The sequence below is a fragment of the Rosa chinensis genome, chromosome 5, assembly GCF_002994745.2.
Source record: "Rosa chinensis cultivar Old Blush chromosome 5, RchiOBHm-V2, whole genome shotgun sequence".
Lineage (NCBI taxonomy): Eukaryota > Viridiplantae > Streptophyta > Magnoliopsida > Rosales > Rosaceae > Rosa > Rosa chinensis.
In genome coordinates, this window is record NC_037092.1 from 34,984,865 (window position 1) to 35,056,613 (window position 71,749).

General features: G+C 38.6%; 2 protein-coding genes, 2 long non-coding RNA genes and 1 pseudogene across 10 annotated transcripts; 2 read left to right on the forward strand and 3 right to left on the reverse strand.

The window, feature by feature from the left end:
* Nucleotides 1-1,742: 1,742 nt before the first annotated feature.
* LOC112164649 lies at nt 1,743-7,931 on the reverse strand. The gene is made up of 9 exons (XM_024300919.2): nt 7,362-7,931; nt 6,821-6,866; nt 6,650-6,737; nt 6,513-6,558; nt 6,316-6,414; nt 4,615-4,683; nt 4,191-4,524; nt 3,823-3,968; nt 1,743-3,709 (listed from the first exon to the last, which is right to left on the reverse strand). Exons 1-9 carry the CDS (start codon nt 7,758-7,760, stop codon nt 2,273-2,275), a joined length of 2,664 nt encoding a protein of 887 aa, XP_024156687.1. The 5' UTR covers nt 7,761-7,931; the 3' UTR covers nt 1,743-2,272.
* Nucleotides 7,932-23,775: 15,844 nt separating this feature from the next.
* LOC112166255 (lactoylglutathione lyase GLX1-like) lies at nt 23,776-28,042 on the forward strand (the record flags this gene model as incomplete). Its single annotated transcript, XM_040505837.1, has 7 exons — nt 23,776-23,917; nt 24,060-24,124; nt 24,214-24,429; nt 24,557-24,607; nt 24,722-24,832; nt 25,146-25,298; nt 27,925-28,042. Coding segments are annotated over 7 exons (786 nt in total), but the record flags the coding sequence as incomplete, so codon positions are not given.
* Nucleotides 28,043-30,102: 2,060 nt separating this feature from the next.
* LOC112166256 lies at nt 30,103-34,584 on the reverse strand. 6 transcript variants are annotated; one of them, XR_005800859.1, is made up of 11 exons: nt 33,961-34,584; nt 33,669-33,710; nt 33,437-33,539; nt 33,163-33,282; nt 32,522-32,665; nt 31,910-31,980; nt 31,793-31,830; nt 31,015-31,080; nt 30,804-30,927; nt 30,630-30,725; nt 30,103-30,521 (listed from the first exon to the last, which is right to left on the reverse strand). It is a non-coding gene; the product is annotated as an uncharacterized LOC112166256 (long non-coding RNA). The 6 variants fall into 6 exon arrangements; XR_002923169.2 differs by lacking the exon at nt 33,669-33,710 and having other exon boundaries at nt 33,961-34,158; nt 34,409-34,583; XR_002923167.2 differs by lacking the exon at nt 33,669-33,710 and having other exon boundaries at nt 33,961-34,158; nt 34,289-34,582.
* Nucleotides 34,585-51,317: 16,733 nt separating this feature from the next.
* Nucleotides 51,318-52,004, forward strand: LOC112203704 (annotated as a pseudogene).
* Nucleotides 52,005-55,037: 3,033 nt separating this feature from the next.
* On the reverse strand, nt 55,038-57,026 carry LOC121049593. 2 transcript variants are annotated; one of them, XR_005800837.1, is made up of 6 exons: nt 56,921-57,026; nt 56,389-56,820; nt 56,218-56,293; nt 55,761-55,833; nt 55,399-55,585; nt 55,038-55,218 (listed from the first exon to the last, which is right to left on the reverse strand). It is a non-coding gene; the product is annotated as an uncharacterized LOC121049593 (long non-coding RNA). The 2 variants fall into 2 exon arrangements; XR_005800838.1 differs by having other exon boundaries at nt 55,661-55,833.
* Nucleotides 57,027-71,749: the final 14,723 nt, after the last annotated feature.

Sequence of the window (71,749 nt, forward strand, 5' to 3'; positions counted from 1 at the left end):
CAATTTCATGTTTCCACGTTGCCAATTACACTTATCGATCACTAGGATTCAAACACGGCCTTTTCAATTAGACAAGTTCAGACAAACAGTTTGGTCAAACAAACTCTTGTTTGAATATGTTGATTGGAATTTGGGAATAAGTAAACCGTGTGCCGTTTCAAGATTAAAACAAATCACACATATGCCAACCAACATTGACTTGGTTATACTATCCCAGCATGCATTCCCACCTCTTATATAAGAAGCTCATCATCTCAACAGAGAGAGCCAAACTCATTACAGTACACAGAAAGACATTGCAGCTTTTGGTGTTAATCAAAGACGATATCTTGAAGCAGGTTTGATCAATTAGTCTGAAGCTAGGTAGCTATGGTTTTGCATGTGTTAAACATGTTCAGCTGCTTTTCGGAAAACTCCGAAAGCAAACGTTATATTTGTGAGGGCGATGTCTGTGTTCTCAGAACTCGTCGACAGTTGGGTGCAGGAGGAAGAAGATTGAAGAAAAGGCACAGCCTTGGGATCGTCTCGTTTGCCCGTCTTTCAAGGAGAAGGTGATAGAGCTTTTAGCTGGACACAAGTCTTTAAGCTAATAAGCTATATCAGTAATGGCCACAGTGGTCGTATCACTATTACAAAGATCTAATAGCAACAGGGGCATCTATACGTGTTATATATATGAAGATGTTTTTGTGATATCGCGATATTTAATTTATGTAATACTTTCATCAGCAAAAGCAATTAATTTGATGATTATGTAAATTTGGATCCTCGATCTCCTACCAAAATTTAGACGATGGTTAATGTATCTTAAGCATTAATTTCATATATGTTGTTTCTTTTTCGTAGATTTGTTGTTTTCCTGTGAAGGAAGAGGCAATTCAATAATCAATATGTTTGGCAAACAGAATACATAACTAATTAGCAGGGTATGCTCTCCTGGAAATTGGACAATTCCGTTGCTAGATTAATAAATCACAGTACATTTAGAGCAACTGATACACCAGGCAACCTAGCTTCGACTGGGTAAGCTAATTGCCATAACGGGTCCTAAAAGAAACATGGGCTCGCTTCCTGGAAGTACAAAAACATCAAGGAAATAGGAAATAGGAAATAGAACTTCTAAAACCGAAGGGTACAATGCCTCCAAATAGACGAGGTGCCTATTCGCCGTAAATAGACCAGCATCCACTAACAGCGCAGGATTGTATATCTACCCCTTCATGCACAATTCTACGGAAAAAATGACGGTGGTAAGATATCCTTCATCCGAATTCCTAATTCACTGCATCAAAAAAAAAAAATAACCCAGAAAGCACCCGACAGTAAGGTCCCAACTCCCAGGGTTTATGTCATATCAGTATATCACGCATGGTCACCCTCATTTGAGTCATTTCATTGCTCAAAAAATTCATTAGTAGCACGCGCGCATTTCTGTTCAGTATTGGTCAAAATTGAAGGGATCAGTCTCTCTTCATTTCTCCGTCCCCTGCCTTATGTCCTACTAGATTATTGACATCTGTCTTCCTACTCATAATTATGTTTTTACCGTTTGACGGAATTATAACCTATTTGACGGAATTATAACCTATCAGTATCCAATATTAGTTTCATAAACAACTGAAACCAATAATATATGTGTAGACCAAAATCCCTTCACCAATGAATTATGAATCCAAGAAAATGATATTCCTTGTTCATAACAGGTTAAGAAATAAATAAATAAAAAATAAAAAGACATCCAATTTGAGAGACAATGATAGTGCACCATGTACATTATAATAGGAGTGGTATAAAGTCGAATTATCAACGCAATTACATGAAAAGGCATAAATAAGAGTAAAATCTAAACAACCTAATTCTCATGAACCTGTAACAATGTACAAGGCCTCAACTACATTTATGCAATTATGTTGTTTTAAGAACTCCTAAGCAATCTGTCATGATCACAAAGTGAATCATCTTTCTGCTCAACTTAATTCCAAGATTCCACAATATTAGCTCCGAAATTTGTGCTTCTGCCAGTCAGTAATCCTCAACTAGTAAAGCCAGAACAGGACTTCTGTTAAAGCTATCTCACTTCAAATTCTGAGCAGATGATATCAAGTCGAGCAAACTCATACCTTCATCTCATCTTGGGAAAGTTCCCATTCGAGGTCAAAAATGGATAAACACCATATCGAACACCACCCAAATTGTTCCGTCATAACAAGATCAGAAGCAGAAACCAGAAACGTACGTCTCAGCTATGTACTCCTCCGGATACCCAGCTGACTCAGAGTTGCAAAGCCAGGTCTGGCTGCTGAGAGTCAACCATAACACCAGATGACTGTTTCACTGGAGACCCTGGGGACTGGAAACCAATATTTAAATCTGGAGGAAGACATTCTTGTTTCTGTCTTGGCTGGGCACAAGGACTGAGACCCCTCCAAGGGGGCGGCACCTGAAACCTAGACAAATCAGCTGCTGCCAACTGAGGGAAAAATATAGGTCGATTTTGGAACTGTGGTTCATTCACCATATGAACAGGTCGTGGTAAAAAAGTTGGAAATGAAAAATTGTTCTCAGTCTGAAATTGCATTGCACCAGAATTAGGAACCTCTCCCCGAACTCGTGAAATTTGTGAATTAATCTCTCGTGATGGGTTATATAATGAATCTGCATAGATCTGACTTTTTGGCACTGTCGGATTGTCTGTTGGCTGTTTAAAGGATGCACCCCCAATAGACATCCAAGCACGGGCAGCAGCTGCTGCAGCATTGCTTGGATCATCTCTTCTCGTTGATGGAACCGATGACACAACAGGTTTAGTATCAATTGACGATTGAATTGATGACTGCTGTTGCTTTTGAGTCTTCTCCGCCAATTTTTTCATCAACTGTACTGGGTCACTAAGACCCTGCTCCTGTGCATGAGGAAAATAAGCTTCAGTTCTTTCCATTTGGCTAGGAGCCCTATCAGAAGAACCAATCATCTGATTCTCCATACAAGCACTCACACCTTTCCCATTAGGCAACCGTGGGGTAATAACACCATTAGAATCCGGCATCTTAAAAGGTACAGGCTGCTGAAGATTCATGTTCCTCGATGATGTACCTCTGGACCTTGAAGTTGCTGGCTCTGAGTTTCTTGGTGATTGCTTTTCAGCAACAAGGTTGGCATTATTTTGATTAACTGAGGGTACAGAGTTCAACTCAACTTTCTTTGGAACCTGTTTCCCACTCTCAATAAACCTGGATTGTGGATTTTGCTGCTTATGAATGGCATTAACTGCATTACCACCTTTTCCTCCGACAGAACTAATAACAGGCGGTTTCTCTTCCGAGTAATGTCCCCTAGAAGAACCAAAAAATGATGGTTTCCCCGCTGAAGTAGGAACACTAACACAGTGCTGTCTCTCTTCTATAACAGACCTAGTAACAGGGCGATCCTTAGCAGGAACTGAAGTCCTTAAAGTTCTATCATCCTTTCTTGATTCATTGTGTGAAAAGAATTTTGCAGCCAAAGCAGATTGATTTTGGGTACCTTTGTCTACCATCAGTACAGGGGTTGGAAGTGGCTCATATTCTTCGACCCATCCACGACCAAATTTACATCCATCAGGTAAGGCCTGTTCGATCCTCTTTGATGCAACTTTCCAAGCAACTGGTCCGAGACTTCCAGAGAATCGAGCCAAGCTCCTGGCATATGAATATTCTGCATGAAGCCCGACCTGATTGGAGAGTTCAAAACATATATAATATTACAAAACCATGATACAAAAGCGAACTATGGTAAGAAAAAGACATAAAAATAATAAAATAAAACATATTCTGTGCTACATACTGCAACAAACTGCTTGATTTCACCCTCAAAGGTTGTGAATATTGATTCTGATGTGATCACAGGCTGATTGGATATGTTATAGGTTGCACGACGGTTGTCATCAAACACAGATGGCTTCTTCCCAACTTTAGATGGTAGACTCTTCCCTACAAAAAGTACAAAATCAGGAAATTAGAGATTTCTTTCCTGCGAGACAACAATATGACAAACTAGCTACCTCAGATCCTTACTGAGCTCAAGATAATGTCTTTATCATCTAGTACTCAAAATGGCAAATACAGTAACAAAATTATAAAGATTATGTTCTTGCATGCAACCACCATTGGAAATCTACATGATTGCGGGCAAAAATAAGCACATCATTGCACCTGATAGCATTTCTTCTGCCTTCTCTAGATTAGCTTCATTCAAGGATGAATTACCCTCTACAGGCCCATCAATGTTGCTAGCTCTCTCACAACCAGCTCCTTGTGTTGGATGGGAACTGTTCTGGACTTCGGCAGCAGTGGCAAGAGTGGCACCTGAGGAGAAATCAGAGCCAATGGGTTCCTGTAATGTTCGGGACAGAGGCTTCTTTATCTGTTTCTTTACCAAGGAATTTGACTTTGTTTTCTGCACTGATTTGACCTCCTTTTCTGACCGTTCATAGTCAATTCTTAACCTCTCAAATTTTCTCCTTCCTAGCTCTTGTATAGAAGATGCCTTTCAAAGAGTACCGCGATAGAACGGTAAGAACAAACACCACCAAAGAAAACATTAAAATTTGAAAAGTAAGACAGATGACCCAGTTACCTGTTTATGGTATATCGTCTCAGGTGAATTGTATTGCATTGCATTTGAACATATTAAAAAGACATCTCTCTGCAACCAAGAGAAACAGATTACCAAAATAACAAGACACTCCTTTACTCCATAAACATAATTTCATGGAGATGAAAAACTAAGAGTCATAAACAATAAACAAATCTTGTTTATCAAGAACAGCCAATTAATAAGGTAAACTTACTTCTACAGAGAGAGAAAGAGAGAGAGAGAGAGGTCAGCTTATAATTTTATGTCATTTATTTCAATTAAAGGTCCCAGGTTGCCCCAACCCAAAAGGTATACGAGGTCATGCTCCATCAGAGCACAACATCCTACTAGATATGGTAGATTAGTAAACTGCTTCTACTTTAGAATGACAAGCACACATAATTAAACATATACGTTAAGGGAATCAGTTTCAAATTTGTTTTCATACATACATATAAGCCAAGTAGGCAACAAGGTAGAACTTAGAGGGAAACTTCTATTTATACAAAACAATTGTAAAAGGGGGGTGAAAATTCACACTCCGCATTTTACAATCCACACTCCATGTTTCCTTTTTTAGTAACTCAAATTTTGTCTTTCGTAACTTAAGTTTTGTCTTTTTATAAAAAATTCAACCAAAAAAGGAGTGTGGTTTGCAAAATAGGAAGTGTGAATTTCATTCTCCTTCTAATAATATTATTTTACAAATTGATATGATGGTAAACATGGCATGTGCCAGGAAAATCACGCTACCTCTCCTCCCGACCCTAGGTCATTTCCCATGAATGTAATTAGAATTACTAACCATAACTCTAGCAATCATTCAAACTGAATACATATATTGATCAAAACAAAACACAAAGAGCATGACATTCAAAATGAGGAAGAAAAAATGATAGGGGTGCTCCATTATTTTGTAAAAAGTGATTGTGTGCTCCTTTACAAGAACTTTCACTTTACTCAACAAAAAGGATCCCCTATGGACAAAACAAAAAATTAATTTTGAAACAGCCATCTTTTCAGATGTAAAGCAACCATCCAACCTTAGTTTGACTACAGAATTACAATCCAATCCCTCAGACAGCTAAAGTAAGTTTAGATGATTCACCACTGCTTTAGAAAAGGCAAATGTGAAATCAAAATTCCAATCCTCAATTGCATACCGAAGAAAATAACATACAAATATGCTATTCTTAAATCAGAATCAAGATACTGCTAGATCCTAGCCATATTCTTCTCCAATTAACTAATTACATCTTTAAATCCTTGAACATGTAAATTTGTTATATCTTATGGTCACAAATTTACATATCCTGTACCCTTAATTTTTCTAAGCAAGTGATGCAAGTCATTACTTTATCTTGAATGAACTGATAACCATGAAATCTTAAACTGCAGATCGAAGTCTGGCAATTCACTTGCATAAAAGTGGGCGGTGGAAGTAGTAAGACTAAGGAAGTATTACTAAGAATCAAATTCCAGAGACTAACACTATTCTTGTTACCTTATGCCTTCCCTCATCTTTTTTACGTGTCATCCTAATTCCCCAAATTAATTAAGGAAACAGCACACTTGAACATAAAATGGTGTCACAGCCAGCAGAAACTTAAAAGGAGAAGAAACTAAAGGACAGTCGGACAGTGGTTAAACAAAGGCCCCCAAGACTCATAAGTACATAGATGAGTAGCAAAAAGCACCAACCTCAAATTGTTCCAGTGTAGAATAGGCTCCATTTGCCAACTGCTTCCTCACCGTCGCGAAATCCATGGGATGCTCAATGACATCATGATAATCAGGAAGCTGCAATATCAAACGCTATCAAACTGTTCCCCAAAATGAAGAAACGACTCTATATCAAACTAGCTGCATATTCATTCCAAACGGAAAACTTCACACACCTCTTCAGGATCGACTGGTTCTGCATACACGCCATAAGTATCTTTCCTGCCACAATGAGATGTTGACATCAGAAACACGAACACACTTGACCAATGAGAATCACCAAACACATTAGCAAGAAATCAAGACCCCATACTTTTGAAGCTTGTCGAGAATCAACTCCAACGTTTTCTTATCCGGCAACGGAATGACAGACTGATGATGATCCGACGGTGGCGGCGTTCCTGAACAAAACACAAGAACAGCTCAGCAACCCCACATCAAACTCACAGCTCACAAACGAAAATGCGACAAACCAAACCCGAACCTGGAGGAGAATTGAGTTGCTTGGAGTCTGCTTTCCGGCCCCGTTCCTGTCAAAATCCATAGGCCCCATGAAAAACCCAACAAAATAAAAAAAAATGGTACAAGAAAGAAACTGTGGAAGGCAAAGAAAGAAGGACTGCGTTAATGAGACAGAGACTGAGACAGAGACAGAGACAGATAAGAAGGGCAGACAGTGTGTGGATTTAGAGAGAGAAAGAGAGAGAGAGAGAGAGAGGTGGGTAGAGAGAGAAAGATGGGGAGCGTGATCAGATTCTGTTGGGATTTTTGATGGTTGACTCTGATAAACCGTTAATATCGACACACTCAACAGAGTTGTAGGTGTAAGAGAGAAGCTAGAGAGAGAAAAAGAATGCCCGCTCTCTCTCACACTCACTCTCTCTGTGTGTCTATGAGTATTATACAAGTCTGGACCAATCAGACAATTCTACTGAGCTGAACTCCCACACACACTATCTCTCCCACTTCTTCTTCTTCTTCTTCTTCTTCCATAACAGATCCACAGTCCCCCTGTTAATACATACCTCACAGTCATCGTCGTCATCACCGCCGTCATTTTCCTCGTAATCTTCGTCATCCTCGTCCTTATCGGCGCCGTTGATCGGCCGCTTCTTCAGCGGCTTCCTCTCGGTCTCGTCCTCGTCGGACGACTCCGGCGCGTGGGAGTCACGCGCCGCCTCCTCCGCTGTCGGGTTCAGCTTGGCCATGAGCTTCAACTTCTTCTGTATTCTAATCTCGACTTCTTCCTCATCGTCCTCGGAGTCTTCGTCCAAGTAGTCGTCGTAGTCTATGGTGTACTTCACATTTCGGCGCCGGAGACTTCTCCGGACGTCCCTCTCCTCCGCCGGCGATTCGCCGGACCGGCGAGCGAGATCTGCCTTGGATGGCCTGCCTTTCTTCTTCCTCCTCACGATCTGACCCATGTGTGTGTCCCCCTTCTCTCGCTCTCTCTCTCTCTCTCTAAAACCCTCACACACTCTCTGAGTCTACTTTCTCTCTCTACAAACGCGCTGTGTTTTCTCTCTCTATCTTTTGCTTTGGTTCCATTAATTTCGATGGTGTGGCTTGGCCTTTTCGAAAGGAGGGGCTGGTTCTGCACTCCGAGCCTCTGTCCGAGCCTCAGCTTCGGGGGCAAGCAGGTCAAATAAATCATTGAATTTTTTTTTTTTTTTGAATGGCTTGGGCAAAAACGGCGTCACTGGCTGGGAAAGACGGCGTTTGGTGCTGCCCGCTGCCCGGGCGAGGCTTGCGTGCTGCCCGCGATGCTTGCGCATTTTGCCTTTTTCTAATGACTAGGGGAGGTGCTTGGCGCGTGCTTCCACGATCCTCAAATTTTTCTTCACATGAGCTTTCGCTTTGTTTTCAGAAAGTGGATCACTTAATCTGGCTCACATGAATTGGAACTCTGATTCTCTGAATGTGGAAAACTTCAAGAATCATAGCAGAAGGAACTCGAAGATTGAAGGTTGAAGGTTGAATACTATACTCTTTTTTGTTTTTGTTTTTTTTTTATGAACGAAAAATAACAAAAACTACAAAATAGCTTTCTTAAAATAACTTAATTCTAATAAATTTAACTAAAAAGCATGAGCTGCTAAAACCAGAAATGAACCATTCCAACTAGCAATAGGAATTGAGCTATGGAGTCAGCAAGAGAGTTTGCTTCCCGCCAAATATGTTTGAAAGTAACAGCTTTAAAAGATATTAAGATTTGAATAATATTGTTAATGAGAATTCGAATTCTCCAAAAATATTAAATTTTCCCATTAATGTTGTCGATGATCAGTTTTCAATGGTATATTTTAACTAGATTAAGTAAATGTGGCAATCAATGTAATCAACTTTAGTAGTTAGACTTGGACAACAAGAAAAAAAAAACTTTAGTAGTTGGAATAGGTAGAGGGTGTTAATGAATGGTCCTAGGGATGGCAATAGGACGGGTTAGGGATGAGGATCACAATATCATCCCCATTCCTGAGGAAATTCTCCACCCCAATCCCCGTCCCAATCCCCAATAAAAATATATTGAGGATTTCCCGTCCCGATCCCCACGGGGGACAAAGCCTCCAAACCTGCTCCAAATCCCCGATAAGAATTTAAAAAATATAATAAATTTTTCTCATATTGCTTTTTTTAAATCAAAATCTACAACAAGTAGAATTAAAACATGATTAAATTCATAAATCATAATTCAGTGAATGCAAAAGTCAAACACCATTAAAGTAAAAGTGTAGTCATTAAAGTAAAGCAGTAAATAAATATATATTTGTAATTTATATATATATCCCCAAACCCGCCCCAATGATATATATATATATATATATATTAATATATGTATATATCATTGGGGCGGGTTTGGGGATGGAGATCATAATACTAGTCCCATCCCATCCCATCCCCAATCTTAGATACTGGGGATTGAGGATCCCCATCCCCATTCCCCATTTATCCCCGAATTCTCCCCCCATTAGGAGCGGGTATCCAATAGAACGCCGTCCCGCTGGGGATTTTTATCATCCCTAAATGGTCCCCTCAAATTCAACCATTACATGCATTTCTTCATAATAATAAGTCTTTGATTTTCTAGTCAGTTGTAGTTAAAAAACTAAGATTCAACTCTTTAATCCCCTCAAAAAAAAAAAAAAACTCTTTAATTTTTTTTTTTAGAGTAATAGTCAACCACTTTATTAAAAATAATAAGAAGAAAAATTACAACTTATAGAAGTAGAAACTACTTCGAGATGAAAAATAACATAAACAATACTAGATGCAACAAGACATCGGAAATAAAACCTAAAAAGGATATTAAGGGATGCTAAAAAGCATTTGATGAAGCACCGGGCAGACCCCAAGCTATGTAAAATGGTACCAATAGTATGGTCGACCATACTTCCACACAAAAATATGCATCGAATAGAGGGCAACCTTCTATCAAGGCAACGGGCAGTAGTGTGACCGACCTTGCCTACTCCACGCAAATTAATACATCGAGTAGAGAGCAATCTTCTACCTAAGTAGCAGAAATTCCAATTCCAAAGTGCAACTGAAGAAATAGCCCATAAAAAGTCTCCTGGATCCCAAATACGTATCTAGACATAACATAAGGCAGGAGACTTATGTTCTGTCCAAGAAAAAAAACTTTAGTAGTTGGAATAGGTAGAGGGTGTTAATGAATGGTCCCCTCAAATTCAACCATTACACGCATTTCTTCATAATAATAAGTCTTTGATTTTTTTTTTTTTTTTTGAGGTGCTTTGATTTTCTAGTTGGTTGTAGTTAAAAAACTAAGATTCAACTCTTTAATTTATTACAAGTAAAAAAAAATTTGCACAATATTTTGTTTATTTGTTATATTAATTTTTAGGTACAGTGATATTTACAGCAACTCTTTCATAATGATAAAAAGTCAGAGCCGCCTCCTTTCTCCTAGGGCTAATTCTGAGGTATTTTTGTGCAATCATCAACAATGACTACTGTTGATGCCATGGCTGCTCGACTGGCCTCTTCTCTGGCCATTGCTAAGGGGAGAAAGCAGGTTGATTTGCGACCAAAGCATGGGAAGGGTCTGCGGCAGGCAGACGTGTTTTTGGTGGGAAAGCTGCTCACTGCTCAAGAATATAAGACTTGATCCTTTCTAGGGATATTTCGGAACGCAGGGAGGGTACACGGATCTTTGCGTGTGGAGGAAGCGGAGGTACAGAGGGTTCTCTTCACTCTGTCTGATGCTACAGATCGGGATCGGATCTGGAAGGGAGGTCCATGGGGTTATAATCACGCTCCAATTGCCCTAGCTTACTACAATGGCATGACTGACATTGAATCGGTCTCCTTCACCACGTCATCGTACTGGATTACTCTGCAAGGCATCCCCCCTGCGTTCCGTTCCGAGAGGGTGATGACCATGATTGGTTTTACTCTTGGTGATTTTAAGGAAATTGACAAACAAGCCAAGAAGGTTGGAAAGCTTCAAATCAGGGTGGAGATTCCTTTTAACCGGCCATTGTTCTTCCAACGTTGGTATTGGGTGGAGGATGAAGTAGAGTTTCTCTGCAAGTTTAAGTTCGACAAACTCTTTGGTCAATACTTGGTTTGTGGTTTGGTGACTCACGTAGGCCTCCCATGCTTGGGGCCTCCATTGGAGGAGCATGTTGAGGCAGAACGCATGGTCCTGGGTGCGTCACAGGCGAGTAACTCTGCTGCACCGGAGATGCAGATTGATGGACACCTTATCTCGACTTCGGGTTCAACTTTGATTAGCACAGTGAATGCAGGAGTTCGGGCTAGGGTTTCTTTGGGTGGCACGGATGTTGTTTTCTGTACTATACTTCCCAACTCAATGCAGGAGCGACTGCTTCATAATCCAGCAATGTTGATGCATCAACTAGGCGTCAAGCTCAAATACGAGAATTGCTTGAGATAATGGATGTACCTGATAGCATCATAGGGAAGAGAAGACAGAGGGAGGATGAGACGATCACTATTTCTCCTAAGAAGCCCAAACTGAGCCTCGCTGTTGGAAAAAGAAATTTGAATCTGGAATCGGAAAATCTAGGTTCGGTACCGGTGATGCAAACCGAGGAACAGCCCCTCCAAGTGAAGAGAAAGAGGGGGAGACCTGCAGGGAGTAAGAACAAGTTATCCTACGAGGAAAAGAAGAAAGCAAAGCAGGGGGACGAGACTAGGGTAAAGAAAAAGCTTCTCCCTAAGCTTGACAAGGCAAGTGGCGGAACAGGTTCCAATTCGAAAGGAAAGGAGCTAGCTCTTTTCTAATTGCAACTTTATTTCCTTCAAGCCTATGTGAAGGTGGTGAAGCTTCTATATGTCTTCTGTGACGTTTCTAATCAGTGTTTGTACCACAATTGCATGCCTGGCAAGCAAGGATTAGTTGAATATTTCTTCCATAGAAGGCGAGGTTTGATCACTTTTGTATAGGCTTGCAAATTTGCGAGCGCCATTAGAGACTTTAATAGTTTGCTTTAGCTTGGATAGGGTAGTCAGTTTGTTTTCTGTTTTGGCTTTCTTATGTAAGTTTTGTAGACTATAGCCTTTCGGCTGTTGATCTATTGATATTCAACTTCTATTCAACAAAAAAAAAAAAAACTCTTTCATAATGATATAAAAATTTATGTTGGATCTCATCTTCATCTTTAATTTATTACAAGTAAAAAATTTTGCACAATATTTTGTTATATTAATTTTTAGGTACAGTGATATTTACAGCAACTCTTTCATAATGATATCAAACTTTATGTTGGATCTCATCTTCTTGTGAAAGGTTGCCATATGCGACAGCTCGTACTTACTAAATTCATAATTTTAACTTAAAGTCTTAAATTTTAAAACTTTCACTTGATACATTTAGAAATACAACCTCAATATTTACTAATAATAACACTCATATTAGATCCGGGTCATTTAAACATCCAATATGAAACATGAAACACACTGATTATCTTAGTTTTTTTTTTTTTGAGAATTCGATTAAACATTTGAACATATATTAACTTCAATGGATATTGCAAAAGAATATATGTATACGCAACCTATGGCAAAATTCAAGAGATAAAGTAGTTACTTAATAATTAATTAGACCAGTTGTTTGTAAGAGCAAGTTCACCCGTGGGTCACCAGGTTACCTACTATTCACTGCTTTTTATGTGTAATTTCACTTTATGGATCACGGGCACAGTGTATTTCGTGCTCTGGGTCGCCATGTGTCACCCTGGTGACCTGCAAGCTGACCTGGTGACCCAGAGAGTAGAAATAAACACTAAAAAGTAATGAATAGTAAGTGACCTGGTGATCCAACGGGTGAACTTGCTCTAACAATCGCAAAAGATAAACCCACCGAAAAAAGTAGGCAATTGAAAATATTTTTTCTCAAACTTATTATAAATGAGATGTCATTAAAATGAAAATTAATTATCATACGTTGTGTATAATATTCTCTCTTCAATGTTATGTAAATATGTTTACTAGTTACTAAAATCAGTGAAATCAAGTATCATTGGTCATGAAACTAGATGTGCAGTCACTATGAGGCCCATGACCCAGTCTAGCAAACATGAAGTTTAGTTCCATAATACCTTGTTTTAGAGGCAATTTTGAAATATTTGAACCACGTGGGAGAAAAATGTCCACGCTCTATAAAAGCGACCACGTGAGAGAAAAATGTCCACGCTCTATAAAAGCGAGTAGAGCTAAAAATTGAGGATGGCAATGATTGAAAGAGACCCAGAGTGCCCCATTGCGAAATTGCCCCCACTTTGAAAAAAACAGCCCACTCCAAAAATCAGCACTACCTGTCAATTTGTTATTGGTTAATCCCACTCTATTTTCTCGCTTTCTTTTCCACATTTTCGGTGCGGTTCTTTTCCCTCTAATCAAAATCATAATAGGTACATGATTGTATCGACATGATGATCCGACGGATGCAAATTTAGGAGATTAGAGCGGACGGTGATTGGGTTATTTGGGGACGGGCATTGTAATTTATGGGATTCGGAGATCGGGAAGCCAACAATTGATTGGGACCAAATTGAATTTTTTTTGTAAGAGAGGAAATAAATAAATTACAAATTAGAGCTTCAAAAAGGAAACCATGAACAGCCGTAAGCGGAAGCGAATGAGACCACGTCTGAGCAGGATTGGTATGTCTTAAGTTTGGCAAGGGCATCTGCTAAGAAATCGGTCTCACGGTGAACATGCCAGAAGGAGTGGATCTGAAGGTGTTGAGCTAGTAACTTAATGTCATGAATTATCAGTTTAAGACGCTAGGGGATTTGTATTTTGCCAACTATAGCATCAATGAGAATTTTGGAATCTCCTTCAATGTCCAAAGAATGATAACTATGGAGTAAGCCTGCATGCAGACCAGCCTTGAGAGAAAGGCCCTCAGCGACTAGAACATCCACTTGTGGAAGAATTTTACATGCTGCTAAAACAGGTAGACCCTCGGCATTCCTGAAGACAAAACCTACTGTAGCACTATTAGTAGGAAAAATTCCGTTTAGGAATCTGACCCAACAATTAATGCGGACTGGAGAGGGAGCTGAACCGGGGAATGAGATGCCAGGATGGCTGGGTTTGCCGGCGACCCGCGATCCCGATCGTGCGACCCGAAACGTGGTACGATCACGAACCAGATCGGTAATTCTAGCGATCCCATATTTATCCAGCATCAGGTCTGGTGTTCTTCAAGAATCAAGGCTTTCTCGTCGGTAGGATCTTTGAAGAAGCTTATATGCTATTATCCCAACAAATCTGCAGAAGCTTCTATCCTTTCTTTACTATGAATAATAGCATTTGAGTCCTGAAGAAGATAATGACTCGGACCAAAAAAAAAAAAAAAAGAGAAGAGAAGAAGATAATGATTCGGACCAAAAAAAAGAAAAAGAGAAGAAGATAATGAATACAAAAACGAAAATAATATTTAAAAGATTTCTATTCTACTATCTAATTTTACTTGTATACCCTTCTAAATTAATGTGGTTTTTCTAGTATATGCATGAGGGATATTTATGTAAAAAAGTTATGTTTATCATATGTATGGTTATCTTTTTTTTTTTTTATTTTTTTTTTTTATTTTTTTTTTTATAATTATACTTATCATGTCATAGATTCATGTATAATCTATCTTTGATTAAATTTTAACTAATATATCCTAGCGTACCGCGTACCATAAAGACTTGCGTACCGCGTACCCGTACCACGTACCCGTACTGTAATGACCCGCGATCCAGGTAACACTGCCGGGCGGGGATGATCGAGGAGCTTCTATTAATCCCTTGATCTGACGATGACGAAGCGGAGACCTCCCTTCGCTTCATAACCTGTCTTCGCTCCGTAACCTCCTTCTGCTTCGTCGCCTCGCTCCACTCTGTAACCTCCCTTCGCTCCATAACCTGCTTTCGCTTCGTAACCTCCCTCGCTCAGTCACCTCTCTCCGCTCAGTCGCCTTTCTCCGCTCCATAACCTCTCTCCGCTCCGTCGCCTCTCTCAGCTTCGTAGCCTCTCTCCGCTACGTAACCTCTCTTTGCTTCGTAGTTTTGATGAGGAAGCGGAGACTCCTCTTTATTGTCAAAGCGAGTTGGGGGATACCTGCAAAAAACTCTCTGACGTCTAAGTCAGTATATTTCTGAGTTGAGTGCAGAAGTCTCAACTAGAGTTTTTTTTTTTCATGCTTGGTCGTCTTGCCCCCTATTTATAGGTGCATCACGGCTTGGGCTGCAAGTAAACTTGCATGGCAAGTCGCCGATAACTTGAGCGACAAGTCACAATTAATATCGTAGTTATTCCAATAATTATCACCACTTATGGCTATGGCTACAATCATTGTCATACTCAATGTTGCAATGATTAACTCACTTACTGATAATTACTGATAAGGGTGAGCGCGAGTCGGCCTGGGTCGGTTTTGGGCCCAAACTGAGTCCGACCCGGACTTATTGGTTGAGCCAAAACCTAGACAAAGAATCGAAGAAGAATGGGCTGGGCTGAAATATTTCATTGTTGAAGAATCATTTGAATCCTCTTCTAAAGAAAAAGAAGAAACAACTAGCGCAGATGAAGAAACTAGTTTCATTCATGAGCATAACCTCAAGCACTTTCAGAATAAGCTTGAGTCTCAGAAAGTTCACACTGTTGATAAAATCAAGAAACTACTCGAACAGAATATCGATGTAGACCCTCAGAAGTTTTGGGAAAAAGACACAGTGGTCTGTGAATTAAGATTACATGATATGAATGTCATCTGTCATGTCAAAGCTATTCCTCAATACAAAGAGGACGACCAGAAAGAATTCAGAAAAGATATTGAAGATCTCCTGAACAAGAGATTAATTCAAGCTTCCACTAGCCCCCATCATGCTCCAACGTTCTACGTGAGAAATCATGCAGAAAAGCTCATAGGAAAAGCTAGAATGGTGATTGACTACAGAGATGTCAACAAGAAGACTGTCAAAGACGGTTATCAAATTGCTCAAGTAAGAGTACTGATCAACCAGCTCAGAGGAGCTAAAGTCTTTTCAAAATTCGATGCAAAGTCGGGTTTTTGGCAAGTCAAAATGCATCCTGAGAGTGTTCCTCTCACTGTATTCAGAACACCACAAGGCCATTATGAATGGTTAGTAATGCCTTTTGGTCTAAAACAAGCCCCCTCAATCTTCCAAAGAAAGATGGACAACATCTTCAAGCAAGTGGCTGAATTCTACGTCGTTTATATTGATGACATCCTTGTCTTCTCCAAAAACAGAGAAGAACACATGAAACACCTCTATGAGGTTGTAAAGCTCATAGTTCAGTATGGAATTATGCTAGGAAAAAAGAAAATCTTCTTTATCCTCAATGAAGTCAATTTCCTAAGAATAAACATCAAGAATGGAGTAATAAAACTCCAACCTCACATCCTTGAGAAAATCTTGAAGTTCCCAGATAGGATTCCTGATGCTAAGAGTCTAGAGAGATTCTTAGGAGTCATAAACTATGGGAGAGATTTCATTCCCAAAATCTCAGGACTAACAGCAATATTATCTCCTAAAACCAGTTCCAAAAGAAAATGGAACTTCACTGAAGATGATGAGAAAATTGTGAAACAGATAAAAAATCTCTGTAAGAATCTACCTCCTCCACAGTAACCAGAGGAAAATGATGAAATTATCCTCGAAACAGATGCGAGTGATAATTACTGGTCCGGTGTAGTCCTGGCGAAAACGTTCGGAACTAATATTAAAAAAATCTGCAAATTTTGTAGTGGCAAGTTCAGCCCTGCAGAACTAAATTATCCCACAGGGGAAAAAAGAAATTATGGCTGTCAAGAAAACAATTTTAAATTCTCCAGCTTTTCTTGAAAAACCCTTTACTAACATGATTATATTGTTGAATTAGTTGCAGGAAACAAGAATTATCTTCCAGACGCCCTAACCAGATAAATGACAATGTTCAGTCGAAAAGATGACAACGAAGGTCGCAACCCCAGAAGCAGAAGATCTGGGAAAGAACATGAAACTACAGAGGATCCTAAAGAAAAAATCCTCAAAAGATTCATGCCAAGTCCAAAAGGACTAGCCACAACTGATCAATCCCAGAGTAAAGGATTGGCTAGCCCGTCTCAAACGGCACACGGTAAAGGCTCATCAAGACCGTTGACGACTGTTACTTTGCCAAAAAGCAAACCAACTCCAACTGGAGTTATAAATGTTTTTAATTATGAATTAAGAACCTTTGCTGATCCTGTGTTCAGAACTAGTAGGAGACTAGCTTACCACCAGAAGGCAATCCTAAATAACCTCTTATTTGCCTTTCAGGAAAGAAACAATGGTATTATGTTCCCAGACTTGTTCGCATTGGCTGAAGAACTCCATGAAAATGCTAGACCACAGCATGAAGAAGTTCATATACAGAAGAGTGTTGTTAAAAGTGAAAAAATTCACTATCCTGAAGATCCAGAAAGTGCTAGAATTCCTATCATAGCACTCAAAGAATCAGATTGGTTTGAATTCCATAATCTGATTGGAAGCCATAATTCTGAAAACTATATTCCTCCAACTCTCTTCATTGTTGCAGGACCTTATGTTGGAAGATATGGTGTTAATGTTCAGAGTGAACATCCTCAAGAACACAAGCTTTGGCTTGTTGAAAATGATTTTGTCCATAATCTATGGACTAAAACAAATGATGATCTCAAAGGCCTACCCCCCATCATAGTCAACACAATCAAAAATGTCAGAAAAAATGACTGTACTCTTCGACTGAAGTTCAGATCTACTCCACCAGAATGGATTCAAAGAACAAACGGTGAAGTTGAATACATTTCTCCTTATCATTATGTGAGAATTATATAAAAAAGATATCTTCAGCCTGCCTGTGTTGGATACAATGGCCAGCCAAATTCAAGTATTCCATGGATGAAAGCCATGTCTCTCGAATACATCAAGAACATCATCCAAGAAGATACAAGAAATACTTTCCTGGCAACAGGAGAAAAAACAATTATTACTGCTTATGATCATCCTGAAGTAGTCAGCAGTGACCTTTTCATATCTCTCACAAGAAAAGAGATAGACTCGACACTGGCATGCTTACAGTGGGTTGAAAAGCTTGAAAATGACAACCACTACAAGATGTATGTAGATACAAATGTCGAGGAAAATGCAACTACTGCCAGAATGGCCAGGATGGACAGCAACTCCTTTGTCCTCGGCCACAACTCAAAAATGGATGAGAACATGTGAAGCAGCAGGTGTAGATTGCTCCGAAAGCAACTTTGGATTTTTCCCAAAAGCTGCTTTTGCTTTTCAAAAAGAAAGCAGGTGAAAAACATTTCACCTAAAAAGAATCTGTTTTTGCCAACTGACCTCTATCATCAGGAGCACTCACAAAAGCAGATACTCACGGAGTTGTTCTGTTCATTTTTATGTTTTGAATTCCAGTTTGAGTTCCGCTCCCTATATAAAAAGCTTTAGGTTTCATTGTAAGGCATCAAAAAATTGAGCGGAATCAGATTCTCTCAAGAAGTAAGAAAGCCATAGTAGCAGCAGAAGGTTTTCTATAAAGTCTTTTGATGCAGTGTGCATCTTATTCCAAGTAAGTACCTGTAATCAGTTATGAGTAGCTAAAACAGCTTTTAGCTGTTTGCCCAAGAGTGAGGCTCTGGGTTCTGTATCTGTATTTATGTTTGAATAAATAGATTCAGCTTGTGCCCAATACATTGTCACAAAAATATTTTGGTTGTTTCTGCATTTGTAAGTAGCAGTAGCAGTTGTTATGTTTTTGTTTTAAAAAATCTAAACCCTTTATCATACTAAGGCAGCAGTGATTCCGCCCTATTAGTAGCCACTTAGACAGGAAGTCGTTATGCGAAATTGTGGCATGTTGAAGGCTAGTCCTTAGGCTGATACTGTGTGAAGACTTTTTAGCAGAAAATATTGGCTGATACTGTGAAAAAATTGTGAAAGGGTAAAAAGGAATAGGGTGTGTCCTTAATTGTATAAGGGGAAAGGTTGTGAACTTTTGTGTTAAATGAAAGATTGTCTGGTAGTCCTTTGTAGTTGTCTAAAGGAACAACGTCGTTTGGGATAGTTAGCCCAGCAAACAACCTGTCTTCTTCTACGTTTTAACCAAAAAACTTGAAAAAGAGAATTTTTTTTTCTTCTTCTTCAATGTTCTCTCTTTTTCGTCAATTTTTGGTCTTTGGTGTGAAATTTGAAATTCATTGCTCAGGGTAGTCCTTACAACCTTGCAGGTTGTTTAGAGTTTAAATCTATGAATGAAAATGAACTTCATGATTAAGTCATCTTAATTTTGTCCAAATTAATCAATAATTTCCTTGATTATATGAGATCAAAGATTCAAATACCAATTTATTTAATTACGAACCTATATAAGTATATTTGGGGGTGGGGGGTGCTGATTTCCTTCACACCCAAATGAACAAATTCCTAAACCACCATATATCACTTCTTCAGAATTCGCCCCTCCCGATGCAACAATCATTGATTTTGCTCAGAATCAGCTTGATCGGGCCACCTTTATCGCCTCTTCAATCTGGATTTTAGATCTCTCAAATCGATCTCTTCCCTTTCAGATCTTTGGATTTTAGATCTCTCAAATCTATTTTGCATATGCATGACATACCCAGAACTCTTTCAATTAGAAGATCAACAATTTATGCTATTATGGGATTAGAGGATTATAGAGAAGACGTAGTAAAAGAAACTAAATGAGAATTAGGTGTTTTGAAATTTGAGGCAGTTGGAGTGAAGAAGAAGAAGAAGTTCGATCAAGGTCCAAGTACAATGCATTGCCATGAGTTAGAGGAGAGACAGAGTTAAGATGTCACAAACCATTCAATTCCTCTTTATTACAAAATACACTTGTCATTTTTCCATTAGTCTGGACGTCTATGTTAACTGTGTCATGTGGTAGTCCACAACCACCTAATAATTCATCGAGAACACTAAAACTCACCCTATCATCAAGTTTAATTACTCTGAATTACATATGATACATGCTCAAAGATGTTTGATTTTTCTCTATGAATAAGATCCGTTCATGTGGTTTCAGCTATTTCCTAAACAGTCTCCGGTTAAGGAAATCTGGAAGCTACCTTTGATTGTTTCAGAACCGCAAGGTCATCTATGATTTTAGAGTTTCCAAGCAGCCTCATATAGAACTTCATAAATTTCAATTGGTATTCTCATCATCACAAAGACTTTGACTCTTCACATGCATGAATATCAAATATTCATGTCACGACTCGTGAATGACATAAGTCACATAATACAAGAAATTTGCATCAATCAAGCTTCTGTTGTTCGAACATTTTCTTCATTATCACTATTGATTAAGACAAGTGGCTATTAAATTGACCACTTGGTCAATATGTAATTGAATCCAGTTGATCATAAGTAACGGTCCAAAACAAAATATTGCTAATGTTCAATGTTATTAGTTTCAATCCTACTGGTATTACATGCCGTCATATACGTATTTCAAAATTTTGTAGAGAATATTCAATTTAATCTCGAATTTACAAGCCTAAGCACTTTCTTAAGCTTTCAATATATCTGCTAAGAAGAAAAGTTGATTCTCAATGTTAAAGCTTGAACGCTCTAAGAGCAACTCCCACAGCTTCCCTATAATTTCTGTATAATAGGGAAGCAAAAGTCAAACCTTTAGCATCTTTTTATTCTCCAACTCCAACAGATTCTCTATTTTACAGCAATCTCTAAAATCTCTATATTCTTCCTTAAATTTTAGAGATTGCTGTAAATATAGGAAATTTGGTTTTCTCTTTCCTCACTTTCTCTAAAATAGAGATAATTATAGGGAATCTGTTGAAGCAAAAGATACTCATTTTTCCTTAAACTAGAGAAAAATCAAAATATGGGGAAGCTGTTGGAGTTGCTCTAAACTATTAATTCTTGCACGTGCTGCCAACCACTATTAATTAAAATTGGGTATTTTAAGCTGTCGAGTGTCGATCACTATCTGGACCATAATACAGCTCAAAAATAAAATTCACATGGGTGTTGAAGAGGACGGAGCAGCCTAACCCAAAAGACCAGCCACAATTAGTGAATTTGAACTCCAGTAATTATGGCGATTTGCCTAATCAAAATTATTCTACTTTTGGGAACAGAACTGTGCAATTTAGATTGGTCCAAGCAAATACCGATCAAAAGAGACGAGCTCGGTAAACCTTGAATTATCCTGCACGTTACCATACAATAAGTTCCAGAAATTAGGCTACATTTGATGAATTCACATACCAGAAAAGTTCATAATAGCAATCATCACGTAAACTCGGTAATTAGCGGGCTCTTTTTATGCTAAAGTCTAACCTTCTCACCAAATTACAAAAAAAAAAAAAAAATAAATAAATAAAAGAAATTATAGTCTAACGTATAATATTGGACCAAGGTAATAAGTTCATAATAGTTTGTGAGTGCTTCTTGACCTAGCCGTCTCTGCTAGGGTTTCTTGGTAGTTCTCTACCAATAAAATTTCCAAAACTCTTCTTTTCGGCTTGTTTTCCATTCGATATATGGCTGAAGGCCTAATGGATTCGAACTTGCCATTGATCAATTCAGACTCATCCTTGGTTGCACTGGGGCTGCAGGGGCTACTGCTATTCAGGTCGACCAATGGCTTTTGGTTGGACGCTTGTTGGCCCCAAAAGCCAGTCTGTCGGGGTTCAAGGGAACCATATCGACGATATGGAGGCTCAGATCGGGCCTTACCATTCAAGACGCAGGTGAGCGTTTTGTGTTTCAATTTGAGACTGAGGCAATGCGTAATCGTATTTTACATGGGGGTCCTTGGTTTTACCGTAACACTATGTTGGTGGTGGGAGATTATGATGGTCTCAGCCCAGTGGAGGAGGTGCCACTGAACATGATGGAATCATGGGTGGTGGTGAAGGGACTGTCGTTTGGACTGAGAAACAAGAAGGCGCTTGCTTTGATTGGAGTGTCCTTGGGATCGATGGTCCGAGTGGATCAGAATGCTGTGCAGCGGAGAGAGGCCGAACAGAGGATCAAGGTTGTGTTCGATGTCCGTCGTCGGGTATGTACCGGGAAGGTGTTTGAATTTTTTCCAGTGGTGAAACCGGAGTTGACCTTCATTTGTGAGAAGGTTTCTGTCACGATTGTGGGCTGTTCACCTATGATGCACTTGGTTGTGATAAGCTTCTCACCAAAGAGAAAGAGGAGATGCAGACTGTTTCGTCCGTGTCTGCCATGGCGGGTCTATCTTTGGTTTCTGTGGTAGCGGCTAGATCTGTCCCATCGTTACCAAGACGGGTTGTGGAGAAGGTAAGCGGGAATCGTAAGAGTGACACCGCTCTTGTTATTTTGGAGACTGCTTCGGGTTCTTCAGGTGAGGGGGCAATTAGTGCTGGGAAGAGTGGCCATGCAGTGTTGCCTTTTGGTTCCAAGATTGGGGGGGGGGGGAGTCCCATTATCTTGGACCACACTTTGGCTAATATCAAAACTGCGAGCTTCTTGCAACCTTGTATGCAAATTCCTCTTGTCCAGGGGGAGGTCAGTTCTGAGCAGCTAGCGTTGGCTTCTGGTCCAACTGTGCCTAGAAAGATTTCTGCTCTTGTGGAGTTTTCATCCATGCAAGTGGAGCAGGTAGGGAAAAAAAGAAAGGCTGTGCGAGTTTGGACCGCTTTGGGAAGAAATATTTGGCTTTGCCGGATTCAATTGAGGTTGAGGAGAATGTTTCTTTGATTCTGCAACATAAGAATGGCAAGCTTTTGATCTCACCAAAGAAGAAGAAACTAGGGCGTCCGAAGGGAAGCAAGAATAGAATGAAAGCCTTGGACGAACAGGAAGTGAAAAAGATTCGCAAATATAAGCGTCATGGGAAAGCTTTGGGATTTGATTCAAAGCTTGATGTTAATGAGTCTGAAATGGCTAGTGTGCTTGTGGGGGAGAGTGAGGTAAGTCTGCTGATGGAGTCTATTACTGCAGAGGTTTCGGTAGAAGGTGATGAGTCACTTTCTACCAATATTCTAGTTTAGTTTTGTTGTTTGGGTCTCAAAAACCAGTACCTTAGTTGAATTTTTATGTCTGCTTCGAGGTTTTTTGGTTTTTGTTTGAATAATGGAGCGTGAACTTTCTAAAAGCTGGGTGTACTAGGGATTTTGGGATTTTATTCTCTTAGAATAGGGTTCTTAGATTCTAAGAAACGATTCTTTCTGTCGACCCCATAGGGGTGTTTCGTTTTTGTACTGCTTGCTGAATATTAATGAAAGGGTTGACCTATTTCCATAAAAAAAAAAAGGACTATTATATTGGTCAAAGGGAAATATAAATAAAAAAGAAGAAATTATAGTCTAACGTATAATATTGGACCAAGGACTATTATATTGGTCACAGGGAAATATAATATAGTGCCCATTATCTGACAAAAGTCAGAATTGAGAAGCTAGCAGAATATTATAAATTGGTGACCGAGACACATTGTTTCCGTACAGAATTGTTATTACTATCATACAATTGATATCCATTCTAAGCGTTGCTCAAAAAAAAAAATTCAATCTAAGCTTATGAAGATGGTGAAGAACCAGCAGTTGGTCTACAGCTGTATTCTTTTGTTCATCTGTTTGGTAAAGCTCTCTGCATATATACACATGCATACATGTTGATTATGCAAGGTTTAGTTCTAGTGCAATGAATATGATTATTTCATCCCTAATCACAAAAAACAATTAAATTCGTGTGAATCAGATTGATTTAAGCAATGCAGCTCGCAGTAATCCCCCTGACGATGTTTTGGAATGGGTTCAAAAAGATGATCGCCGTTTCCTGCGTGCCAATATCAGAGTTGGTGATCTTAATCGAACCATCAAGTAATTTTGGCAAACTTTTCTTTGATGCAAATCTATATACAGTTAAATGACATCCTAGCTAATTTGTTTCTTGTAATTTGATTGCATGGTCAGGTTTTACACCGAGTTTTTTTGGGATGGAAGTGTTGAGTAGAAAAGATTTTCCAAAAGTAAATATCTCAAATGCAGTCATTGGGTTTGGATCTGAAGAGACTCAATTTGTTCTGGGACTCACCCAACACCGTATGTTATGCACTTAATGTCTCCCAAATTACAAACCAAAGAAACTCTAAATTCTGCTTCTAAATCAATTCTCGACCTTCTTTATATATGTCCATAATTTCATGAGCTGTAATTGACTCGTCTTAAACACATTACTTCACAGACAGTGCAGTTGACAAATTGGAGCTCGGAACAGCCTTCAATCATTTCGGAATTACAACTCAAGATGTACGTGTATCGTTCTGTTTAAGCTTTTGTGTAGAAAGGTCTTGAGGTTTAGGCATTAGATAACGTTTTTCTTTTTGGTTTATACTCAGATTTATACAATGGTTGAAAAAATTCGAGCTGCTGGTGGGGTGATCACTCGTGAACCAGGGCCAGTTGCACCCGGCGGGACTACCATCTACGCCTTTGTGAACGATCCCGATGGCTACAGTTTCGAGCTCTTCCGCAGGCCGCCAACTCCAGAACCACTTAATCATATATGTCTTAACGTGGTTGACATTGATCGTTCTATTGACTTCTACCAAAAGGTACGCAGTACAATAATTCTCTGATAATAGTTATTGGTTCATCTTAAATAACGTGGCCTTTCTCATAACAACAATAAATTACAATGTTAATCTCAAGCTTCTAAGTAGTCAATATATAATCATGCAGGCTCTGGGAATGAACTTACTAGTGCCAAAGTACAACAATGCTCAAGAGCAGGTAAATAATTGTTTTTCATGGAACTTGCCAAACCTGTAAAGCTGTAAAGCTAATAGTAATGAGGGGTAACTTGGTGTTCAATTTTACTCCATATTCATGATCTGCTGCATGCAGTATACTGTAGCTATGGTGGGCTATGGATCCAACTATACTCAGACGACCGTCATCGAGCTGCAATATAACTATAATGTGACAGATTATACCAAAGGAAATGGATATGCACAGGTCAGTTATACATAGTTCCCAACTTCTATATATTTATCGAATTATACTAAAAGGCAAACTCTAAAATACTGTTCATTACTTTTCAATAAATAATGATGGGAGTATGGGACGACTCTCTCTCTCTCTCTCTCTAACGTGACTGGTCTCTACTAAAAAGGAAAGAAGTTGCTAACTCATTGTTGACTTGACTGATCTTTTTCTCTTTACTTTTCTTTTCTTTTCCGGGATTTCGTTGATTGACTAATTAGTCGAATTACTTCTTTTTTTCTCTCACTTACATCTAGTTTTCTAATTTGTCTAATTGAAATTTTAGGTAGCTATTGGCACCGATGATGTATACAAGAGTGCAGCAGTTGTTGAACAGGTTATCCAGGAACTTGGTGGGAAAATAATTCAACCACCAGGTCCAATTCCATTTATCAAGACCAAAATCACTGCATTCCTTGATTCAGATGGCTTTGAAACGGTAAATCCCTTGTTTTTTATTTTGGTAAAAAATCACCAATAGTTATGAGTTATGATCAATTCGATACTTGACTCATTGACTTTTCAAAAATATCACTTAACTCAATCACTCATATTTACTATTATCATACACTTAACTCATTGCCCTTCAATCTCTCGTTAAGTTAAAGTTGAAAGTATATTACTATATTTATCTAAACACTGAAGTATACCTTTCCAACTTGAAAATGTTTTTTTTTTTTCTAAAGAAAAAATAACAAATTTTGTTTTGTTTTCAATTTAAAAAAAAAATCTTTTATTAGAAATGATCATAAAACTATAAAAAATGAAAAAGAAATCTAATAATTTTCTTCAAAAAATGTATTCCCTATTTTTTAATTAATTATTTTTTCAAATATTTATATGTAATTTAACGAAAATGATCCTCTCCATACAAATTTTTAATGACACAATAGATGTCATTAGATGGGAATGAGTTATGTGAAAGACTGATATTAAAGTGAATAAATTAAGTGATGTTTTTGTAAAGTCAGTAAGTTAAGTATCGAATAAATCATAACTCAGTGACCATTGGTAATATTTTTTATTTTTCTTTTTGTTTCGAGTTTCTTTCGTCATAATTTATAGGGAAAAATTCACCAACGGTGTCTGGACACTTAGGGGACTTTCAGAATGATACCTGAACTTACAAAGTTATCAATGTGATACCTGGACTCATTTTTTCATATCAACGTCGTACCTACGACCAATTTCCGTCACGGAGCCGTCAAATTTTGCACGTGCAATGCACGTGAGTCACTTAATGAAGACAAAAAGACTGATTTACCCTCGAGAAAAATTCACCAACAGTGTCTGGACACTTAGGGGACATTCAGAATGATACCTGAACTTACAAAGTTATCAATGTGATACCTGGACTCATTTTTTCATATCAACGTCGTACCTACGACCAATTTCCATCACGGAGCTGTTAAATTTTGCACGTGCGATGCACGTGAGTCACTTAATAAAGACAAAAAGAATGATTTACCCTTAAAAGTTTTTTTTTTTCCTTTTCTTTTCTTTCTTTCTTTCTTTATTCTTCTTCTTCTTCTTTTTCGGTTTCTTTATTCTCTTCTTCTCTCCTTGCCAACACCACCTCTTTCAGAGAACCTACCATGGAATATGCAGGAAGAAAAATGGGGGAGAGCCACAACAACCTCCACCACCGCACAATGATGTCATCCTCCGCTGCTTCTCGATTGGGTTTGGGTATAAGGACTGCTTCTTCCTCCACCGCCAGCGAAATCGTGGAGGCTCGAGGCCACATTCTAAGGGCCACCGACCGGAAGGACCGCCACAGCAAGGTCTACACCGCCAAAGGCCCCAGGGACCACCGCGTCCGGTTCGGATACGACCGGCCCAGCAAGGCCGTCGATTGGGTCATCAAGAAAGCCAAGGCCGCAATCGACGAGCTGCCGCCGTGGAACCCGAACTCAATTTCTGTTTAGACAACATCTTCTCCGATGGTGCCGATATCCATCGTGCAGGACACGCAGAACGCGAGCCTCCATTTCTCGATGGTGGAGGCTCCGAGTTCTTTGTCTGCTAATCGACGAGGCGCAATGGTGGGTAGCAGTGGAGTGGCTGAGCTGGTGAATTAGAATAGCTCGAAGTTGTCTGCTAGACTGATGAAGTTGCAAGTGAGGATGGTGTGGAGGTGGTGTTGCATGTCGGGAACGACGGAGAGGATGGCAGGGTGGGATTGGAGCTGTGATTTGAGAGTGAAGGGCTGGCAGGGTCTGAGTTTCTGATCAATGGTGTATAAAAAGGGGTCGGAGGAGAGAATGAGAGTGGTGGTGGCTAAGTCGTCGGCGGCGGGGATGAACTCGGAGTGAGCGGCGAAGCCTCAGTGCAATTTCAATTTGCTGTAGGATTTGAAGTAGGGGGAACCATAAACATCTGCATGAAGGTGAATTAAGACACAGCGGCAATGTTTGATTGGCAATCGGCGGTGGGAATCAGACGAGCAAGATGATTTGAATCTTGATGATTCAAATCAGGGGAAGAAGAAACCAAAAAAGAAGAAGAAAGAAAGAAAGAAGAATAAAGAAACAAAGAAATAAAAGAAAAAAGAAAAAAAAAAACTTTTGAGGGTAAATCGGTCTTTTTGTCTTCATTAAGTTACTCACGTGCAAAATTTAACGGCTCTGTGAGGAAATTGGTCGTAGGTACGACGTTGATACAAAAAAATGAGTCCAGGTATCACATTGATAGCTTTGTAAGTTCAGGTATCATTCTGAAAGTCCCTTAAGTGTCCAGACACCGTTGGTGAATTTTTTCCTAATTTATAAGTAAAAGGAATAAATACATACAGAGCAATTGGGAACCAGACGCATAACATATCACTCAATTGAATTACTATTTGGTTTGATTTACTTGTTGCTTTCCCAGCAGAAATGAATATTTTCTTTTCCAATAATCTGGTATATAATGAACCTATCAATCTATTGCCTAATAATTGGTCTGATCACTGATCTAAATATATTTTGCAAGGGTGTACAAACAAACCTATATGTTGTTTTGTACTTTCATTATTCGATGCAAGTTTACATTCTTTAATACTGTAAATGGTAATCTCTCTCCAGGTGTTGGTGGACAATCAAGATTATCTTAAATATCTAAAGGAAGAGTGATGAAGCAAAATGCCTTGCATTAATTTGGGTCTTGCTTATGTACGTTTTTCGATTTGAATTATAGTTTTTACTAGCATACATGCCCGCGCGTTGCTGCGGGATTTGGATCATTTGTGGCTCTTTTGTGATCTCTAGTAAAGATACCCCCGCATGCTGCGGGATCATAGTGCCTTTTCCTACTGCCTAAACTTGGGAGAGAATATAAAAGACTGAATTGTTTTCAATATCATCACTACAGAACATCTAAAACAAAAGATAAATTAGATCATGCCCAATCTTTGAGATCTTATCAAAGTTTCCAATATCGATAGCAGCTGGCAGCATTTTCCATTATAGTAGCGTTCAAGAAATAGGCTATCCAAGTTTAAGTTTAACTTGGATACAGTTGCTACTGGAACATTTTCCAAAAAATAGTCGTTCTAGTTGCTCCCATATCTATAGTCTGATCATTCTTCATTTCTCCCATATCTCCCTTACTTGATAAGCTTTTCATTATATTTGCTGATGATCACTTTCTCGAGCCTTCATTTTTCTTGTCATCCTTTAGCCTTTAGGTGCCATAACTGTATTCAAAAGCCAAGCTCACATTAAATTGGAAAACATCAGAATACATTTTTCTTAAAAAAGCAATCAAGAAGAGCAGAGGAGTAATGTTAACCAATAGGTTTTCAAATCAAGGCTCTCAATTAATCACAGACGACAAAACTAACAGGTTTTTATTTATTTATTTATTTATTTTTATATACAATCGTAAATCCACTTTCTCAGCAACAAAACAACGGAAAATAAAGTTCATAAACTATATAAGTAAATAATTTGAATCGAACAAAGGTATGAATCTTCAATGCTCTGCCTGACAGTACAATTCAACCAACTAACTAAAAAGCAATTGAAATAAATGCTAATACTTACCAAGAAACCAAAAAGCAGCAATCCAAAACATAGAAAGTTTAATGAAACGTGGAAGCAAAATCAATGTAATTAGAAAACTTAGCTTGTTAGTAGCACTGAGAAAACTAACAGTGTCAATTAGTGCTTTCTCTCAATAAAATCTGCAGTGTAAAAGGGTCATTGATATAGCATAGGCTGCACAATAATTTGGTAGAAATCAATATATGCAGATATCAGTCTCTATCTCATAGTTGCTAAGTAATCTGGACCCTTACTTTGTTAAAGGGAACAGATTTGAAATAGCAATATGTTAGAAATTGCAGGGATCTTAATGTGAATTGCATTTGTTATTGCCAGAAGGTTGTTGTCGACAATTACCAATTTGTTGAGAAAAACTGGAACATCTTATTATGGGATGCCATGGAATAGCAGGGATAATCTTTTATTGTAGTTATGTAAAACATTTTGTTACGTCTTGAGGTCTTGATCACTATATATCATTGATTAATTAATTTCTCTGTTTATAATGTTCTGACTCTAATGAAGAGGTTCAGTATTAGTTTCTACTTAATCTCATGTTTAGCTTCTAATAAGAGCTACCTAGGCATCTTAAAAAGCAGCAGGCACACAAACCCAAAGAAATTAAAATGATCTTCTCAATCCAAAACATCCAGTCTTCTTCCTCTAGCTTAATTTCATCAAGAAATAAGGAACCTAATGATCAGCAAACTTATCTATATCACCAACCAAATTTAGCATGTCAACTTGCTTTTTTAGAACTCTAATTAACCTTTGCAAAAATTGCAAATAGCACGAAGATGGAAGCTGAAGAAAGGGGATGAGACTTGAAAGGGAAAAAGCATAAGGAAACGTAATATTGCTTGAGAAAATGTAGTACCAAACTTCTAAAGTCTAAACCCCTCTTGAAATGCGTCATTTGGCTGCCTACAATTCAATAGGATGGAAAGGCTAAGTTTCAAAAGCAGCAGCACTCAAGCCAAAGTCATGGGCACTTTAGTATCAATATCAGGTGCATTGGTAGTGGTTCTCTTTATGGGTCCAATTATTACATCCACTACTGCAGGAAAAAAAATGGGTAAAAGGTGGCCTATTACTCACTATTGGGTTCCTTATGTTGTCGACCTGGTCTATCCTTCAACTTCTTTCAACCTGCCCATTTCTTAAACTCAAGTATACATATGCAGAAAATACCATGAAGATGTCATCATGTGCATTATGTTGTTCTCAATAAAGACTAATGTATTTACATGTATTTATACTGAAGTAACAAACAGTTAACATATATACGTAAACAGCACCATCAAAAATGATCCCAACACCCAGGAAAATTAAAAACCTTCACTCTAGACATCCAACTCTCCACACTGTTCCATTTAGTTCCAAGCAATAAAGCATTAAATTCTTCAATACCCAATTCAAGCTTCAAAATTTCACTCTACTCCTCTGTTCTATCAGCAACAAAACACATCCTCTCTCTTATAACATTACATATCAGAATATTTATATTGTTTTTGTCAGATACATTAATTTTTTGGCTGCATGATTAAAACATGTTACACCAATTTCTCCACCAAAATCATTAACTTGAAATCAAACCTACTGAGAAGATAATGTTGATCCAGATGGTTGTTCAGGTCCTGCAAGGTGAAATAGTTTATCGTCAAATTCTAGATACTGATATTTGAAAAATTTTGTTGAATGTATGTAATTAAGAGAAAAATATGTATAGGATATATTACACTCACACTGATAGTCCATAGAAAGCCACTTGCATGAAGTGTATTGAAGTTGTAGTTATCTGAAACTCTGTCAAATGCTGTTGCTTGAGACTCTGCAGAATACTGCGATGATTTCTATGAGATATGGCAATTCTTTCAGTGATGAAGGTCAAAAGGGAAGAGAAGATGATTGATGATTACCTTTTATGGATACATTGAACATTGGAAAAAGCTCGGATCCTCGAGATTGAATAGAATCTTAATTCCTCAAGTGTAGAATTCCTCTTTCAGTTGGTGATCCATAAACCTCTACGTCAGTACCATTCTGAAAAGAGTACCAACAGAAAATTACTACCACATCAACCCTTGATTTACCATTTAAATATCTGCTAAACAGTTTTTAAGGATGTACCTGTATCTTAGCCATAGACACTGCGATTTGTTTGTGCAATGCTTTCAATAATTAAGGACCATAGCACTGGAGGCAATCATGACTTATTGTCAGAAGGATATATTTTCTTCCCACTAACAGCATAAATAATTATTCACAAATCAGCACCACACAAAAAATTATCTACAGGCATGCAAGCACACTTGTTTTATTTGCAATATCTGGAATACTATTAGTACTTTTGATTCAAATAGATCACTATTAGTACTTCTATTCAGAGCTATTAATTGATCAGAGATGCACATATTGATTTTAATCAATCAAAAAACAAAGAGAAGTTAAACGATCTACCTCCTGGTTCAAAGTTTTGTTCCAGACCAGGAGATTATAATAGTAATTCACTTAGTTCAAAGTTTAGTTCCATTAGGCACCGTTAAGTATTCTTAAATCCCAATGAACTGATATTTACTTTGCATTTAAGATTCTACTGAGGCTCTGAAAGTATAAACATGAGATGTATAAAAATAAAATCAAGTAGACGTACTAAGATCTTATGTGCCATCATTTTGGTCATGGAATAGGCAAGATTGTCATAAAGAACAGAGAAATAAGAAGTATATACAGATGAATATACGATGAAATCATGTGGTTTCTGATATGTATTTTGTATTAACTAAAAAATGATACATTACAGAAACCAAAACCTGAGTCTTGGTTTATGCGTTCATAGAAATATTGTCAAGTAGATACTATTGCAATAAGAAAGAGTGATTATTTGGTTGTATAAATCGAATCATACCTTTCTATTCTCTGCCTCTTCTTATGATAACTTGGAACCTGTTGCAGAATTCAAACTAAGTAGGTACTTGTAACAATGAGATCAGTGAGATTTATTCCAAATATGAAAGTGGAGTACCTTCCAGCTACTGCATCTGTTCTTGTACCATAAGATGGAAGGGGTTTAAGCACAGACCACTCATTCAGGTCCTAAAACCCAGTTGATTGGTTGAGTTGATATGAGCAAGCAAAGCACATGGTAAATATAAGCAAATCAATCAAGCATATCATAAGAGACCAAAATTCAAATTTACCAAATTACTGTTCAAATCTATATGAATTCTTCTCGGAATACCTTTACAATAAAATCTATATGATAGTGCAACAATCTTTCATGTGCTGATATCAAGGCTACTTTGAGTTCATGCATAATGTTCAGTTTAGCCATATATGAACAGTAACATTCTGTTACATCATTTCGGATCTAAAGTCTTCGAACTGATTTTCATGAGGATTAATTCATTCTCACATCCTACCGACACACATAACCACTTTATCACAGACAATTAAAACATTGCCTCTCAAAGCATATTCTTTTCCTATATATGCACCTCATCTCATAAAAACAATTACAAAAGCATTGATCTGAATCATTGTATAATCCAAAAAATTTTGATCTCATAAACTTTGGAAAGGAGGCTGAAAATAATATGATCAAAATTTAGCAGATTTGATTTTTACATAATCTTACCCTTCTTGACATTGTAAAGCTGACTGTGGTTGTTTCCATCCAGGTGCTCCATTACCTGTTGATGCAATCTAGGAGCAGAAATGTCTATGATGCTTAATAGAACCGAACTCCATCGAACTGGTGATGCATGCCTTAGATCTTTCCCTAGAAGAATAGAAAAAGCAAATCATTTAGACCCATTTCTAAGGAAATACCAAAATCAATGAGGGAGTATAGAGGGATTATGTCAGCCATTAATCGACTCATATAAAAAAGCCATGCTTCTAAATATCATGAGGTATGTCCAAATAGAACAAAAACTTGGACAGTAACATGCTATGCATGATCTTATAAGATTTCATTATTTTACAAATAACAAATGAGATAGATAGTAAAGCAAAGCTGATTGAGAATACACAATTCAAAAGACATGCATACAGTTTCTTGTTTTGGACCATAAAATACCAATCAAACCAAACTAAATCAAATAAAATGATTCTTTTTTTATTATTTCAATTTTATTTCAAAAGTGTCTAAGTATAAACCATGTTTGTAATGAATGGATTGAATAGCTACTTTGTGTCAAGTATGCTGCGATCTTCTTACAGGTTTGTGAGTCATTATACCCAGAAAGATAAGCTATCAATTGAGTATCATGGTACCTCTGGCGGTAAGTACATCCAGGTATGGTGCTCCAAGTAAAAGTCTGAACCACCGATAGCTCCAGCTAGATACAACTTGAGCAAAAATCACCGATAACTCCACTCAAAAATTCTTCCAATCTGATATATACACAAAAACCAGAGAAGTATGATTGAAATTTGTTGCAAATTGATTTTAACTCTCAACCTTTATTTACACATTCCATACCATACTTTGATCAAATAATCCATTGTACTATCAAAAGTTGCTTAACATGCATTCTCTTCCATTTACCTTGATTGACAGATTCAAGCTTCTCCTTTTTTTCAGACCTTGCAGACCAATTTTTTACAATAGATAAATCAATTGCAGCAACAATGATAGTAGCAGGTGAAACCTACATACAAAACCAATTACAGTTTGACATTAAAAACACAGATCAAAACCATAAATCCCTTAAAAAAATATATAATATAAAAAAATTTAAACAAATAGAATCAAATCCAAACAAAACCCAAATTCATACAGATTACAAATTATGAACACGACTCCAAAAATCCATAGCAACCTACAATCACAGATTAAGAATATAATCAACACAACTCCAAAAATACTAAAAAATCCCGTGGTTTTCAATCTTATCAAGCAAAGCTACAAATTTATAAAAGGGCTTCACAAAAATAGATGCTTTATCCAGAAAACCGAGGTGAGCATCTCTTAAATTGGAATTTCATCCCTACCATTTTACTCAATTGAAAACTCTAATGGGGACAATTTACAATTACAATAGAGAAATTCAGAGAGGGGAATTAAGGAACCTTGAACGTAGAAGCAACTATGTCTACATGCATGAACAATGACTCGGGAATCGGATGTTTCAGGCCACAACTCAAATACCAGAAGGTGCAGCTCTCCTGCTTTCCTCAACGCACCTCCACCTCAAGGTTGAGCCAATAACCCAGAATCGCCTTCCTTTTCCTTGTTGATGACAAACCCAATACGACAACCCTAAACCCCTACATCACCAGAACCCCAAATCAGAATTCTTTTTAAAAAAAAAACCACAAATTCTTTCATTCTCCGTTTTTCTTGATTATTTCTCTTATCAGAGAACACAAAAACACACACACAGAGAACATGCAGAACCTATTCTCTGTAATTCTCTGCCTCTCTTTCACTCTATCAACAATAGAAACACAAAGCTCAGCCAAGGACGAAAAGAGAGAAAGAAAAGATCATGTCTGTCAGCTTGAGAAAACAGATTACGTGAAACCCAGAAATTTAACTCATCACCAAAACCCAATCTTTCAACCCGAATCGTATTTAACACTACACCAAAAATCGCATCAGACAACGACAGAAAACCAATGTGGGATTTGGAGTCCCACCGTTGTAGAGTGAGCCGTTGTCTGATGAAAAATCAGACAATCAGACAACGGTGGAACACAGTTGTGTGATAAACATACAGACAACAGGTTTGTGTTATAACTGTTGTGTGATAGCTCGGTAGAAGCGAAGCGCAGTTGCGCAGCAGTTGAGGCGCTGTCTTTAGACAACAGTGCCAGTTTTAAGCTGTTGTATGTTAAGCATATCAGACAATATTTTTTTATTTTGTCTGTTGTCTGATTGATCTTCAAACTTCAATTCTTGGACTATATCTGTTGTGTGATTAACTTTAGGACAACAGAGTTCAATTGGTTATGTTGTGTGATTAACATTTAGGACAACAGAGTTTAATTAGTTCTGTTGTGTGATTAGCTTTTAAAACAACAGAGTTCAATTAATTCTGTTGTCTGAGTATAAATCAGAAGACACTGATTCGTTAAAAACCGATGTGTGATATATTGATTATAATGTGTTTTTCTCCCATTTTTGGCCATTCAGACAACAGGCAGTGATCATTATATCTAATCTGTTGTGTGATCATTTGAACATCCCATTCCTGAATTAGATTGTGCATTCATTTGGTCTATTTACGAAATGAACAATACTCTATCAAATACAAACATTGCAAACCATCAAATGATTCATATAACCATTACTTTAAACTTCAAAAGCAAAAGGGATGCATTTTCCAATCATTGAAACCAACATTTTACACAAGAAAAACATTCTAGTGCATGCCCATCTACTTGGGACATCACCAATTCGGCTTGCTCTCAACTTCTTTCTCTTGGGTTCCACAGGTGGTTGGCTCTGAGTAGCGCAATCTGGCTCATCATCTTCTACAGGTACTGCTTTTGGTCCTATATATTGCCATTGAGTATCACAACTTGGACAAACTCTCACCCTGAAATTCATCAAGCAGATTGATTAAGCACTAGGCTCTTTTGTTCTTTACTACCATATAAGTAAATCAATAGGGGAGTCAATAAGCTAATCAATATCAGTGAAGAGTTTGGCAATGTTAAGATATATTTAAATGTGGAGTGCAAAATCTACTGCCCTATCAATATAATATACCTTCTTCTTAGCAAACAGTTTTCCTAGGCAGTACTGATGAATTCGAACCGAACAACCCTCTTTCTGGCGTAACACTGCCTGTCAGACATAATACACCACCAAATTGTCATATACGACAGCATCAACAAACTATTGGCAAGTTGCACTAGTAATAATTATCCTGGAATTAAAATGGTTAGGAAGGAAGAAAGAAGCATAAGAGCAAGGCTGTAACTTGAATTATTTAATTTCGAGCAGTAGAAAATCACAAATTATGAATTGAACAATTGTGAGACAAAGCAAGAGACAACCTTCACGCCAGCTTCGTTGCACACTTCGCATGAAGGAACATCATTATTGCGAAACCAACTTCGCAGATCAAGGAAGGATCTGACACCAAGTCCAACATGACCCTCAGCAGTGAAGGAAAGCCATTTATCTCGTACAAATTCATCAAGAGTTTTTTCCTTCTGGGACATTGAAAAGTTCTTCAATGCAGTAGGGATAGGAAGTGAACCTCCTTGTGATTGTGATGATGTACCACTGTTAACCTAAAGAAAGACCACCAGAGTTATCAAGCATGCCTGTACAAGATTAATAACCTTTGCGTATTAAATAGTGCATCCCTTTGATTTTACTCTGATTCCTTAGTCTCAAATTTAGGTTTATTTTTGGCCTTTCTTTAGTTCAACAGCCTCATTAATCTTAGAGAGTGGCACATTATATTAATCTTAGTTCGGATAAACAAGACCTTTTTACATTATATTTGGGTTACGAGTCTACTAGTCCTCAATCAAAGACACAGTTGTTGGGTTGTGTGCTGCCTTTTGTTTGGTCTCATATGTTATATACATGTCAGACACCATATTATATCTAATCACTCAGGCTAACTTGATCAGAGTAATTAGCTAAGGAGGCCAAATCAACCCTTTTTTCTTTCGGAATGAGGGAGACCACATCTGACACCCGTACAAGTTTGCAGTTGAGCAGAAGGTGGATATATACCTAGACTTCTAGCGTTCAGTTTCTATCAAGAGCTTTTTATAAATATCTAAACCACCAATAATCCACTTTGAGAACTTCCTTATTGGATAAGTCCCAGCTCAACTAACTACAGTCATCTTAAATGTACTTCTCCTATTTTGTGTTTGTAAAACTGGAAAACAGGTAGCCAAGCAGGCAAATAATTTCCTATCTATTTCGTCCTCACTTTTTTGAAAAAACAAGACCTACTTTATCAACTTAAGTTTTTATACAAAAGTTAATGCAATGCAAAGACAAAGCTTGCTGGAAATTAGAGTTAGTGAGCAAAAATTTTCACACCTGATTCTCTAATCATAGATTAAGAGCGTCACTGCTACATATGGTTCCTTGAGCAGCTTCTTGCACTATTGCTTCTATCTGATAATATCAAAAGAATAGGCCAGAAAATATAAATGAATAAACAAATATCAAAATAAAACACAACAAAAACATTAAGCCACATACAATTTCAAAAAAAGAAAAAAGAAATACTAATTAAGCCCTATAATTAAACTTGTACTGTCTTTACATACACATCTGTAGACGAGGATTATGCTCTAGCGTGCACACAATGCACAATTGCATATGATTACACACCCCACACATACAAAGATAAAACTGAAGACACTATACTAAGATAACTTTGTGTTTGGAGGGAGTGATTATAGCAGAAACCCAATTCCAACCAACTGCAACAGTCTATGAGAGAAGTACATGGACATTCTAATCACTGGTATCCTTTTCGTTTAACTTTTGGCTTCAAAACTTCTTTGTAAAGCATGAGCTGGAGGAATAGGTATATATCTTGCTTCAGAAACACAGGTGAAGAATCTTTATAAATTCAACTAATTCACCATTTGTCCAAAGTATCTTACATGACCTTTTGGAGGATAAAGATTTCTCTATAGGTGACACACAAACTGACAAATAAAGTGGATTGGCTTGGGAAAATACTTATAATCAAACGCACAAAATGGAAGGTATAAGAAAATCAAGAAGAAAGAATCAAAGGGGAGTCTATAGGTAGGCATATCAAGTGCATCAACGGATGACTCAATAATAACACAGCCAAGGCATGAGAGTTAGCAATAACGAAAAGCAAGAAAGCAAGGCTGCAGTCAGTTTCAGTTCAAGACCTCTAAAATGCTTACTGAATTGCAAGTCTAGTCTTTTGAGAAAGTTCTCAGATTCTGGTTCATCATAAACTGATAAAATAAAGTGAACATAAATCACTTTGTATTAAATAACCTTTCATTTGTGCAAGAAGCAGAATCAACAGCCACAAAGTACTTTCTTAACAGTCTCTGCATTAAAAGTTTGTCTGCAAATTTCTTAAGGCAATTTATCAAAATTTCAGTAGTGAACAGTTACATGGAAGAAATGTAAAAAAACTAAAACTAAGGAGTAAACAAAATACTTAGGATGGAAGTAACCAGAACTTGTCAAAAGTTATAAAGTATAAGATCAAAATATGCCGCAGCAAATACACTAATGGAAGAGAAACAATATTATATGTTATTGCTGATTGAAAGGACTATACAAAGGAGAGAACATGATACCAACAGCGTGACAAAGTGATCAAACGCACCTGGACATCACCATACTTGTAAAGATATTGTGAAGCAATGAAGCCCATAATTAGAAGCTGAATGATTTAGAGAAAACACCTCCAACGCATTATTTCACCAGCCAAACAATACCTATTATTAAAATAGGGGGGCAGCACTGTCCATTTTGAATATAAAGAGAAAAACGACCGCCGCACGACAGTACTCAACGCAATTATCTTGAATTTACTAAATAGTTCAGTGGAAAAGGACCTTTGAAATGAAACTCATATGTATTAGACAACTTTCCTGAAAGCAATAATCACTTCATTTCTATTCTAGCCTTGTAAGTTAAGGATAAACTTCACATTACTCAAACAGAAAACAAGAGTGAAAAAGCTAATTAATATATAATTCAACATTCTGAACCTTATTACTACTAAATGTACTTGGGAACTGTAAAACTAATAATCTTACAAAGACATAATATGTATACGATTGTAACTGTACATGCAGGAAACTACCGTATGTCTGGAAGCATAGCTGTGACATATCCTCAGAGAGAAAACATAAACTTGAAAGCACAAATTAAGAGTTGAAATTTTATGAATGTTACCTCAAGCAATGCACAAAGAACCGGGTGCCACAGATTAGAAGGCTGTAAGAAACATAAGGAAGCAACAAAGTCTTCAGAAACATAGGTTCCACCAGCATCCGTATACGTGCATTCACAAGAAATAGACTTCCAAAAGCTGACAGACTCTTTCTCACTGCATCCACTTGTAACCAAAGCAATCAATTTCCCAAGAACCGAAAGAAGAAATTGGGTATTCTCCATTACTAAACTTGAGTCCACCATGCTCAAAGATACACAACATCTTAAAAGCAAGGTTAGTTCATCAACATCGACCGCCATATCTTTGTCAGAGTCAGTGTGCTTGTGAGCTCTATTTGCAGAGGCATAAGATAAAGCAGAGAATAGGAATTTAAGCAGCTTATGTAGCTCTTTGAACAAACAATGAATGAGACATTGTAGATGTTCCAATTTCAGTTCATTGCCAAAATAATTACAACTGCCTTCAGCGTTAGACCAATCAATTGGTTCCTGTAAAGACAGTGGAACCACTAATGCGTATATTCTTTTCAAAATCGGCACCTTTAGACCCTGAAGGTAACACAATCAAATTAAAATTACAAGTGGAACAGCTTAATGAAAACCTACTTTTAATGCATACAAAGATAGTAACTCACAAAGTAGAACAGCTTCAATAGAGCGAAATATCAATGTTCTGCAGTTCCCATATGACATTGTTTATAAGATTAATAGAAGTTCAGTAACTATCAAGTGTCAAAACTACCTTGGACAGTACTCGGCTGCCAACTTCTCCACTTTCAGTTTCAAATATATCCATTTCCTGCACCAGTTTGCTTGCCATCGTACACAAACATAAAACCCACCATTTCAATAACAGAAGCTTCATATCAAATAAGGGTTCTCTACATGTCCCATATAAATCAAACTAACCAGAATCACTTAACCATTCTGATTCCACACAGAATTACAATGAAGAACATCACTTCTAATCACAAATGAAAAACCCAAAACTAAATTGAAAAACCCATTAAGACCTAGAAATGTACCAAACGATGACGAACGACTGCTATAGCTGTTGAGCCTCGGCGACGACCCGATCAAACTGGGCCTCGCTGCAGAAGGGCGCAACCTCCACTGAAACCGGAGAATCATCGAGCTCTGGTAACAATCCTTCTAGGCTCAAAGCCTTGATTTCTGTAATCGGCCCCTAGCTTCTTAACGCTGTTAATGAACCCCATCCACGCTGCCAATTCGGGGTCGTTTCCTCGCTGTCGCTACCACCCTCCGACCATTACAGGACAGAGGATTTGCCAATATCCACCTCTCTCTTCCATCAAACGAAACTCAAAACATTTCCAAACTTCAATTCAACTCTTAACACTAAGAAAAGATTAGGGCTTTAGGTGATTAGAGAGACGGGAGGAGCTCTCTCTCCCTCTTTTGGTCTGAACTCGTCGTAATGACATTGACGAAGAAGAAGGTGGTGCAAACGGTGATAGATAGGACAGCCGGTTATAACCTTGACGCCGTTGGGCGAGAGTTTGGAGTCAGACGATGGCCCGGTAATGATGAAGGAGTGGTTCGAAACTGAAGGAAACTAGGACAAAGGGGAAATTAGGGTTTGGAGATGGGAATGGAGGTAATCTTTGATTGGATTTATGTGAATTGAAACGAAAATGAAAGCTAAAAAGGGAAGAGGAAGACGTCTGGATTTTTGGTAATTGGAGGTTTCAAACTGATACAATTGGGGAAAGGCTGTTTGAGGAAATGGGTTTGAGCCTTTGAGGAGATGGCTCAAAGAAAATTGCAAAAGACACTATTTCAATATTTTGTCTAAGCGCTGAAAATGACCCAATATTTCATCTAAGATAGATCGAAATAGCTCTTTTTTCTTTTGTATTTATGAATCAGACAACAGAAAGACAAGTTATGTTGTCTGATTATGTAAAAATTAAACTTAAATTGAGATTTCAAAGAGGGAGAGTTCCCGCTATATGCTTTGATTGCATGTAGGGTGGTGCTAGGTTTAGTTATTACTCATTCACACAACACAAATTAGTAATTTGGTTGTGGGAGCATGCAATCACTAGATATATCTTAATAAAAAATCTGTAGGTTTTAAGGGGGAATAAGTGCCATTTTGGATCAAATCTACACACATCCAAACCTTCCCAATATATCTACATTTATCACACAACAGAAACTAAAAAAACAGTTGTATGATATTTTGCAAACTACACTCATACAACAGATATAACTATACCGTTGTACGATGTAGTACCAATTTGGAGCCAAATTTGAGTCGATCTAGGAGGGAAATCTGCCGCTATTTTTTTTATGATTCACATAACAGATTATTCTTGTAACCGTTGTGCAATAGCCTTCTAAACAAAAACTTCAAAATTTTAACCACCTTATACAACGTAAGTTTATTAAACATGTTGTTTGATTCACTTTTCTTCATCACACAACACATTTTTTTTTTCGTTGTGCAAAAAGTGTTGTCTGTTAATGTTTTTGGTGTAGTGTAACGAACTGTAAATCCAAAGAAAACCCAACAAAGAAATCCTTTCACTATCTATCTCTTTTTGGAGTGAAGTAGCAAAGACACAATAGCACTGACCAGCACCCAGGTGTCGAAGGAAGAAATAGCACACACTGAGCAGGTGTAGAAGCAAGAAACAGAACGGAGGGGCAAAATCATCTTTCATCCATAACCGGCTCGGCTCGAGCCATCACTGTTCATAAGCCGATGAACAGTTAACTGAGAATTAGAAGATAGTAAATATTCATTGAACTAATTTTATTGAATAAAGGGCAATTTAGTATTTTGAAATTTGGTCAAGCCCGGATATAAGAAAAATTTATTTCATATGGCTAGCCCACTTGTCTTGTTTTTTCACTTTTCTATATCAGTTTCATTAAATTTAATTTAAGAATGATTTGATATTAAAGTAATAGTTTGTGTTTAGGCAGCCGCGCTCTCTCTCTAACCACGTCTAGGGTTAGGATTTTTTGCCGCCTGCAGCGTTTCTCTCCAACATCAATGCAATTGATGCAATGGCCGCGCGTCTCGCTGCTTCTCTCGCTCTCGTAAAGGGGAAGAGGCCCGTGGATTTGCGCCCATCCAAGGGACTACGACAACAGGAAGCTTTCATGGTGGGAAAGCTACTCACAGCAACAGACTATACTCGCCGCTCATTCATGGGGATGTTCCGATCTGCATGGAGGGTGAATGGCACCCTTAGGGTTGAGAAAACTGGAGAAGATGATAGGGTTCTTTGCTCTTTTTTGGATCCGGCTGACAGAGTTAGGGTTTGGAAAGGAGGACCATGGGGTTTCAACAAAGCTCCGATTGCACTCATAGACTATGACGGCGTCGGACAGATCTCGACGGTGCCATTGAGGGCGTCATCCTATTGGATGACGTTATTGGGTGTTCCTTCTGCTTTTCGATCTGAAAAGATTATGCGACTGATTGGCAGTACCTTGGGTGATTTCAAAGAGTATGATAGAACTGCTTTCCGACAAAGGGTACTGCGCATACGAGTTGAGATCGAGTATGCTAAACCATTGTTGTTCAAACAGAGGTTCTGGGTTGAAGATGATGTTAAATTTTTGGTAATGTTCAAATATGATGAGGTCTTTGGGCATTGTGGGCTGTGTGGTTTTGTTACCCACATTGGCCTCCTGTGCTCTGGCCCAGAATTGGGGGAGGATGAGGAGGAGGTTGCAGGTGTGGTGGCACAACCATCTGCACTGGCGGTACTGCGTGATGAGCCAGGGAAGAGTTCTAATGCACATAGGGTTTCGACGACTGGCCCAACCCTAATTTTCAAGGCAAAACTACCTAGCAACGTTCAGAAGTTCTATCTCCCTTTGGCAAAACTACCTAGCAACGTTCCGGAGTGCTCTGGCCTAGAATTGGAGGAGGATGAGGAGGAGGTTGCAGGTGTGGTGGCACAACCATCTGCACTGGCAGTACTACGTGATGAGCCAGGGAAGAGATCTAATGCACATAGGGTTTCGGCGACTGGCCCAACCCTAATTTTCAAGGCAAAACTACCTAGCAACGTTCCCAAGTTCTGTCTCCCTTCGGTAATACTGTACAACTATCAGTTCCACTAATTAAATTAAGGAATTATTTGAACGTAATATTGACAATGATATAATTCAACGATCATAGAATTCAACAAATACGTTTACTCAATGAATTAATAAGTTCTCTAAAAAGACAAAGACAACTAAATATGGTAGCAAACCACCACAAGTGGTCAGTTAGTAAGAACCTCCAGGTGTGGAACCTCAACATCTAGGTTCGAATGTTCAATCCCGCCGACACTGATTGGAGTTTAAATCTCAATATTTAATTTCTATACCAGGTCCCCTCAAACAATCTTCTGCTGACGCTAATTAAGTAAAAATATTTAATTTCTTCTTCGGAAAAAAAAATTCTATACATGGCCCTCTCATTTGATTCAATAGTATTTGACCAAACAAACTCATCTTAGTAATCTTTTGCAAATTTCAACATAAAAACACACTTGGCAAGTATCTTGGGATTAATAACATTATCTTTTTGGAAAAAAGCTGGCCGGTTGGAAAGGAGCTTCTTTGTCAAGAGGCGGCAAACTAACCCTCCTTAAAGCTAATCTGTCTGGCTTCCCTAATCATGTTCTTTCTTGTTTTAAATGTCCTGCTACTATTACTCGAAATTTAGATACTGAATGCCAAAAATTCTTTGGGGTAATTCCTCTCAAGTTCCAGCTAGGGGTCATCATGGGTCGGGCTAGGGCCGACCCTACCCTACCCTAAATTTTAGGGCTTAGGGTCGGGCCAAGCAGGGCCTAGTCAAAGTTAACAAAATTTAGGGCCGGGACTTAAATATGCTAACCCTTACCCGCCCGAAAGGCCCGAGCCACTAGAGCCGGGTCGGGCCGGCCTTCCAAATAGGGCCAAATAGGGCCTTAATTTGTTTAACAAAAAGAAATATATTACTTTGATTTTTTTATCTCAAAATGTAGCTTTCAATGATTATATAGGTAATACGAGACTCATTATTTTTTGTTGATCATATTTAATATAAATATATATATTGAAATTAACTTATAAGTTATAACATTTATAAATATTAGTTAAGATGGTTATATTCAATTAACTATCTCTCTAAATCTCCCAAAATTAATTGTTGTTTAACAAAGGAAACAAAAATTAAAGAAAATAAAGCTTAGGAAATCAATTACAAAAAATAGATAAGTTGTATGTTATAGACTAAAAAGAAACATATTTAAAAAAAAGAAAAAAATAGAAAATTATTAGGGCTTAAAGGGCCGGGCCAGGCCATAGGGTAGGGCCGGGCTTCACTTGCATGACCCTTACCCTACCCTATTTGAGAAAGGGTAGGGCCGGCCCGCCCTAATGCAAGGGTCGGGTAGGGTTTCGGCCCAATGGGCTGGGCGGGCTTAGGGCCAAAGGGCTAAATGATGAGGCCTAGTTCCAACTTGGTTTGCCATTTGTACTCCTAAGGACAAGGGAGGTCTAGGAATCCTCTCATTTTCCCATTTTTGTCAGGCTGCTCTTGCTAAATTAGGCTAGAAAATTTTAACTGACCATGATAATTGGTGGGTCAAATCAGTCCGAAGTAAATATCTCAAACACCACTCTTTCTGGACTGTTCCTCAACGTTCAAGTTTTTCCTTAGCATGGAAAGGCATTCTTGATTCTAGACATAACCTTCTGGAATCAAATGGATCGATCATTGGCGATGAGCAAACCGTTAATTTCTGGCATTTTAACTAGGTTTTTCCCTTTCCTCTGATCAATTTTCTTCCTAATTCTCATAAACGCATTATTAATAGCAATGAAGTTGTGGCAGATTATATAGTAAATAATCAGTGGAATGAACAAAAATTTTCCACCTTACTCCCTCCTGATAGAGTTAAAATAAATAAATAAAAAATAATAAATAAAAAAAACTCTCTGTCCCCATTCCTCTCTACCATTTTCCTGATGAAATCGTTTGGGGTCCTACTGGTAATGGTAAGTTTACCATTAAATCTGCTTCTGCTTTGCTAAATCAAACTCTAGTAGCCCACTCTAAACTTGTACAAAAAAATGTGGAAGCAATCTTTGCTTGGCAATTACTCAGAGAGCGTTTGCTTACTAGAGATCAAGTTTTTTCAAAACAAATCATTAATCGTCCTTGTCCCTTTTGAAATACTACAATTGAAACTTTAGACCATTTGTTTTTTCATTGCTATGAAACTCATAAAATCTGGCTCTCTATGTTTTCTCAGCTGCATACTCAACTCTGGCAGATGTCTTTTATTTTCCTCTCTTCTACTTCTTCTCTGGATTCTAGTTCCTTTAGTATTGCTGTGAATACAAATTACTTTATTTGGAAAGCAAGGAATGATCCTATTTTTAGGAATAAACCTTTCTCACCAACAAAAATCCTTTTTACTGCTTCCTCTTTTTTTCACAATTATACACGACTGAATCCTAGACTACTAAGAAGAAACCTGATCCTCATTTAATTAAATGGTGCCCCCCGCCCCGAATCAAGATTACTTTAAACTCAATTTTGATGGCTCTGTTTCTTCATCTTCCGGTGCTTGTGGGAGTGGTCAAATAGTTTTGCCCTACTATTAAGACAAATATAAATGTGGAAATGAATGTAGCAGTAAGTGCGGCCATCATTATAGCAGCAAGTAGGGGTGGGCATAAACAGAACCAGGAGTCGAAAACTGGCCGAACCAGGCCGGAAAAAAGGTCCGATAACCAAACTGGACAGAAAAAACACTGAAAAACTCATCAGCTGAACTGGACCAGTTCAGCACTTTAAACAGGTCAAAGTCAACCGAATTGACTGAATTTACATACATATATATTTTTTTAATGTGTTGTCTCTTTCTTATTGGATGAGTTTTGTTTATGTTGCACCTTACCACACACTATCTCAATCAGCTCATATGAATCTAAAATCCTTATAACCCTAACACAATAACCTTATTCTCTCATAGCCTCACTCTTATCTCTTTCTCACCATCTCTCATTCTCTCTCTCAAATCTCGCCATCTTCCACAAAAAATCTGGCCTCAACAAAATTAAGCCATGTTCTTCGAGAATAGATGAGGCGGTCTATGTCCTTCATTAGATCCGTCCACCACAGCTAATCAACGGACTCCATCCCCTAGCGCAAGGTCGCCGTTTTCGGCATTCTCCATCATCAGTCGGATATATTTTTTTCCCGATGCGATCTGGGAATTGAGAATGTTTAAAGCTTTAATATTTTCTTGTTGTTATTAATTTTGTTTTCTTATGAACTTTGGCACTCTTGATTATAGCAAACCTAGATCAGTATGTTTTCTGAGATTAATACTATGCTTTAGAGTTTAATTTTTGGATTGTTTGTGAGATTTGCATGTTTGTTTTTGTATTGTTTTCTTTGGTCAACAGTTAATATGATTAGTTGTATATGGTTTAAGCTTTGATCTTTTGTTGTTATTTAGCTTTGCGTGTTGCTTGATTTGCTTTGTAACGGGTTGAATTAGTGTGCCTAGAATGAATGGTTTATTGTTGGTAGTAATATACTTTGAAGTTGTTCATTGAAGATTACAGAACTTTTAAGTTAATCATTGAACTTGAAGCCCTGAAAATGAGTTTTATTGTTCATCAGATATATTGCTTTGGTTGCTAAATAATAAATTGGATCAATTGGTTAAGAGTATGAATTAAAAAGATGAGAATAAAGCCCATAAAATCATTCACTTGTCAAAAAAAGCCCATTAAAATTGAAAACAAAAAAACCCATCTAAAATCGATCAAATTTGGGTTTGTAGGGGGTAAGATCACCACTATTCTGTTGCGATCTCTGATATTGTGTGGTAAAGTTTGGACCTATGAAACTTTTGGCTTGTGTAAGCCTGTCTGCCCAGTACACTCTGTCCCCTTTTCTGAAGCCTATCACTTCTTCATCCTGGATGAATCTTTGTTGGAGAATAAAATCATTTCCCAACAAGAAATCAGATCCTTGGCCTTCTGATTGCCAAAGAGTGTTGATAATAAATGTTCCTCCACCAATGGTGATATGAACATTTCTAGCTACGTTGCTCATAGTTAGGTGGCTTCCATCAAACTGGACACCAGTATCTATTCTCTTCTTATCTTCTTTCCAGAGTTCTTCTGGAATTGCAAATCTTTTTGCAACTGTAAATCCTGATCCATTATTCACAAAGGCATGTAGATGATATTTTTTGTGATCAGGGAATTTGAGTCCGATCTCTATGTAGTTGTTGTATCTATTAGTAGAGACGACTTTCGATTGTTGAAGCTCATTTTTTTGAGCTTGTTCCTGAGGTATGAATGGTTTACTTCCTGGAACATTTTCTGGTATTTCAACCAATTCAATAGTTGGATCGAGTTTTTCTTCCTTTATTTTTTGAGGAAGAGGGTTCCGTAATTTCTTGGAACTGGGTTTCTAATGCTTTCTCTTTTTTCTCAGAGAAATATTCTTCATATTCTTGTTATACCAATTGGCTGACAAGGCCATTCTTGGTTTTTCTTCTTGCTTCAGCTATGAAGCATTCTTTGTGATAAGTCTTTTTTAACTTTTCACAGAACATAGGAAGTCCATTCTTTTCGTGACATAAGCAGTAGTCACAAACGAATGTACCAGGGTTCACTTGGTAAGAAGACGTTATTGCTTCCGTCTTACTTTCTTCCCAGTTTTTGACATGTAGAACATTCATCTGTCGAGATTCCAAGTATTCTACCTCAGAATCTATTTCAGAATCAGATGATGCTTCTTTTACTTCAAACCAGACAGAGTAAACTGACTTGTCGTCATCTTCATCATCAGAATAGGCTATTTCGTAGCCCTTCATGTTTGATGTTTCTACTATGGGCTCGTATTGTTCATACAGAGCTTTAGTAGATCTTCTACCACTTTCCGGGAATTCATTGGCATAGTCCCTTCAGCTTTACATAACCAGCATCTGCAAGCTTTCTTGCCTTGTTGAGTCTTCTGGTAGTTAACTCGGTGATTCTTCTTTTTCTTGAAGAATTTCTTTTTTGGATCTTCATCCTACTGTTTTTTGAAGTTGGAACTTTTCTTAAATTTCCAATCTTTTTTCTTATTACTCCCTTTGAATTTTTTCGAGTAATATTTTTCTTTTCTTTTTCAGTGGAATTTGGCTTTATGACATCCCCAGTTGGTGGGCATATCCAGTATTCCATAACAGAAATTTTCAACTCCTTTGAGTTGTTTCTTGGCCATCTTAGCTCTAAGATTGGCTTTGCATTGCTCTTTTAGTAATTGCCTGATTCTGTCGGCAATTCCTCCAACTGAAAATCTTTCAATTGGTTTTTCAGCTATGCTCTCTCTCACAGCTGTTCTCCATGGTTCAGGGAGTTTCCTGTGCAATAGGTTGACTAGATCAGTATTTTCTAGTTCGCTGATTGTACAGTAATATTCTTGAAATTCATTCAAGTATTCTTCAAAATATCTCATGTCACAAATTTTGAGAGCATAGATATTTGATTTGGCAGTTGCTTTAGCCTCCTCACTTAGATTTGAGAGGTCTCCACAGAACTGATCATACATGGGTACTGCAAAATCATACGGAGATTTTGAATTTTTGATTTCTTCAAGCCAGTCTTTCCCTCTGGCAGTCTCTTTAAAAGAGAAGTAATACTTCTTTGCTACTCCCGTGAGAGTAGTTTCATAGTACACCTGAAGATCTGGTGCTTCAAATTTTCCAAGGGTTAGAGCAGAAGCCATCATCAGGCTATCAACCCATTGGTCAAAAGTTTTTCTCTTATCTAGAGCTTTGTCTAGATTTAGCCAGATACCATGAGTGGAAATTGGTATTCTGGGTAAATTGTCCTCTGGGACAAATCTTTGAGAATTTCTTTCTCCATTTTTCCCCGTAGGGCTTTCTGTATAGGGAGTTTTATTTTTCCCTTCTCTCTTATGATGAAAGTTTTGGAGCTTTCTCATTCTTCCATTTCAATATCATGATAGGGAAAGAGTTTTCTTTCCTTTCCTGGTTTAAAATTTTTCATTTCTTCGATTAGTTTTTCTAATCATTCAGGACTTTCGCAGGATTCTGCTTCATTATAGAGGTCATAGAGCTTTTGTGCTCTAAGCATATTTACTGGTCTGTTTAGATCAGCTTCTAATTCTTCTTCAGTGATTGGCTCTGTTGGATCTTCAACAGAGAATTTGGTACCACTAACACTAGCCTCTCTAGTGCTGTAGCTTCTTTAAGAAGATTGTTATTTATCCTGATATTTTCATGACAGACGTCACTTTTTCTGTGATCGTCGAATTTTAGACTGATATCTCCAATCTTTCTGCTTTCATAAATGGCCGCTTTGGCATTTTCTGCTGGTTTTTTTGGACCAGACAATTTCCATTCAATAGGAAAAGTTACTTCATTCCAAGTAACCTTGTGAATCTGTTGTGAATGGTTCTTCTGACTGGTGAGGAATCCAGTAGTAAGACCTAGGATATTTGATATCCTTGTCTTTGGTTCTACTGTGGTACTCATCAGTTTATCGTATATTCTATATACTATTGCGAGTTCTTGCATATCTTTTTTCATTGATATGCCATATGTCTTGACTCTTAGTTTTAGACAGTGAGCTGCATCTTTCAAGCTGGTTGAGAAATTTGGAAAGCAGTTGAAGTATGCCACTTGATTGCATAAAGAAGCTTCAAGTGTTCCCAACAGACTAGCTTGAAAATCTGTTAGTCTATTGTCTTGTAAGACACATAGAACTGAACAGTTTATACCTTCTCAGGCAAGAAGTTTTATGCCTACTTGGACTGCTCCAATATGCATAAACTGATAATTTTTTGTTCTTGCTCTAGTAACTTCTTCAGGAGTGATCATCAGAAAATCTGTTTCTCCTGTTGTTGAGGGGGTTGTAAATTCCAATAATTTGAAGTGATGGCTATCCAACACATCAAATTTTTCCCTTTTATAGATTTGTTTAAAATCTAATTTTGGAATTGAGGAGTTTTTTGCATCCTGTTCAATTTCGTTGAATTCGAATTCTTCAGCATTAAGGAGTTGTACTCCTTTCTTTTTCCCGAAGATGCTCATCATTTTGACATCTCTTTTTTCTTTCGGGTTTTGATACTGAATACTAGTTTGACTAGTAGATAGTTCCAGAAAAATTATGTTTGGAACAAGATTCTTATCTGGTTTTTCTAATGGTTTAAATCCATTAGCTTTCTTTGGTTTTACTGGATGCATTTTCTTGTCCTCCAGTATATTTTTCATAGAATCCAGCGTTTTTTGCTGTTCATTGATTTTTCTACTAACACTTGTTAGCTTTTCTTCTTCCGTTTTTGGAAGTTCTTTGTTATAATCTATTTTGTTTTCCAATTTTTCTAATTGGTAGATTATAGCAGGTAGTTTTTCTAGATGATCTTGACATCTAGATAACTCTTTTAGTAGGTTCTGATGTTTCTCATCAGATGATGTAAGTAGAGAATTCAACTTCTCTAATATTAAATCAGACATTGTCCCTATTGGGGATTCCCCTTTTTGATCTCTTTACGAGCTCTGATACCAGTGATTTGCGGATCTAACCAATGCTCAAATAATCAACAGGTTTTTGTTCTTCTTTAAGAATATTTAAGATATTTTCAATATCTTGCTCAACTTTATAGATTCTTGTTTGAATCCTAAAGATGATATCCCAATAGTCGGGAGTTTCTCTTTTAAGAATTTCTCTAAGGTCTTTCAATTTTCTGAATTTTTCTTTTTCTTTTTTCGATTCTTTACTAGTAATTTTACAGACATCTGTTAACTCAAGTCTGTCAACGATCGAAATTATGAATAGTAAAAATAACTGTTTACCTTCGAGTATAGAGGATGGATTTATACCTGCAATATGTTCAGTTAAACAAATTCAAAAGCATGGGTCCACTACGCTCCATCAATTTTATTTTTACTGAAGGAAAAGAAAAATGCTAAAGGAAAGTAAAAGACTCACTAAAGATAAAATGTCTTTAAGGCCTCGTTTGGTTCACGGAAAGGAAAGTAGTTCCTTTGTCTTTCCCAAGGGAAGGGAAATGAACTTTTCGAAGAACTTTCCATTCCGATGTTTGGTAATGTAAGGAAAGTTATCCGCAAAGTTGTTAAAAAGTATGTAATTAATGAAGGGAAAAAAATGCAAACAGTACCTGACCTTTGGCCCATTAGTAACTTTGGTACCTGACAAAAAAAAAAATCACTTTGGTACCTCAAGTTCGAACCACGACCCAATATTAGTATCTGGATCGTTAACTCCGTTAAGGAGATTGCCAGCTGTCATATTTTAAAGGGTATTTTTGTCTATTTGTATCTTAATTAATTGTTTTTTTCTTTAAGCATTTTTTCCTCTCTCTCTCTCTCTCTCTCTCTCTCTCTCTCTCTCTCTCTCTCTCTCTCTCTCTCTCTCTCTCTCTCTCTCTCTCTCCCTCTCCTTTCTTATCTTCTTCTTCCCTCTCTCCAGATCAACCTGCAAATTCTTCCCCAAACGGTGAGAATGGATAAGGCCGTGGTGAACTCTCATGACGGTGCTCAATACGATGACGGTGCATGGGAAGTCGGAGGAGCTTGACGACGAAGAAATAGTGACGGAGATAGAGAGGCTGAAGAAGGAGTAGAGGAGCTTAGAGGAAGAGGTGGAGAATATGAGCTAGAGATTGGAGGCGACGGAGATAAGACCGTAGCAGATGATGGCGTTTCTTCAGAGAGTCACTGAGGATCCCAAGATTTTGTCACGTATGATGTTGGAGAAGGACCGGAGACTCGCGGAGGGTTTGGCGGACAAGAAGCGTCGGCTGGTGATAGCGTCGATATCGTCCACGTCATCATCGGGGATGGGGGCGACGGCTTCCGTGAAGACTGAGGATGAAGTTGATGGGGCGATGGGGGTGATTTCATCGTTGGAGACGGGTTTTGAGATGGAGAGCTTTTCTCAGGGGTCGACGTCGATGGCGCAGGGGTGGTGGAGCCAGAAGCGGGTTGTGGGTCGGAATCGAAGTGATAAGGAGTTGTATGGTAATTCTATGGGGTTAGCGACGCAGTCGGGTCATGGAAATGGGAATATTAGTAATTCCGGGTACGGGTTTGGCCCGTTTGGGTATAGTGGAAATAGGAGTGGTAGTGGAGAAGTGGGTTATTTTGCGGAGCTGGAAGAGAGTCCACCACCGCCTTATCCATTCTCACTGTTGCATGAAGAATTTGCAGGTTGATCTGGAGAGAGGGAAGAAGAAGATAAGAAAGGAGAGAGAGAGAGAGAGAGAGAGAGAGAGAGAGAGAGAGAGAGAGAGAGAGAGAGAGAGAGAGAGGAAAAATGCTTAAAGAAAAAAAAATTAATTAAGATACAAATAGACGAAAATACCCTTTAAAATATGATAGCTGACAGTCTCCTTAAAGGAGTTAAGCGGAGTTAATGGTCTAGATACTAATGTTGGGTCGTGGTTCGAACTTGAGGTACCGAAGTGATTTTTTTTTTTTGTCAGGTACCAAAGTTACTAATGGGCCAAAGCTCAGGTACTGTTTGCATTTTTTTTCCCTTAATGGAATAAAACAATATGTTGTGAGTAATAAATGCAAGGAAAGAAGGGGGGAAAGTGATTCCTTTGGAATATGGAATGAACCATTTCCCCCCTATTTTCCTTTGCTTCAGGAAAGTATTTCCTTTCCTTTTGCAGCCCAAACACAGGAAAGGAACAACTTTCCTTTCCTGATGCTTACTTTCCGCAAACCAAACGAGACCTAAGTGTAAACTTATGTCCTTAAATGTGTAAAACTAAATGTTGAGGAGTTATTTGTGTTTTGAAAACTTGACAAGGGGGTATATGTAGTTTCCTATTGTTCCTTCTGTTAGCTAATATGGTTAATCTTTCAACAATAATCCACACGTTTTAAAGCTATTGGTACGGACCACCATGTCAACAGTGCCACGTCACTACTAAAAAAAATTGCTTTTGCGACGCCTATTTTGCAACGGCAAATTGAGTTTTTTGCGACGGAAAAGTTAGCGTTGCAATAGGTAGCGTCACAAAATCCATTTGCGACGGTAAATTTCCATTGCAAAAAGTCTTTGCGACGGAAAACTGTTGCTGTCGCAGTGGTTAAACTATTTGCGACGGGTACTTTGTCGTCACAAAAAGATATTTCATTTTTTTTAAAAAATGGGGTGAATTGGTTGTGACGGATATTTTGCTGTCGCAAAGGAATATTTCATTTAAAAAAAAAATTAAATAAATCGTGTGAATTGCACACCAAAGCTAATACCATCTGCAGCAAATATCATATATTGAAAAATATTTTGAAACCCATCATCTATAACCAACCAACAATCACAACCTAAAACAAAGGCTGAAGATTTCAAATCAAAACTAAAAGTAGCCAAAGGAACATAGCAAAGGCAGAGAGACAACCATAGAATCAAGGGAAAATGATCATTTATCCAATTTCTGCTTAAAAATTGCCCACTTGCTCCACTAACTGTTTTTTAACCCAGTTTACCCAAAACACTCTAAGAGATTATTTCCCTAATACCCAATTATTTCTTTTTTATTAATTTTTGGGACTTTTTTGCCCTCTCCTTCTTTCTCACTTAGAGGGAGAAATCATCTTCCACCTTGCCCGACTCTGGTGACCAGTGGCCGGCAGCCGACCGGTGACGGGAATCCGGTGACCGATGACTGGAATCCGGCGACCGATGACGGGAATCCGGCGACCGGTGACCGGAATCCGGCTACCAGACTGGTGTCGGGATTCCGGCGTATGAATTTATTGTCCCCCAATAGACAGATTATTACCCCTCAATAATCTATTGACTCTATGTTATTATTTGTTGGAATTATGTTGTTGATAGCTGATACGTTTATTTGTGTTTATAGAGTGGAATTATAGTGTACTATGTTGGTCTATTGGGGGGCAATAGACATATTATTGCCCCTCGATAATCTATTGACTCTATGTTATTCCCCCAATAATCTATTGACTCTATGTTATTATTTGTGGGAATTATGTTTTTGATAGCTGATACGTTTATTTGTATTTATAGTGTGGAAATGTAGTGTACTATGTTGGTCTATTGGGGGGCAATGGAAATATTATTGCCCCCCAGTAATGTGATTTTTAGACGTCTACTGCCCCCAATAGACATTTAACTTCTCTCTATTGGCCTCCAATTGACATTCAAAACATTTTTTTTTTCTTTTTTTCTTTCCTTCTGCCCCTTATTTTACTTTAAAAAAAAAAAACTAATTTGGGCACCCAGAAAAATGATCTGGGCACCCACATCAAGATCGGACGCGCTTCTCGCCTACCAGGTGTTGGACTCAGGCGAGGTAGGTCGACCAAAGTTGCTTTGTCGTCTTCAGGAATGGATGCTGCTTCTCCAATCGGCGCAGCAGACTGGAAAGCCCAGATCGCCGAAATCGACCAGAAGCCTGGTCGCCGAATCGACCGTGCTCGTCGCCGTCCGATCTCAACAGAGTCCTCGATCTGCAGCCTCTAAGGTGTCTTCTTCGGCCTATGCGGCGTCGTCCGGCCTCTGTGGCGTCATCTCAGGCCTATGCGGCGTCATCCGGCCTCTGTAGAGCGCGGCAACGGGCACGGTGCAGAGAGAGAGAGAGAGAGAGAGAGAGAGAGAGAGAGAGCGAACGAGAGCGAGCGAGAGGGAGAGAGAGAGAGGGGGAGAGAGAGAGAGAGAGAGAGAGAGAGAGAGAGAGAGAGAGAGAGAGAGAGAGAGAGAGAGAGAGAGAGAGAGAGAAGGGAGAAAACGTAGATCGGAGGGATGAGAGAGAGAGAGATAGATATGAGTGTAATTTATAAATTAAAATGAGGGAAATACTGTCAAACACCGTTGGATTGGGTAAATGGGGTTAAAAAACTCTTGGTGGAGTAAGTGGGCAATTTTTGGGCTAAAATTGGGTAAGTGGTCACGGCCCCTAGAATCAAACCTAAAAACCATCAAATTCCATATAAAGAAACAAAATTCAAATATACTTTTCTACCAATTATACACCAATGATTGATAAAGAAACTGATGAGGCATGTTCATTGGTTAAACTGGTACTAACTTTGGAAGTAAGTTGCCCTTTCGCATCTCTGCTCGTCCTACATTTCTCATTGATGACATTTACAAAATCTTCTAAATCTCAGCCTCCGCCATACTCTTTATCATCCTTGTTTCCCTTTGGAAAAAAAATTTAATGCAGATTATCCACTCATTCCATACCTGCACAAGACTTTGCAATATGGCCATGTATTTATCCTTCCGTATATAATCTCATGTTTCTTCTTAACATAATTTCCATATCATATTTTGTCAATGTGCAAGCCGTACAAATGTACCAATATAAATAAACTCACTTCTCAGCCACCGTCAGTGTTAAGATCACTCCCACAGCTCCTCCAGAGAAAGAGGCTAATATGGGATCAACTTCACTGCAATTTGATAGAAAAGCAAGTCAATCAATGAAACTGGAAAAGACAGTAGTATTAACATCATTAGGTTCATGTCTACATATGTAACATGGTCAGTTTCCTAATGTGTGAAACCTGAGGATCTTAACAGTACCGAAGATACTAAAATTAGAATAAAGTTGAACTGAAAAATAAGCGGACCTGATAGTCAAGGGTGTATGCATTAGTTATATTTCTCTTCTCTAATTCTTCCATTATCAAACTCTATACATTTCCGATTCCTCCATTTCTCCCCTGTACAGATCACCAGCCTCTTCCACATATGCAAGTTGAATTAGATATATGCAAGAGAATACTTCTTTGTGGCTGGAATTCCAGCAGGACCAGCCTATAGAAAATCAGTAAAACCAGTTTAGTTTGTGTTTATGTGATAATGTATGATGGTAGATAATACATTAGATACCTTTGTGACAAAAATGCCATCCTTGGTGAGTCTAGGACTAAATACCCAAATTTGGAAAAACCCTAATCAGGGATTCATGGAAAAAGCTAAAGATGAATACTTTTTCTGGATCTCTGCCCTTATCAGGATGGTTCTTGATGCTGTCAGCCCACCTCCATTTTGATTTGTCATACCTGCAAAATTTGAAGATGATGTTAAGAAATTTGAGGCTGTAATCAAAACCTAACAATTAGAAATTTGGGGAGAGAGGTTTACTGAGGGTTTATTAAGAGTCAATAAAAAGTTTAACGTGAGTAAATTGTTTACTGAGCAGTAAGTTGCCCAGAGACATAAAAGTATGATACAACACCATTAATTCTTCAATTAATTAACCAATCAAGTAATCTATCTATTACCACTATTATCGATGGAAATTATCCAAATAAACAAAAGGGCAACTTACAGACTACACCAGTACACATATTAAAGATCTGTTGTAGAAGAAATGTATGGGAATTGAAACCTACAAACTTTGAAAAAAAAAAAAAAATCTAGGAAGGCAAATGATACTAACTAACCTATGTAGCTTCTGTAGAGGTATGGCAAATGATAAGTACAGCACCGATCAAAAACAACCTAGCTCTCTACCTCCAACTTTTAACAAAACCAGACAGAAGAATAAGAAACACGTTGGCTATCATGCACCAATTACGCAGTTGTAAAACGCAAACAAAAACACAGGTTCATACCTCTATCAATTTGTTTAAATACTATGTTCTTCCTCCTTCAATTCCCAGAAGCTCCAAAATTATCTACCCTTGGTGCACATATCAAGTAAACAACCGAATTATCTACCTTTTCCATTTAGTTTGTTAAATTTTGTAATTATAAAGACAACAAACTTGTAACTTAGCTATCTAGAAAACCCAATCGACCAAGGCCATCCTAGATTTACAATTGACAATATAAATCTCTTCATGACAAAACAGAAAGCAGAGAGAAAATGCAATTCTATATAATCACGATTAAATCCATATATGTATACACACATCAATTCAACATTGAATTTCAAAAACCACCAGCAAACTACTTCAGAAACCATCAAATTTTTATCGACGGAGAGAGCTTTGACGGGTTGTTGAAGATTCACGATCAGTGTTGCAGTCAGTGTATCCCTTTCCCTTAACAGAAAAAAAGCAAATTGGTTAGTGTATCTACCGAAAATCATCTTAAAACCAAAGAAATGACTTCAGAGCACATATTAAAAATGCAACCATGTACCTTACACCTATCATCGCTTACAAACTCAATATGTTTTCCACAAGATTTAGTGGTGCCTGTCAACTTCGGTATTCCCACGAGATTCAAGTTGTGGTAGAACCTGAAAAAGCAGGGAATGAATTATGCTCATTCCAAAACGGACCAAGTCTCAATTCCTTGAGACGGATGAATGCGTGTGGGGATGCCATTGCTATGACAGGACCCGCCCCGGTTTTCACCCTGAAATCCGAAAAGGCCCTGCGGGGCCCACTTTAGAAGAAATTCTACCAAAAATTTGACAGAACTTCCCCTAAAAATGGACAACCCAAAACCTGTAGAAAAACATCCACACTTCTAAATCATCCATCCTTATTCTCCTGGAGCCACCTTGCTCTCTATATCACAACATCTCTCATATCACAAAACAATTCTGAAACTTAAGAATATTAATCTCAAGAGATATCAGAGCAATCTATTTCTCAGGCGTACAAGAAGGTAGAATACAAGATAAACTACCAATACTTTTATAATGCGGAAGCTACGACAGCTATGCCTCAACCCCAAGTACGCTCGACCTCAAGCTAAACTGGCCTGCAAACTGGGCATTTAAAACCGAAGGGCCCAGGGGAAAACATTTAAAATCCGTTAGAGTGAGTGGACGAAAAATAAGTAATTTCAAATGAATAAGTAAAACTTAATGCTTTCCCAAGTTATTCTCTAAAACTTCGCATGCAGTAACAATCTTGAACACACTCTTAATCATCCTCTTTACTGAAATCTCAATCACGTAACAAGAACATCTTGAAGTCTCTTAAAATCTCATCCTCAATCCTTATAAAAACATCATTTTCATGAGGCTCGTTTGATGACTAGAAAGGACTGCTGTCTAGTCATCTCATGTCATCTAGGAGGGACTGCCACCCAGATGACGCATCGGAAGGGACTGCCAACCGGAATAGGAGGCGGTGGATAGATGGAACTGCCAACTAGCCACATGTGGTAGACGGGACTGCCGACTAACCACAGGTAGTAGACGGGACTGCCGACCAACTACCTCATGTCATCTGGAAGGGACTGCCAACCAGGTGACGCATCGGATGGGACTGCCAACCGAGCTGTAGTCTGGAAGGGACTGCCAACCAGACCATTACCTAGAAGGGACTGCCAACTAGGTAAGATACGCATGCGCCAAAACTGGCCTCCTTAATCAACTGAATAGCCTCCTCAAGAACTGAAAATAACCTCAAAATCTCAATAAATCCTCGACAGCATCCTCGAAAGCATAAAATCAAATACTCTGTAAATCAATAAATGCTTTCGGAAAGGAAAACTCAATCTAACTTCAAAGCTGATAAGTACGGAGCTCAAAGCTCAATAAATCTCGATAATCAATCATGCTCAAATATTCGATGAAACATTCGTACTCGTGAATCCTCATAAAAACCGATATTCGAAATCCAAAATTCTCATAATATTTTCTGAATCAGTCACTTCCCGAAAATCATTCCTCAATTCAATAACTCATGAATGACTATCTCAAAAATCTACTAAAAGCCCTCGGGAAGGAATTTCAATACTAATCTCGTAATCCATAAATAAATCTCGATAGACTAAATCTCATAAAACCATAAAACTCAATAATTCAAATTATAAATTAAATCTCAATCGGAAAAATGCTAATATACTGCATGCACAATTAATTTAAAAACAAATGTCCACTCACAGTACTATTTAGGCGACCATGCATACGAGTTCCTTCGTCGAGCAATAGCTCGGTACATCGCCCTGTACACAATTATATTCCGTGAATAACTATTCAACAATTAAATACGATTCTCAAAATCAAATCCTCATAATTACATCTCCACTTCTCCTCGGATGCAACCCAAATTATACCACTAATACCATTTCGTTAATTTAAAGGTTCCAAGGCAGAACCGAGAGATATCCGACGGCCGGATTCTCGTAATTCGATAATCGAAACCCTAAACTTCAAAAATTCATAATTAAATCCAAGCTTCTCCAAAATTCACCAAATTTCATATACAAGCTCTACAATATTTATAGGATTTAATGGGCTAAAAACTGGAATTAAAACACAGCCCAACACGCCTCCACGCGCCACCAACAGTGGCAGCGCGTGGGCCCCACGCGCCGGCGGCAAGCACCTCCGATGGCCACCATATTTTGACAGCAGCACCTACACAACACACTGATCAATTTTCTCAACTACAACACATCCCAATTTTACCTTTAAACAGTCGAAATCAACCGGTGCAGAAAACCCAGAAAATCAAGAACCCTAGATTTTCAATTCTGCCTCTACACTTCAAATTGAAATGAAAGACCTTAGGGGAAATGATCTATGTCAAAAACCGAACCTTCGACGCCAATTTGGTGGCCGGAGACTGCCGGAATCGGAAAATATCGACGCTGCCTCAGAAATGCTACAGTGACCGTCATCTTCTTCTCGTTGTTGCACCTTCCACAGTTCATATTAAGCTACGAAACGAACCCAGAAATCAAGAGAAGGAAGAGAGCTTTCCAACGACATCTTACACGTCAAAATCCGTCGCCGGATGGAGGAGTTATGGCCGGAAGAAGGTGACGAGGTCGGAGAGGAAGAGAGAGTCGGGGAGAGAGAAAGGAGAGGGCTCGGTAAGTTTCCGAAAATGGAAACTTACCACAGTAACTCGTCCTATTTATAGAAACTTACCATGAACAGTAACTTTACCATTTCGCTTATAACTTTTGCATACGAACTCCGATTTTTACGTACCACATATACACGCGCTCGGTTTAACGTCCCCTACAACTTTCATGAAGGAAATTTTCTCAAATTTTGACCCGAACAAAAAGTCAACTTTTAGGGCCCCCTAAAAGCATTGAAACGACAGTAAAAGTGAAAGTAAAAGTTTTTTACCGTCCAAATGACTAGTAACCTGGTGAATTCGGGTTCGGGACGTCACATGCTAACCCACTGTTATATGTTCTAAGTCATGAGACCAAAAATTGATTATGTGATATGAGTCATGGTTCCCAACATAGAGAGCTCAAAAACCTCATCTTTATCACTGAGCAGTACCCTAAAAACTCAACCCAAAATTTAATCCCGAATCCCATCCCAAAACGCTAACCTAGAACGATCCAAATTTCAACTAAATAGCGCATAATCAATGAAATTAGAGCAAATCCCATACAAAAAATTAGACAATAAGATAGAAAGTTGAGTACCTGTAGGCCCAGGCATTGACGCCAGAGTTCTTGGCAGTGAAGACATCGTGTGCGGTGATCTTCTACTTAGCGCGGTGGAACTCAGCGTCTGGGTCTGCGAGGTCTTTGGACTTCTTAGAATCTTCATGAGACTGGTAAAGCTAGGGTTTGAGCTCCATGATCGAAGAGGCTCCGACGCCACCGACGGAGCGGTGCTTCTTGGCATTATGGTCAACTCCGTTAGCAGTCCCAGTGATTCCACCACCACCATATCATTATAAAGTGATTAACAGAGGAATTAAGAGAGGTGGTTGAGGTTTGGGTGGCCATCGAAGAGAAGATCGAAAAGAGCAGAGAGCTAGAGAGAGAGAGATAGAAAGAGAAGAGGAGGATGAGAAGGAGAGTGTGGCCACAAGTCTAGATCTAGAAAAGTGTTTTGTTTTTTTGTTTTTGTTTTTTCTTAACAATTTTTGCGACGGAGTGGCCAAACCATTGCAATTGGTTTAAAATTATACGACGACAATAGTATATCCGTCGCAGAAACTTACAAATATACTACGGAAAAATAACCGTAGTACATGCCGTCTTGAAAACTGACTTTTTGTGACCGAAAAGTTTTCTGTAGTAAATTTCCGAAGCTAATGCAATTCTTTTTAGTAGTGCGTGGTAGTTCAGGACGGCTTAATAACTTCTCAGTAGTAAAGATATGTTAACGTTAGAGATCCGAGGGGTCTCTAGTTAGCTTTAGAGAAAGAGAGAGAGAGACACACACACGAGAAGTATAGTGGTTCGTCTCCGCCTTAGCGGGAGACTACGTCCACTTGAATATTGTACTATGTGTGTTTGGGCCTTGCGGCCCAAGTGGATTACATGAGTGTAATGGAGTGATGTTTAAGTGGGAGGAGGCATTCCTTTCATAGGTGAAGGAATGCTTCTCCTTTACATGGTTTCCGATGTGGGACTCAAATATCACTATTCTAGTATAGAAAAGCTATGTTGTGAGGGAAACTTGGCAAGGCCGGAAAGGTGGCTTCTCGGTGACGTATTTATCACTTCCGGATACCGTAGCGTAGCTTGAACATAGGGGTATAAGATGCAAGTAGCGGTTGTTTCCCACGAGGGTGTTGTTTATGCTTGGTGAGGTAGCAAACTAGCCTTGCAAGTAGAGGTATCTACAAGATAGAAAATAATTCGGCTAGTTGAATAGACGCATTAAAGCTGGATCAAGATTTGTAATGATCTGTAAGCGAATTGTAAGTGAGAGTGTATATTGTTTGAATGTGTTGACTTATTTTGTTGTCGTTTTCTTTTTGGAGGATTAAATTCATTGAATAAAGTTATTTATTGAATTATGTGATAGTTATCGTGTCTTCAAAAGCAGACTATTGCTTTAAGATCAAATAATTTCTTAATTTAGCTGACTTATTTAGTTGTCTTTTTCTTTTTAAAAGTGGTTATTTTGGCTAACTACTTTTAAAATATGTTTGCATTAGTTATCTCTATTTTAATTAGTTTTAAATTATATTATTTAATAAATGAAGAAAAATAGTTTAAACATATTTATTTATAAATTACAGTAAACAACTTAAAAGTAATGTTTTAAATTAACAAAAATAATAGAGAGCCTCATCTCGCTTTCCATATTTAGGAGAGAGATAGCTAAAAGTTAAAATGGAGAGTCATTTAAGAGTCTGGTGCAGTTGGTAAAATTGATAAAAAACTAAACGTGCTCTGCAAAATAGCCAAGGAGCCAAGTATACATACCACCTATATTACATACCACCAAGCATAAGCAATGACCTCATAGGTGGGCCCCGCGGCATGGCTAGCCCGCCTATAGCATGCATCCGGTAGACCGACGCCTGAGCTACCCTGCCATGGTGGAGGTCGGCCGGTACCTCGTAGGGAGGCCACCCTCCCATGCTCTCTAAGAGGCTTCAAGAGAAGCAATATATGTATTATTGTCCCACATCGGAAATGTAGAATAGAATGGGACTTCCTTTAGCTATAAAGGGAAGTCCTCCCCTTCTTAGAGAGGGATGGGATCCATGATCCCCAACTTGTATTACTACCAAAGGCTACTTGGCCTCACTACTAGTGGAATCTCTAAGTGGACGTAGCCTTGCCTCAAGGGCAAGGTGACCACTATACATGCTTGTCTCTCTCTCTCTCTCTCTCTCTCTCTCTCTCTCTCTCTCTCTCTCTCTCTCTCTCTCTCTCTCTCTCTCTCTCTCTCTCTCTCTCTCTCTCTCTCTCTCTCTCTCTCTCCCCATCATGATCTATGCTTAGTTCCTGTTCCATATTCTCACACAGAAACATTAGCGCTAGAAGGAGGGTCCCTAAGATTGGGTATAAACCTCCAACCTTGAGCAAGGGTCATGTATGGGAACCACCAATCATGTACGTGCAAGACACCTCCGACCTTGAGCAAGAGTCATGGATGGGTACCACGAGTCATGTACGGGTACCACAGGTCATCGGGTACATGCCGGATACCCAAACTTCCTCCCCAAGCCTCAGAGGAGTCATCGGGTACATGAGCTTCCATGTACATGAGTCGGGTACCACCAATTAGCCTATCAAGGTACATGTACACTACATCACTACCCACTTAGGAGTACGACCGGGATTTCCATAAGTCGCATCCCGCCCGGGTCAAACCCAAAGGCCACGCATCCATGCACTCCCTCCTCGCATGGCACTTGTCTATTATTGATTAATGGGTTCATCTCTTAACCGACATCCCCCAGCCACGTCGACCAAAGTTCAAAGGTCATCAAGGAGAGTCAAACCTCTGGGCACCGTGTCTCCCATGAAATTATCTACACCCAGCAGCCCTGCTTCCTGGATCATGTCATGACAAAACCCGTCAGCTCGGATCGATCAACACCTCAAGTTACAGCCACATCATGGTCAAATGGGTCTCCATCCGGGAACCACTTATGACGAATACCGGTGAACTCCCCAAAAATTTCCTCATCTCGGTGAACCTCACATCTCGCCTACACCACACCACAGCACTGACAGCAGACTGTTACCCAAAGAAAGCTTCCGGGTACCATTTCAAAACCCAGCCCAGCACTTCGAAAATTGATCTGGGATCAGGCCTCACCGACAGCATCCTCACCTCTCGGTGATCACCACCGCCCACTATCACTTACTCACAACTTAGCATCCCGGTGATCTTTCCTAAATCTAGAACCTCACCAGCAACATTGATTTGGGCACCCCGGTAGTCTCTCCGGCACCGAGTAGTTATATCTAGCATCCTGGTCCAATTCATGATCAACATCCTGGGAGCACTAAGTTCACCCACGCAAATTCTTGATGGCTTCCCCGGATGCCTCCCTGGAGTCATCGACATCCTCTCGGTGCCTCATCACAAACTTTACCCGCTGGCTCTATCCACCACCTCACACTGCCTCTAGATGAGAAGCTACTCAATCGGTACACCCGGAATGACTTCGGGCCTCGCTACCTTCCTCACCTCCCGGCGGTCAATCTGACGGAGCTAGCATCCCGGGCCCTAGCATACCGGTAAGCCAACCTCTTCTACTGCTCTCGCTCGATTCCTCACCGGTAACAGGCGGGTCTCTCCCTTCTTCGGGAACTTGGTGACTTGCATCCCAACACAGCCTACCGGTATCAGTAACGCATCTTGGTCTCGGCGGCCCACCGAGCTTGTCAACCTGTGCGGCCAGGGCCGGCCTTGAGGGCTGCCACCTGAGGCAACAGTCTCAGGCCACCGGTCCCGGGGGGCCTCTGAAGATCTTGTCCTATATATATGTCATCTATAATACATATATATTATTTGGTTTAACTGGGATGAAAGATAGCCTTGGTTTAGCAACACTGCTGCTAAAATGCTCATTCCCAACCAATGTTCGAACCTTGCTTCCCTCCCCACCCTCATTTTTTCAATTTTTTTTACAATTTTCCCTAGCCTGTGGCCTAAACCCTGCCTTTTCTTTTTCTTTTCCATATAATTTTATGTTTAACTATTTTTTTCTTTTTGTATTTCAGAAATTTATCTATGAATAAATTCATATACTTTTGTTTTGTTATTAGTTCTAGTTCTACTTTTATTTTTATTTAAAATACATGATTTTGTATTGTTATTTGGTATATATATATATATATATACACACACACACACATATATATATATATGTATGTGTGTGTATATATATATGTATGTGTATATATATATATATATGTATGTGTATATATACTCGCACATGTATATCTCGGAGGCCTCATTTTAATTTTCTGCCTCAGGTCGTTAGAATCTCAGGACTGGCCCTGCTGTGCGGTATCACTCTACTAGACCCACCGACAACTCATCAGTCCACCGAGCTATCTTTCGGGATTTTGACTGTCTCAGCCGAGTTAGAGCCACCAGGTCAACCTTCACTCTCAAAACTCGCCGGGTCTCGCCCATGCCCATGGCACTATGGCAGCAATCGGGACACCCAAAAAAAAAAGAAAAAAAAAAGAGGAAAGTAGAAATTGCTCAGTACACCCAGTCCTCCATGGAAACGGCGTCGTTTCCCACTCCAACGTTTGCTTGCCAAGACGAAAACAGCCAAGGTTGGAAATTGGTAATCTGGGAGGAACTCAAAGTTGGTATCTTTGTTGGGTTATCATTTCTGGGTAATCGAGGCTTTCCAGCCGCTTTAGCTAGAGACACAGCTTGCACTCTCCTGCAGCAAACTCATGACAATGGAGGTCTCGGTACAATACTTCAAAAGATATGCACTTTCTTACTTCAATCTATCTTATTGCACATAAGCACCACTTATATATACCTGTCGAGACTTGTACAATCATGAGTGAACACATCAAACTCGGGTGTTTTTATCTGCTCATTCTGGCATATGAAATCTGTGTCTTCATTCCACCCACATATTTAACATATTATAGCAAGGTAGTTTGTAATTCTAATTCACAGATCATATATATATATATATATATATATATATATATATGAGGTCCAGAATCTCCTCAGACCTACTCATGATATGGGAAAGTGGGAAACTCAAAAACTGCATCGTGCTAGCTGCACCTGCTGTGATGAATAATAAATTGTGTTCTGATATACCTCCACCGAAAATTCTACACACAAGTATGACTCCATTGATTGATATTTATGGCATGAGGGATAATTGACACATGCATACCTCGATTGCTCACACGTACAAGCATGGGCATGTGATATACTTTCTGCGCCAAAGTTTTATTTCGACATCATATTTAATGCTACAGCCTTGTCATACATACAATTTATTTCTACTATATTAATCTTTGGCTGCATCTTACCATCACTATGCCAATAACCTCATCAGACGACAGAGCTCAGACAGACAGTCGTCTGATATAATTTAACGACAGACAATGTAAAAACTGTCATCTGAATATAGCAACATATCATGGTAAGTTAATTTTGAGAATTAAGTTTATTTTCAAACAACAGTTATATGTCGTCTCGTCAAAGGAGATAAATTGATTTCGTTTTGGGTCGTAGCTTCTTTGTTTTAATTTGTATTCAGATAACATATATCTTTCGTCTCGTCAAAGGAGTAAATTGGCTTTGGATTTTGTTGGAACTATTTTTTTTTTTTGGCACAATTTAGTTCCAAATTTTTAATGATTTCTCTCTCCCCGAAAATTTATCAAATCAAAAAGAATGGTTTCGCGCTGCACATTTTTCAGATTCGATCCAATTTTCAGATTCCCTCCTCACCTATATCGAACTCCCTCTTAGCTTGCTTATTACAATAGAGCAAAAAAATAAATTGGTTTCCTCTCCTTTAACCCACTCAGATCTCGCCTCCTAATCTCGCAGCTATGTCTAAAGCTCGCGTCGCCGTCGACATCAACGTCCTCCGCTGCAAGGATTTTCGGGACTACGAGTCCTTCATCGTCCAATGGGGGTAAGTAAACCCTAATCTAATCTGATTCCTTGATTTTTTCAATCTAATTTTGAGTTGTTGTCAACTGGGGATGAAGGGGATTTGACGAGAAAGGAAAAAAGAAGAAGGAACAAGGACAACGAACAGAGGAGGAGAAAGGGAGAGAAGAAAAGAAAAGAAAAGAAAAGAAGAAGATGGGAAGGGAGAAAGAGATAGAGATTTTGGGCTCGATGATGAGTTGGTCTTATGGAGAGTTTCTGTTCTAAAATAGGATTTTGGCCTAGAAGTTTCGGGTACTGCAACTAAGAAGATGTGAGAATCTGATCTCATGATCATGGAATTTCACCATTGAATTTCCGAATGTTGAAGAATTGAAAGAAGTTGGGCAGAACTTCTAGAGCCTTGTTTTCATTCTAGTTCTGGTCCTGTTTAGGATTTGAGGTGAGTGACTTCTTTACTTCACAATTTTACTTGATTTCTATATTGCTCTATTGGTTTACGCTTTGATTTCTATAATGTTGGGTATTTGTTGTCATGTGAAGAAAGCTTGTCAACAATGCATACAGATTGAAACTTTCACATAAGGGTTTCTGTACTAGTGCAGCTGCTAAAGTCTCAAGCTCCAATGGTGCTCAACCAAGCAATGTAAAGCTCTTGAATTTTTCACCCTTGTTTTATTTTTCTTGTGATTTTCAGAGGTTCTTAGGTCCAAGATGCGAGGGAGTTGACTTGTTTGCTAATAGGGCTCGTTTGAGAGCTGTAGGTAAAGATAGTGAGAGTTCTAGTGGTACAAATGCTGTTTTGGGTTCAAGTTTTGATTTTGTTAGGGTAATGGTGAAGTGTGGAGTTGTTTTAGCAGCTATGGTTTGTGGGGTTTTGGTGTATGGGTCTAGGAGAGCTTTTGCTGTGGAGGGTGTGGTCAATGCAAGTTATGGGCTTGTTGACAAGTGCATATTGATGTTCAGAAATGCTTGGCCGAAGACGCTGCTGGTTCTTCATGTTTTTAAAGAGCAGGGTTTGATTTTGGCGGTGCTTTTGGGTCTCCCGGCTTTTTTCTCAATGGCAGAGACTTCGATTACCACGCTATGGCCTTGGACGGCATGAACTTTATGTGTTTTGGCCTTCTGGGTGCCTATGTTTTGATATAGTTATGTGTTTGAAGTGTATCAACTAATTAGTGAATGATAGACTGCATTAGAATCTTGGAAGAATGCGAATGATCTAAACCATTAAAATTTTGAAAGAATGTGAGTAACTAACCTATTAGAGTCTTCAATTAGCACATTTGCCTCGGAATGTATGAGCTTTTACTGGTTTTGGCCTTCTGGATGCCTATATCTAAATAATGTGTTGTCTTTGGAAAGTATCATTATCCAGTGAATTTACACACTTTAGAATCTTCATAAGCATGGCAATGATCCAAACCATTGATTTGAAAGAATGAGAGTGAGCTAACCTTTCTTTCGTCATGAAGTTGAACATTTCTTTCTTATTGTAGAATTTACTTGTGTACTCAGTGTTGTCAATATTGGAGCAACTACCTTAGTTACAGAGGCTGCAACAACGATATTTGGTGAAGCTGGTGGTGCAGCAACTAGAGTAATGATTGTATGTCTCATTTTCCCTGCCTGATACGATACATAGTTGAAGGTTTTAAAGTCGGTTTGTGACAAACTGGGTGCTGGTCAGTTTAAGTTTTAGTGGTCCTTATATCATAGATATGTTGAAGGGAAGGTATGTGTTTGACTAACATGTACTTTGAGATGTGATCTCAAGGTCATTTTAAAATTGAGCAAGGATATATTTTGTGTGAGTAAATATGCTAAGCATTACATATACATAGAAGAATGCATATACTTTTTTCCAGGTGGCACCTCCATGCAATTTAACTTTTGATTGATAATTGTAACTCCCTTGGTCTGGTTAGTTAGCGTAATTACTTATAAGCTTAGCTAAGGTATAGGAATGAAATGTTAGTGGATTTCTGAGCATTTAAATCATATGGAACTATTGACATTATTCTTTGTTTGTTTGCGCTTTTATGTCTCAAATATGTTGCTTATATGTGTCCTGCTTTTTTGTGCAAATCATATTGCTTTCTTCTGTAGTACAGAAGTACTTATTCATCTGGTGTACACCTACCCTTCTACTGCATTCTTTCTAAAACTTCCGCTCTCCTTAAGTTATTGAAGTGTGTCACCATTTCATTCAATCCTATTGTTTATATTATATGGTAACCTTCTCCTATAGACCGTCAAGACTATTTTTACACATGGCCTTGATGTTATAGTTCTTCCAGGAATTGCTGGGTGGCTGGTAATATTTTATCATGTTTGAAGCAAAGTTAATTTTATCATGGTTAAATTCTTATTGTTCGCTTTAACCAATGTTAATGAATTTTTGTGTGTTACTTTTGTTTTGCCTGACTAAGTTTTTTCCCAAGTCATTTTTTATTTGCCGGTCTAACTTACCTTATTCTGTATCCAGATTCTGCTCCATTAACATTGGTGAGTATAGAGATGGCCAGAGGCATGACATGTGGTTGCCTCTTCAGAATATAAAAACAGGAAGGATCCATCTTGCAGTAACTGTGGTTGAAGATAATCCCAGGTATTTTTGACTTCCTCTTAATTACTTATGCTCTACTAATAAGGTAATGCAATCTAAAGAATTCATAGGTCTAGTTTCTAGATAAATAAGAATTTAACCACAGGCTGATCAAGTGTGCACTCCGTCTTGGACTTGAATGTGTTACGTATATGCAGGGGGGTGATAATTGATATAACTTGAGTAACTAATATTCTTCAAGACTACCAACTCAGTCAAGTTTATTTTACTTCTCGTTTGATATTAGCAAATCCAACTTTAATAATGTTCTTGGCTGGAAACAAGGCTGACTTGGAAGAGAAGAGAAAAGTAGGGACTGAGGTAGATACTCACTACTACCTTCCCCTATTCATTTTTTTGTTACCTCTATTCATGAAGTATAGTCAACTATACATTTGCATCTCGATTGAGTGGTCAATGAGTTTTCTGCTTGATACTATTAATCAAGCAATTTGACTATAAAAGTTTGACTTGTATTTCATGTGTTTAGCCCAATGGTAACTGAACTAATGTTGGTTGATGTTGTCACAGAAAAGTAGTCCTCACTTAGGAAGCAGAGATCTAGCAGGGCATAAATGGTTAGGAAGCAGAGATGATACGTAGTCTGTAGAAGGCAAGCAGAAAACAAATAGTGAATTCTTTGACCATTGCGCAATAGATACACTGCTGATTTCTCATGGGACAAGTACGCTCTTCATGAAGGACCTTTTGAGGAGGTTGGAGCAACGTGCTGAAACTTTTATCAATGGAGTAGATTAGTTTATGCTGCTGTTAATAAACCGTATTTCATAGTTTGAGTATGATTTTCATCATTGGGATATGTGATAATACATTGGAAGTTATGTCTTTTTAAATAATATCAAACAATAGAAAGTTACCAACAACTATGGTTTGAAACAAGTACACACAACATAAAGATCAAAGATACTTCAAGCATCTACACATTCAAAGGACATTTAAAAGTCCTTTTGTAACAAGAGAGACAATAGATAACTAATAGTGGATGTTGTTTCAATAAAGTTCACACAACAGATTTGGCAAAGAAACATGAAAATTCTACACATTCAGACGACATTTTATTGTCGTCTCGCATTAAAACAGACAATAGATTATTTGTAAAGTCTGTTGCTAGAGTTTGACAACAACATTTGACTGTCGTTCTATTTCATATCTAACCACATATACTTACAATTTGTACATATTTAAGCACATTCAGACGACAGATTTTTTTTAGGTGTCTGTCGTCTGAGTAAATTTCTAACGTCGGGCTTTACCGGTCGTTTGAACATCAATCAGATATCAGCTTACTAGACGACAGATTTTTTGCATATCAGACGACGGTCATGGTCTGTCGTCTGATGAGGTTATTGGCATAGTGCATGCACATGGTACTGACAATTAAACATACACCTAAAGTGGACATTTCATGGTGGAATAGTCACAACGTGTATTTCCCCATAGTCACAATTCATGGTGGTATAGGCTCTAATGCCTACACATCGATATTCACCTCTTTGATAATTAATTGCTCCTGTAAACTTAGCATATCACCAAGCTGTGGTCACCAATGCACATTAGCATGCGGATAACACTACTTATGCTCCTATTTGATTAGTGTATGCAATATTTATTCAAACATGTTAACAAAAGTTATACAAGCATATCATGTCTAAATTAGTCAATTAACTCATATAAATACGTTGCCAATCCCTTATTTATTTTTGCCGAGGTATGTTTGCCCACCGGGCCACTTGCCTATACAAACAAGGCCAAAAGAGTTAACGGCGTTCACTAGCCGACATGGACCGTCATGTTTGGACAACTCTAACATGATTTTGTTTTTGCAACAATTACAATTTTCACCTCCTCCAATTAGCACAAAGTAAGTTCTCATTTACACATTTTCAAATTTGAGCTAATGCAATGGTTTCCAAGCTTCAAATAACGATTTCTATAATCTAAGCATGCCTATGATATTTGGTAATTTCGATATCATATCTATTATCATATCTACTATGCCTAAGTATTAATGTCATACTTTAACTTGATCGCAAATCAATTAAATTCCTACATGTACACAAATGACACTACACAATGTGTAACATGCGGCACTTAAAATCCTCGTCCGGAGCGAGGTGCCCTCAAATCATTGCATAAAACCGCTCCAATCATGTGAGGTAACCCAACGGGGTCACGAGGCACAACCCTCATTCTACCCGGGGCCACGCAACCGGGTAAAGGAGGCCTTCAAATCCTCATGCTACCCTATCGGGTACGAGAGGCATCAAGCCCTCATGCTATCCTATCAGGTACGAGAGGCATCAAGCCCTCACTCTACCCTATCGGGTACTAGAGGCATCAAGCCCTCATGCTACCGAGGGCCACGCCATTGGGTACTGGAGGTCAAAGCCACCGGATACCCCAACGGGGTTAGAAGGCTGAATCTCTCATTCTACCCGGGGCCACGCCACCGGGTATCAGAGGCCTACAAACCCTCATTCAATCCCATTAGGTTAAGGAGGCTCAAGCCCTCACGTGACCCCACCGGGCCACGCTGTACAAGCCCTCACTCTACCCCATCGGGTACTAGAGGCACCAAGCCCTCTCACTACCCAGCCTAGTACCAGAGACCGGGCCCTCCAACGGGTACTGGAGGCCGACGCCTATACAATACCCCAACGGGTACCAGATTCGTTATACACAAGGTCCATAGGCCCTCATAAACCTTCTACTTGAGCGAGGTATCCCAACGGGATAACTAAAGGGTAGCTCCCTTACAAAAGGCAAGGTCCAGTCCCTTGCATCAAAATCCATGCCCGGAGCGAGGTACCCCCAACGGGTAGCCCAAGGGCCAAACCCTTGCTTCTGAGTCATCTCACCTCTCGAGCATTCTCCACACTTGGGGGACTTATTCATACCACTTATCACAAGTGGAGGTAGTACCTGATCGGGACTATCATTGAGCTTCACGCTCATACCTGTTGTGCTATGGTCTATTAATGGAAATATTGAAAATTTTCACCTATTGTTGATCACAAACAATTAAATTTATTTTACATCCCATTAATAAGACCATAGGACAAAACTCACAAAATCTATCACCCGCTCAACACTAGCG

Excerpts from the sequence above, each read along its gene's own strand:
- LOC112164649 (XM_024300919.2), bottom strand. The coding sequence starts at position 7,760 with ATGGGTCAGATCGTGAGGAGGAAGAAGAAAGGCAGGCCATCCAAGGCA. Across the intron at positions 6,867-7,361 it reads ATGACGACGATGACTGTGAG|GAACGGGGCCGGAAAGCAGA; the intron begins GTATGTATTAAC and ends GGATTTTGACAG. Across the intron at positions 3,710-3,822 it reads AAATCAAGCAGTTTGTTGCA|GTCGGGCTTCATGCAGAATA; the intron begins GTATGTAGCACA and ends CTCTCCAATCAG.